Raw genomic sequence first — 72,089 nt, forward strand, 5'->3', positions numbered from 1 at the left:
GAAGACTTTATTATACCTTAAAGATTAAATCAGTCTGTTACCTAACTAACAATTTAAGTAAAACCAAATTATTGTCAAAGGTTATGTAACATAGAATTGATTAAATGTTTTATAGCTTCCCTATTCCATATTTTATAATCTAGGCATGAAAAAAATCTAATGTGCCACTGAAAAAGAGTATTTCCTTCTTGACTAGAGAGTACCATCTTATTCTGTCCAACACTGAACTACTGGAATGTAGAAAAAACTAGATATGATATAATTTCTTTCTTTGTGATTTTTGCACATGAGTTTTCTGGAGTCCACCCACATCTAGTTGTCCTACTCATGCATGTTCTTCCTGGTGGTGGTGGTTGCCAGTTGTTGCTGTGGTGTTCATAGACTCACTGCAATGGGACTCCTGGCTACAATATTCACCAATCCTCTTAGTTGTTGTGTTTGATGGAGTTGCACCTGTGCTCATGCACACACCTGGCTGGAGCATCAGCTATCTTATCATTTTTCATGACACCCAAGGATCCAGTTAACAGAGTTTCCAGGAACATCCTTGGCATATGCAATATCCAACTAATGACCTCACGCTTACAAGGAGGTCACTTTGGTAACTGAGACACATAGGATCATTCTTTTTTCCTTTATTTTTTTCCTTTCTCTTCCTTTCCTTACACTTTATTCCTTCCTTCCTTTCTTCTTTATTTTCTTCCTTCTATGCCTCCTTCCTATGCTTTCTCCCTTCTTTCTCCCTTCCTTTCTTCTTACTCCTTTCCTTGCTTCCTCCCTCTTTACTTCCACCCATCCCTCCTTGCTTCCTTCTGCCTTTTTACTTCCTTCCTTCTGCCTTTCTTTTTTCTTTATTTCACCCATCCTTCCTTCCTTCCTTCCCTCCTAGCTTTTCTTTTAGCTTCCTCCTCTCCTTTCCTTCTTCCATCCCTTCATCTTTCCTTCTTTCCTTTCTTCCTTCTTTCTTTATCTTTTCTTTATCTCTCTTCTTCCTTCCTTTCTTTCTCTTTTTCTTTCCTTTCTTTTTCTCTTCTTCCTCCCTCCCTTTTTCCTTCCTTTCTTTCTCTTCTTTCTCCTCTTCTTCCTCCCCTTCTTCCTTCCTTCCTTCCTTCCTTCCTTCCTTCCTTCCTTCCTTCCTTCCTTCCTTCCTTCCTTCCTTCCTTCCTTCCTTCCTTCCTTCCTTCCTTCCTTCCTTCCTTCCTTCCTTCCTTCCTTCCTTCTTTTTAATCCCCTAGCAGTGTTCAGCATTACTTCAAGCTCTGTATTCAACATCCTCCAAGCAGGTTCCAAGGGGATATATGTTTACCACCAGTCAACCCCATGCAACTACCACCTGCTGTACTATCTCTGTGGCCCTTGATTCCCTGTACTTTTTTTTAATTATTAACTTTGTGTTTTATATCTAGTTGATGTCTTCATAATTTATATGAAAGTTTATTATTCATTTTGTTTTATTATTCATTTATTTTATTACTCATTTTTTCATTTTTCCAGTATGGAGAAAATGATTGACAATTTTTTTTTTTTTGGTTTGTGGGCCACACCTGGTGACACTCAGGGGTTACTCCTGGCTATGCACTCAGAAATCACCCCTCGCATGGAGGACCATATGGGACTCTAGGTTAGCCCAGTGCAAGGCAAACACCCTATCACTTGTGCCACAGCTCCAGCCCCAATGATCAACAATTTTTAAGAAAAAATATACATCAAACTTTTCTCAGGAAAGCTTAAATAAAAGAAATGAATTGTAACTAGATGTAAACTGGGCTGCTTTGTTTTTGTTTCCATCTGGTCCTGATAAACAGATTAATGCTTTTGCTTGGATTGTAACTAGAAAGCATAATAATCATGCCCACAACACCATTTAATATCCACGAATCTAATGTCAACATTTTCTCCCTGGTTCTTAAATTGAATATAATACATAATTGTGATAGACTGTAGGCTATGTAATATAATCTATATTATCAATTTTATGAAAATTGCACTGCTTAAGGGATTTATACATTTTCTGTGACCTTTTTATTAAGACTATAAGAAGTTGATCTCTCAAAATTAAAATCTGAATAAAAAAATTAGTTAAAACATTATAGGCAAACCCACAAGCCATTTCAGACAACAACCACCAAACTTACTGACATAAATCCAAGCTAAAAAATAGTCTCATTTATTAAACTATAAATTCAATGATGAGACATTAAAGTATTTGAACTGACAGACCCAATGATCCCTTAGTGTTATATACAGTAGAACAAAAGACGGGGAGATATTGAAATGTAGGAAAAATTCCATTTTGCAAGAGTCTTACTAAAGAAGAAAAGGCATTTTGTCTTTGATATCAAATTATTTAAGACTTAAGAAGCATGGTAGGAAAAATAATTGACTCTATTAAAAAAGTATAATTTAATTGACCACACTGACTACTATGAGAAAATAGCAGCAGAAAGAACATTTTAATAACAACACTCTGCAGTCAGACTCTGAATAGCAGTGACTCACCAAAGAAGCAGAGCATGATCTCATTTAGAAATATTCTCATTGGTTGTTCAAAAAAGAGGAAATAAAAATCCCAGCAAATTTAATATGTCTGGCATTTTCATTTATTTCAGTAGTGATGGTATCAGAAATGTTATTTAAAATAACTAGTTATCACTTCTCTGGACAGTGTCAAGTAGATCTTTGAACTATGTTGGGGTTCATGCTATGAACAAGGCAACTTCTGCTATAAATATTTTCCCTAGCTAGTATAAGGAAAAGAGTGTGTATTTCACTTGGTTAATAGAATGGCAGAAATGACTAAGTCTGTTTGAAAGCATAAATATGATACTATTATGAGTATTGAAATATGTAATCAAAATATTTTTCTGTTTCAGTTTACCATGAAAATTTACAGTATTGTTCATGATGAGGTGCCATGCATAAAACATTTCAACATCACATACTCTACTAGTGTCTACTCCCTTCCATCATTACTATTATCATAGGGTTTCATTAAGTCTAGGCAGCACAGCATAGCCTCACTGCTCCTGTTCCCTTGGTAAACAGTTCTGCAGACTAGTTCCCAGGATCTATTGTATTTGGTCATTTTTTATTCTCTTATTATGTCTTCATATTTCAATTTTAAGGGAGATAAGTCTGTATATATCTCTTTCCTTCTATTTTCACTTGGAAGAATCCCTATAGATTCCGTAACATCATAGCAAATTGTGTGCTATCACTTTTTTTTTTACAACCAAGTTGCCTGCCAGTGTTTGTGTTTATGTGTGTAAACCATAGCTTCTTCATCTATCATCTCTTTTTGTTTCCAAATAAGTTGTTTCCAGATTTTGGCTATTGTGAACAGTGATGCAATAACCATAGGATCTCAAATATATATTTGAAATGTATTCCGTTGGCTTTGGGAAAGATCCGAAGAAGTATAATAGCCGGGTTAGGTGGAAGTTCAATTCTTATTTTCGCCTTGATATTTTTCTTTTCTTTTTTTTCTGGGGGGTCACAGCCAGCAGCACTCAGGGGTCACTCCTGGCTCGGCACTCAGAAATTGCTCCTGGCAGGTGCGGGGGTCCATATGGGATGCCGGGATTTGAACCACTGTCCTTCTGCATGAAAGGCAAACGCCTTACCTCCATGCTATCTATCCAGCCCCTGTCTTGATATTTTTTCTTTTTTAGAAGAGTTGGCATTGTTTTTCAAAGGCTTCCAGCAATGGATGAGGATTCCTTTGCCCCTACATCCATATTCTTTTCCCCAACATCCATACCAGCATTGATTGTTTTCTGATATGTGACCATCTCACCAATGTGAAGTGGTGTCTCATTTATTTGTTTGTTTTTTTGTTTTTTTTTGGGGGGGGGACCACACACTGTGATGTTCAGGGGGTACTCCTGTCCAGGGGTGGTGAACACGCCGTTCCGGAGCCGCATGCTGCTCCTGGCCAAAATGAATGCGGCTCTTTGCCTCTTATCATTATTTCGTATCCTGTGGCTCTTTGCCAAGTTTGGATTTTGTTCTGCTGCTTCTGAGGAGGGATCTCTGAGGAGAGATCTCTGAGCTTGGAGTCCCGTCTCCCATCCCTCAGAAACAACTGCACGGCCCAGCGAGCGGGGGGACCCTGTGGCACATGTTGGGTCACAACTTGTCGTTAGTTCTTAGTGTAGAGGACACAGTACACCCTCACCATCACTGCAGGATTTTGACCCTCACTCAAAATGGCAAAATGCAATATGTGTTTGATAGATTATTGTTAGAATTAGATGCTTGGGTGTGAGTGTTTGTCTGTTTTGGCAGGTCACGGCGTGGTGTGGCTCTCTGACTCTCACAGTTTAAAATTTTGGCTCTTTGTGTCGAACTTGTTCACCACCCCTGCTCCTGGCTATGCGCTTAGAAATCGCTCTTTGCTTGGAGACCATATGGGATGCCAGAGGATTGAACCGTGCTCCATCCTAGGTCAGTCATATGCAAGGCAAATACCCTACCGCTGTGCCACCGCTCCGGCCTCACATCTTTTTTTAACATAACAAGGAATAAATTATACATAGCAGAGGGTGTTTTTGATCCATCGACCTCTGGCTTATGGGCCCAGCACCAGCATGCTTCTGCTCCACTCTACTTGTCCTCATTGTGTCTCTTTGTTGTTTTCATTTGTATTTCTGTGAAAAATATTGGAGGGCATTTATTCTACCTACCCATTGGCCACTTGCATGACCTCTTTAAAGAAGTGGCCATTCATCTACTTCCCAAAGTTTTTGATGATGTTACTTTTTGTGCTTTCTATACCTTGGGCATTAACCTTTTCTCAAGTGAATGGTGAGAAAATACTTTCTATCAGATTTCTGGAGTATTTTTTAAATCTCTGGTACATTTGTCCCTTTTAATTCAAGTGCCTATTCACTTTCTATAATAGTAGTTTTGTTAGTCAGGATATTTTATCCAGAATTTACAATAAATTCATAGATTATTTATGCTAAAAAAATAAACTAAATTAGTCCCTATATCTACTATCTATATTCACAAGTACAGACTTTTTTTAACTATCAAATGTGCTATTTTCAGGACTTTTTTTGTGTTTGCTTTTTGTTTTTGTTTTGTTTTGTTTTCAGAGTATGTCAACTGGTTCTTAGAGGCTATTCCTGAGTCTGTGACCAAGAATGACTTTTGGCTGTACTCAGGGGAGTATATGCTACACTGAAAATTACATCCATGTCAGAAGTTTGCAAGTAACCCTTCCTGCTATTATATCCCTCTACTCATTGAATTCAGTAGCGCCTTATTTGTGAAAAATAAGGAAATATAGAGAAGCTTGTGGGAAATGGGTATCCTTAAGTAAAAACCTTAAAGAAAGGTAGGAAACCTCTACATTTTATTTGACATGCGAAATGAGAAAATACCAGAGCAGGTAAGGTTAACATACTTTGGAAGTAATCGTTGTAGTGTGTCCTGAGTGCAAATTATGGATTCCTCCTTTAGGAAGCTGCCTTGGGGTCCATTTTTCCAATCTCACCTACATACTTTCCTCTTGACCTTCTGTAGTTATCAAGCACTCTAGCCTCATTTTCCTAACCAGTAATGGATCTTAGATCCTCAACATATATTTTTGTATTATTCCATCACTTTACCATTCACACACCACGTTTTATTACAATCAAATATTCTCAGGTTTGTAATCTAGTACTGAGATTTATTATGAAGTAAGTGATAGTGTCTATACCCTTAATTACTTTCATGTATATATCATAGATGAGTGAGACAATACTGATCAGGTCAAACTGAAATTTCATCAGTGATGAAGGCATGTGGGAAGATTTGGAATATATTTTGAAAGAAGAATAAAGATGGTGTTTTAGTAGTGTCTTGGAAATCCTGGTTATAGTACAAGAAAAAGGGGGGAGAACTAATAATAATATCTAAGTTGAACAGTCATTTGCAATTGGGTGTATGGTGTAACCATAAATTGAGACAGAAAAGATTGGGTATGAATTTTGATTGAAGGTTAATTTCCCACCATCTACCGTATTTTCCGGCGTATAAGACGACCCCCTAATTTTGCAGTTAAAACATAGGGTTAGGCCTATATTCGCTGTATCAGACAGAACGTTCCTGTGCTGCAACTGTATGTACCACAGTAAGCCAATCACAACAAGCAAAGGTTCAAAGGTTCTATTGTCATAGACTTCCTCTCTGACTCTGGCCAATCTGAGCAGGCTTTTGACAGTGTAGATTCGGGGCCAGAACATTGTCTAATTTGCATGCATCAAAAGCCTGCTTGGATTGGCCGAGTTAGAGAGGCGGTTTGGGCAGCCTTGCAGTGATTGGTGCAGGATCGAGTTGGAAAATATGTTTTGTGGCAATATTCAATTTTCGTTGAACGGCATATTGAAACATTTGGTTGACTTTATTTTGTTTCAAAAGTCATCTTATAGAAAATACAGTAATACTAATATCCAAAAGGCTTCGAACTATGCAAATAAAAATAATCTGTTGATGAAATTAGGGCAAGATAAAACTAGTGGTCATTCTCTCTGTAGATACTTAAAATCATGGACTATCTAGTAAAACATATTGCTAGAAAAGAGCAGATGGCATAGAACTTAGTGTTGGGCATGCCAAGATAAGGGCTCATTCAGAAATAGAGTAATCAGCCAAAGATTAATTAAATAGGAGCATCCAGTGAAGTTGGAGAGAAAAAAGGACCTGTCACAGTATTCTATTTATCTATTGATGCCATGTGACAAATCACTTCAAAGCTCAATGGATACAAGCATCTATCATTTTAATATTATCTCTCATTGTTTTGTGGGGTTTTCTGGATGCAAGCCAGATGATATTAGCATTAAGTGTCTCTTGCAGTTCTAATCATGATTTGGGATGTGATCTTTCTGAAAGCCTCCTCAAGTGTATCTATATAACTGGTGTATGACTACCTAGAAGGGAACAACCAAGGAAGAAATTGAATTAGGACATCTTATTGCCTCTCCATGTGAAATACTCTCTATAAAGATTCTAAGAGAAGAAAAAAGCTTATAATTTATAATTATATTAATAAACTTTACTTATTAAGAGTGTCAATATAGTCTACTACTATGTATGTATTTCTCATCTTAATGTACATGAGATAATTTTCTAGATTTCTTTAATATGTTTCCTAGTTTTTCATTATCTCCAGCCAACATCATTCAGTTCCTTTTCAAGTACCACCTCAAAAAATTTTTCAATTTCCTAACTAAAATTGCAAGTCTTCAACATTTTCTCATCTTTTCAGGTATATTTTCTCTCTTGTACATATTTTTTCTGTCTAAACTTTTACTCACTTATTTTATTATTTGTATGCTATCCTTCTGAATGTAAGTTCTAAGAAAAACATATGATTTAGTTTGTTTAATTTATTGGTGCTTCCTTAATGATTAGAACTTGCCTGTTATATACAAAAAATTCTTAGCATTGTATGTTTATTTGATATATTTGTATATATGATATATTTTGATGATATATATCTGTTTGATGAATAGATACATAAATGACAATAGTAAATGATAAATGGAAAATAAATGCCAATCTAGGAAAATAATCCATATCTATATGATTTTTTAAATTGGGTTATAATAAAACAAGTATTTCTCTTCATAGTATATTTCACAATAATTTATGTAATTCATACTACTTCCCAAATCTAAAAAAATTTTAATTGCCACTTTGTCAACATTTATCAGTTAGTGTGAAATCATATAGTCCTGTCCACCAGAAAATTAGTCATCTAAGTAGGAGCCAAATTATTTAAAAGGGAAAAAAGGAAAGAGAAAAAAGGGAAAGACAGAAAGAAAGAAGAAAGAGAGAAAGAAAGAAAGAAAGAAAGAAAGAAAGAAAAGAAAGAAAGAAAGAAAGAAGAAAGAAAGAAAGATGAAAGAAAGAAAGAAAGAAAGAAAGAAAGAAAGAAAGAAAGAAAGAAAGAAAGAAAGAAAGAAAGAAAGGAAGGAAGGAAGGAAGGAAGGAAGGAAGGAAGGAAGGAAGGAAGGAAGGAAGGAAGGAAGGAAGGAAGGAAGGAAGGAAGGAAGGAAAGAAAGAAAGAAAGAAAGAGAAAGAAAGAAAGAAAGAAAGAAAGAAAGACAAAGAAAGAAAGGAAGGAAGGGAAGAAAGAAAGGAAGGAAGGAAGGGAAGAAAGAAAGAAAGAAAGAGAAAGAAAGAAAGAAAGAAAGAAGAAAGAAAGAAAGAAAGAAAGAAAGAAAGGAAAGAGAAAAGAAAGAAAGAAAGAAAAAGAAAGAAAGAAAGAAAGAAAGAAAGAAAGAAAGAGAAAGAAAGAAAGAAAGGCTAAAGAAAGAAAGAAGAAAGAAAGAAAAGAAGAAAGAAAGAAAAGAAAGGAAAGAAAGAAAGAAAGAAAGAAAGAAAAGAAAGAAAGAAAGAAAGAAAGAAAGAAAGAAAGAAAGAAAGAAAGAAAGAAAGAAAAGAAAGAAAGAAAGAAAGAAAGAAAGAAAGAAAGAAAGAAAGAAAGAAAGAAAGAAAGAAAGAAAAAGGAAAGAGGAAGGAAAGGAAGGAAGGAAGGAAGGAAGGAAGGAAGGAAGGAAGGAAGGAAGGAAGGAAGGAAGGAAGGAAGGAAGGAAAGAGATGCAAAGAGAAGAAAGACAGAAAGGGAAAATATAGTAAGAAAATTTGTGAAAATTCTGTCTCACAATGAGTTTATTAAGTCATTCTCAAAGTTTAATAAACTTGTTTCAGGTCAATCATTCTATACGTCTTTGTTTCTGAACATTAGTTGACATAATTGATTATAACACATTTATTTCCAGGTAAGTTGGAGCAAAATTATTAAACATATAAAAGAAAAGAAATAAACAAGTATATCAATGAGAAAATTTGTGAAAATCGTTGTTTCTCATAATGAATACATTCAGCATCAGAAGATTTAGTAATCTCTTTTTACTAACTCATTTTGTTGGTCATTCTGTTACTCTTTAGATTTCTGAACATGAGGTGACTTCAGAGGCACATTGGTATGTTGCTACGGGGATGACTTTCCAAGAATTCAGCACTATTTCTGATACTAGGACTTTGTGGAAGGGCCAATGTGATAGCAAAGCAGGTAAGGCATTTGCCTTGCATGTGGCTGATCTATGTTTGATCCCTTGCATCCAATATGGTCCCCTGAGACTGCTATCTGTAATTTCTGAGCACAGAGCCAGGAGTAACCCCTGAGTACTGCCCCAAACAAACAAACAAACAAACAAAATTCAACTTTGTGGGGAGTGTTTTAGACTTCTAGATCTACCTGAAGTATGAGAAAGTGGGGAAGTGTGTCACACTCACTCCTTCAAAATCCAGGTGAAGTCATCCCAAATATCAACACAACTGGCGTTTTGGTCAGTTTGGTGTCTCTGCAGACAGTCATAGATGAGTGGTGAGCCTTGACTATTTTAGACGCAGCAGTTGTGGGTGGTATATGCAGCTGGTGTGACATTGTCAGGATGAGGATTTGACCTGCCTCTCCTGAAAGTGCCATTTTCAGCTGAATGTCTATAAATCCATTCTTTTTCATTGCTTGTTTCCATCCCTTTCGAGAAAACATTGATTCTATGGAGCTTGCTGAATGCAATCATGATGACAGTATTTTTGAATATGGTCAATTTTGATCTCCTTTCTTCTGCCATCACTCCATAGAAAGATATTTCTATTTTACCTGGAACATCTCTAATATAGATCCAAAAATATTTTTTGGAAATGTCCAAATAGCTAGAATCAGAATTATTTATTAGAAAGACAGCATATCAAAATAAAGATACTCAGGAATTTGTACTTTCTTCCCACTGTTAATATCAATAATTAAGCAGAACTAAAATTTTCATAAAATCAAATTAATAAAATATCCAGGAATTGGACAGTGATTATACTTTTAGTTATTAAATTATTATCATCTATATGCAAAATACAATCATGTCCTTTCCAAGAAGCTATAATATCATCTTCCTATAACATTATGACATACCATTAAATAAGTTCCAAGTATGATAAGACCATGATGTTGTCTTTTTTCAGTGTATTCCTAGTATGCAATGGCTTTTTATTGATGTCTCTCATTCGTCAAACTTATAACAACAGACAGAAATACTGTAGATAATCATATTCCACACTATTTCAGTATAGTTTTATAGTTCCTTGGTTCCATAGTTTTATATTGTTTCATCATGCTTCTCTATGACTCTGATGGGTATTTGTTTTGGGGACAGATAATGTTATTTGAATATGTCAAGATAATTTTCTTTGGAAAAGATTTTTCAACTCTTACCTTTATATTCTGGAGTCTTGGTTATGCACTAGAACAAAGCTTTTTCCATAACAAGTTGCTAAAGAACATTATTGACTATGTTCTTTCAATAATGCCAATAAAGATGGAGAGGTGGGCCCAAGAGAATATGTGCGTAGAGAACTTAACCTTGTGCATGGCCAATCTAGTTTGGCACTACATATTATCCTCGAAGCCAGTGGTTCTCAAAGAGTGGGGCCCACCCCCCAGGGGGAGCTCGAGGCTCCGTAAAGGGGGGCGCACGTTTGACCTCGGCAAACACTGTCATAACAAGTTAAGCCCCATGTTTATGTCTCTCTGTATGCCTCTGGAGCTGAGAGTTGCTGAGTCCTACTTCAAACCCCGCGTCGCAAAGCTCTGCATTGCAAAACATGCTCATTGTAGCCATTCATTCAGACATCACCTCTGATTTAAAAAATCAGCTTAAATTATTTTATATATTTTTTGTTTTGAAGGTTGAAGTTTTTTTTTTTAATAAAGAAACTATTTACAGTCGCACATGGGTGGGGCGCGAACAATGTTTTTTGCTTCCTAGGGGGACGTGACAGAAAATAATTGAGAAGCATTGCCCACCAGGAGTGATCACTCGGTGCAGAGCTGGGAGAAAAGCCCTGAGCACAAGCAAGTGAGCCCCCCCCAATATAAATAAAATAAAATGAAATAAAATAAAATAAAAGGTATAGAAGATTCATTTTGTCAGGTATTGTTTTTTCCTTGCGATCTAAGTCTGCTGTATTTTGTCACTATAATGTTCTGAAAAACAAAAACCCCTTCACATCCACACATTTATAGAATTGTGCTTCCTTGGTTTAGAAACAGTCTCTTCAAAACAGAATTCTATTTACACTTATATGCAAAACAGAATACGGTGGGGAAACAATATTTTGATAAAGTCTTTTTGCTTAGTGGAGAACTACACTTTATTTAAAAAAAACAACAACAAATATTGCCATACCTTTATTTAATCTTAAACCCGGGGCCATGTTTTACTGAGAGTTCTCATTAGGTTGTATTTTCTCCCAGGCTATTTCAATCCTGGAGGACAATTTTTTTAGAGACAATCGGTGAGTTTGCTACTTTTGGTTCTAGGAAATTCTGCCTTCATTCTAAATTTTACTAAGGGGAAAATATTACACCAAGGAAATTTTGCAGCAGATGACTAGTGTTCTAGGGATTGCCAGCCTCTCTGCAAAAAAGAAAAGAAAAGGGAAGGTCCTGAAATAACTGTCATGGCTAAATCCAATACTTGTACCCTTAGTTGAAAAAATGATTCCATCAAGTGAAGTCAATAAGTGAGAAGAAAAAAATTGGATAATCACTTATATGTAGGATATAAAGAAGTAAAACAAGTAAGCAAACAAATCCAAAATAAAATAAGCCTTTGACCCAAATGTAGAGAGGGATGACATGAACTGTGGGGGAAACTCTTTGCTACTTTGGTAGTGAGTGTGATAAGACGCACATAGTTTTGACATACTTTCCTCCCTTGCACTCAGGCGACAACTACAGGTGTCATTCATTTCATAAGATTCATTTTTAAAGGGAAAAGTGTTTCTTGTAGGGGTTGAAGCAATAGCTCAGTGGTAAGGCCTTTGCCTTGCATGCGGCTTACACAGGATGGACCCAGTTTGAATCCCAAGATCCCATATGATCCAGCGAGCCTGCCAGGAGTGACTTCTGAGCAAAGAGCCAGGAGTAACCTCTGAGCAATGCCATGTGTGGCCCAAAACTAAAAAGTGTTTCTTTTGGTATGAAAAATAGAGTATTTAAAAGTGTTGTAAAATACTATTCCTCACGTAAGGGCCCGGTCCCCCGCGGCTGCCAGGCCGAGCCCCTTCCCTGCCGAAACCGGGAGGCGCGGGAAACGGCCTTGTAAGGCCCGTTCACCCCGCGGCTCCCAGGCCTGAGCCCCCTCCCCTGCGAACCCAGGCGGCGCGGAATCGGCCAGGTAAGGCCCGGTCCCCCGCGGCTGCCAGGCCGAGCCCCTTCCCCTGCGAACCCGGGAGGGCGCGGGATCGGCCAGGTAAGGCCCGGGTCCCCCGCGGCTGCCAGGCCGAGCCCCTTCCCTGCAAAACCGGGAGGCGCGGAGGGAAGGGGGAGGGAGGAAACGGACTTGTACAGGCCCGTTCCACCCGCGGCTGCCAGGCCCGAGCCCCTTCCCCTCTGCGAACCCGGGCGGCGCGGAATCAGCCCAGGTAAGGCCCGGTCCCCCGCGGCTGCCAGGCCGAGCCCCTTCCCCTGCGAACCCGGGAGGCGCGGGATCGGCCAGGTAAGGCCCGGGTCCCCCGCCTGGCTGCCAGGCCGAGCCCCTTCCCTCGCGAGCCCGGGAGGCGCGGGAAACGGCCTTGTAAGGCCCGTTCCCCCAGGGCTGCCAGGCCGAATCCCTTCCCTGCGACCCCGGGAGGCACGGAAACGCCTTGTAAGGCCTGTTCCCCCCGCTGCTGCCAGGCCGAGGCCCCTTCCCCAGGAACCACAAGCGCTGAGGAGAGTGGCTTGAGGGAAGCCCTTCTCTGGGTGGGCACCTGGAAGGGCAACTTGAAACAAACCCGAAATAGACAAGGGAGATAGGGCCAGTAGTCTGGCCCCTCAGGTGACCTAGAACAGTCCATCCCCTAGGGCCCTGGAGTGGACCAGGGACTCCCCAAGGACGAGAGCTCTGGGTTTGGGCGAAGGACTCCTTCAACAGAGGCTTGGGAGGGGACGGAGCTCCATTGACCTCTCGGAGAGAGGAGGGGGGACAGAGAACTAGGCTCAACAGCGCCAGCAAACATTGTGGCCAGGAGCGGAACTGCACCGCTGACAGAACTAAGGAGCAGAAAAGGGACAGGACCCCACAGGGAAGGCTGACCCCTAGGCAGCAAAGGGGAGGAGAAAGAGCTAGGTTCAACAAGCTCACCCCCAACAGGCCCTCTAGAACCACCTTCAGGAAGGGGAACAAGCAGGCCGAAAAAAGAAGCCACAGCACTCCAAAGCACACCCATTAAATACAAAGAACCATGCGCAAATCAAGAAGATCCCTAATAACTGGAGACACCATGACAAATCCTAGCAAGTTCCCAAGTCCACCAAATCGCACAGATCCAGGGGAAGAAGACTTAAAAACGGTAATGAGGGAAGGAAATGCAGGAATTACTAACAGTAATGAAAGAAACCCTAGCTACCCGAATATAAAGAAAACCATGGAAGAACGAATCAGCCAAATTAAAGAAGAAATATCAAAGAACATGAGAGAGACCATACAAAAAGAAGTGAAGGACTTAAGAGACAAAGTAACAAGCCTTACGAGCAGAAACACAGAGTTGGAGAAGCACATCGAAGAACTCGAAGGAAAACTACAATCAAAAAAAAGATCAAGAAACCAACAAAGAAATAAAAGGCAAAGCACTGGAAGGAAAAAATCCAATATCTAATGAATAAAGACAAAAGGAACAATCTAAGAATTGTGGGTATACCAGAAGGGGAGGAAATAGGGAAGGGGGAAGAACAGGTAGTCAGGGAGATAATAACAGAGAACTTCCCCACACTCTGGAAAGACACTTCAGGACAAATCCAGGAAATCAAGAGGGTTCCTAATAAAATAGACCCTAATAAGCCAACACCAAGACACATAATAATCCAAATGGCAAAAAAACAAAGAGAAAGAGGAACTCCTGAAAGCAATAAGGGAGAAAAAAAAACCTCAAGTACAAAGGAAAGGACATAAGAATCAAACCGGATCTCCCATTTGAAATAATTCAAGCAAGAAGACAGTGGAATGACATATTTACATGACTGAATGAAAGAAATTTCCAACCCAGGGTACAATACCCAGCAAAACTATCATTCATATGGGAGGGCAGAATAAAAACATTCTCAAACATGAACGAACTTGAACTATTTGTGCAAACCAAGCCGATCCTAAACGACTTACTCAGAGATGAAATTACATAATCCAAACCCCCGATTGTAACAACAACCACCTCCACACCAATACAACGGCACAACAGTCCTCTCTATCAATAATTTCCCTAAATGTGAATGGACTGAACTCTCCAATTAAAGACACATAGTAGAGAACTGGGTTAGGAAAAATAAACCGGACTTCTGCTGTCTGCAAGAAACACACCTACAGTTACAGGATAAGCACAGGCTTAGAATAAAAGGATGGAAAGTAATTATTCAGGCCAATGGAAAACAAAAAAGAGCAGGGACAGCCATTCTTATATCAGACCAAATTGTATTCAACCTCAAGAAAGTGATCAGAGACAAAGAGGGTCACTACTTACTGATCAGGGGAACATTAGATCAAGAAACACTAACCCTGGTCAATATCTATGCACCTAATGTAGAGTCAGCAAAATATGTGAGGCAACTACTGGCAAACCTGGAGAAACACATGAAGGGAAATGTGATAATAGTAGGGGACCTCAATACTCCACTATCACCATTGGACAGAACCACCAAACAGAAAAAATAGCAAAGAAATAAGAGCTCTAAATGAAAAATTAGAAGATTTAGGGCTAATAGATTTATATAGAGCCCCTCCATCCCCAGAAAGCAGAATACACATTCTTCTCAAACCCACATGAACCTTCTCCAGAATAGATCATGTCTTAGGATACAAAGCCAACCTATATAAGACCACAAAGGTAAGGATCATAAGAAGTACCCTTTCAGATCACTATGCAACAGAGGTTAAAATTGATGTCAAGAAGAAGCAATGGAGAAAAAACTAATACCTGGAGATTAAACAACATGCTGCTCAACAACAGCTGGATCAAAGAACAACTCAAGGAAGAAATAAAAAGATTCCTTGAGACAAATGACAATGAAGAGACAACATGTCAAAACTTATGGGGACACAGCAAAAGCAGTAATTAGGGGGGAAACTCATAGCAATACAGGCCTATGTCAAGAAACAGGAAAACAACAAAAACCAACAGTTTAAAAGATCACCTCAAAGAACTGGAACAACAGCAACAGAGGAATCCAACCACAACCAGAAGGCAAGAAATAATAAAAACCAGAGCAGAAATAAACAACATCGAAACCAAGAAAACAATACAAAAAATCAACGAGACCAGGAGTTGGGTTTTTCGAAAAAAATAAACAAGATAGACAAACCATTGGCAAAACTCACCAAAAAAAAGAGGGAAAACACCCAAATCAGTAGGATCACAAATGAAAGGGGAGAGATTACAACAGAACCCCCAAGAAATACAACACATCATGAGATCATATTATGAACAACTATACTCAACTAGGTTAGAGAACCCAGTAGAAATAGACAGATTCTTGGACAAACACCCTATTCCAAGACTGAAAGGAGGATCTAGAAAGACTAAACAGACCAATCACCTCAGAGGAAATTGAAGATGTAATTAAAAAACTCCCTAAGAACAAAAGCCCAGGCCCAGATGGATTTACAGGTGAAATTCTATCAAAACATTTCAAGAAGACTTACTACCACTTTTCCATAGGCCTTTTCCAAACCATAGAAAAAACAGGAATCCTCCCCAACTCCTTTTATGAGGCTAATATCACACTCATTTCCCAAAGAAGGCAAAGACACCACCAAAAAAGAAAACTACAGACCAATCTCACTAATGAACATAGATGCAAAGATACTTAACAAAATCTTAGCAAACCGAATCCAACACTTCATCAAAAAGATCATACATCATGACCTAGTGGGATTCATACCAGGAATGCTAGGTTGGTTCAACATACGCAAATCAATCAATCTGATACACCACATCAACAACATGAAAGACAAAAACCACATGACATATCAATCGATGCAGAGAAGGCGTTTGACAAAATATCAGCATCCTTTCATGTTAAAGACACTCAGCAAAATAGGGTTAGAAGGAACTTTCCTCAAGATAGTTACAGCTATATATGAAAAGCCTACAGCCAACATTATACTTAATGGCGAGAAACTAGAAGCATTCCCACTAAGTTCAGGAACTAGACAAGGCTGTCCACTCTCTCCACTCTTATTCAATATAACCTTAGATGTCCTAGCAATAGCAATCCGACAAGAGAAGGGAATCAAAGGAATTCAAATAGGGAAAGAGGAACACAAGCTATCTCTATTGCCGACGATATGATGATATACATCGAAAACCCTAAAGAGTCCACAGTAAAACTCCTAGAAACAATCAACCAATACAGCAAAGTGGCTGGATACAAAGTCAATACACAAAAGACAGTTGCGTTTCTATATACAAACAATGAAGCTGAGGAGAGAGAGATTAAAAATACAATCCCATTTAAGATAGTATCAAAAAATATCAAGTATCTAGGAATCAACCTTACAAGAGAAGTGAAAGACCTATACCAGGGAAACTTCAAAACACTTCAGAAAGAAATTGAAGACGATCTAAAGAAATGGAAGATCATCCCATGCTCATGGATAGGTAGAATTAACATAGTCAAAATGACTATCCTACCCAAACTTCTATATAGATTTAATGCAATCCCTATCCAAATCCAGACACAATTCTTTAAAGAAATAGAACAATCAATCACAAAATTCATCTGGAACCACAAAAGAGCCAGGATAGCCAAACACATACTCAAAAACAAGAAGCTGGGTGGAATCTCCTTACCTAACTTGAAACTATACTATAAAGCCATAGTAATCAAAACAGCATGGTACTGGAACAGAGACAGGACCTCAGACCAGTGGGTTCGAACAGATTTCCCAGACATAAACCCCCAGATATACAGCCAACTAATATTTGATAAAAGAGGCAAGAATCTGAAATGGAACAAAGAAAGCCTATTCAACAAATGGTGTTGGCACAACTGGAAAACCACATGTACGAAAGTGAAAATCAACCCATACCTCACTCCTTATACAAAAGTCAACTCAAAATGGATCAAAGACCTTGAAATCAGACCCGAATCTATAAAATTTATTGAGAATAAAATAGGGAGAACACTTGAAGACCTATATATCAAAAAGGTCTTCGAGAATGGAACACCAATGGCAAGAACCTTAGCAGCAAACATAAACAAATGGGACTACATCAAACTAAAAAGCTTCTGCATGGCGAAAGAAACCTTACTTTATGCAAGAAGACAGTTAACAGAATGGGAAAAAATCTTTTCACTAGACATATCAGATAAAGGGCTGATATCTAGAACTTACAAAGCACTCAGAAAACTGAGCCCCTCAAAACCAAACAAAGCCATTAAAAAGTGGGGAGAAGAAATGAATAGACACTTCTCTGAGGAAGACAGAAGGATGGCTAACAAACACATGAAAGCATGCTCACCTTCACTCATCATCAGAGAGATCCAAATCAAGACAACAATGAGATACCACCTTACACCAGTAAGGATGGCTCACATCAAAAATACTGAGAACAATCTTTGTTGGCGGGGATGTGGTATGAAGGGAACCCTCATCCACTGCTGGTGGGAATGCCCCCTAGTCCAACATCTATGGAGAACAGTCTGGAGAGTGCTCAAAGAACTCAGAATTGAGCTCCCTTTTGACCCAGCAATTGCACTTCTAGGTATATACCCCCAAGGTGGAAGAACATTCATCCCAAAATACGTGTGCACCCCACTATTTATCGCAGCACTCAGTATAATAGCCAAATCTTGGAACCAACCACGATGTCCAACAACAGATGAATGGATCATTAAGATGTGGTATCTATACACAATGGAATATTACATGGCAGTCAGAAACGATACAATCACAGATTTTGCAGCAACGTGGATGGACCTAGATCATGTTATGTTAAACGAAGTAAGTCAGAAGACAAAAGATAAACACAGAATGGTAGCACTATTCTGAAGCACACAGAACATACATCTTAATCACAACTAATACTTAACAATCAAATAACAGGGTCTAACAGGATAGAAACTCCAAACACTGTAATAGTCAACATATACCTGGGAACAGTGCCCAAAACACATGAAAAACTAACAACACAAACTTTCGACTACACATTATACCACGAAGAAAACAGCAACACCAGAACAGCAGCATAGAGAGAACAGGTACGTAATCAACCTTCTACAACAAGGACTCATAATAGTCCTGTAGAGATCGTATACAGGAACACAGGTAAAGAATACCAAGGCAAACCACTGACTCCAATGGAAACATCCCATAACACTACGTATTAATGCCTCTATCTTACTATATGTAAAATAACCTCTCAGCTTCTCTGTCCACAGGCGTTCTTGGATACAAAGGGCGGACAAGCTAAGATGGCAGCTCGGGATACCACACGAGATACCATACCTAGTTTGCACTACGAGATGACCCCGAGAAAACTCTTTATTTTTTTTTATTTATTTATTTTTTTTTTTTTGAGAAATCTCTTTAACATACACTTTATCTCTAGGTTTACCTTCTTTTAGGGTTTCAAGCACGTGACCAGTCAAACCACCAAAGCAGTAACAGCAACGAACAGACTCAAACTACATACTCTATTCACTGAACACATTCAAGCAAACTAGCATTCCCTTGTTATTCTCTCCTCTCTTCTCACCACTTGCTTTTTGATTTTTTTTCTCTTCTATTCTTTTCTTTACTTTCTATCTTTTCTTTTCTCCCTTTCTTTCTAATGTATTTTTCTCTTTTCTCCCTCCCTACCCCTTCCATACACCTTACCCTTTCCCCCCTCTGGAAACCCAACTATCCCTCCACCCCTCAATCCCATCCAGACCTCCCTCTATATTAAAACACTTCACCCTCAGTTCCTAATCTATTAGGCAACAAGATCGACCTCCTACCCCAACGAACCAGTACCCAGCACCCAAGAGAAGGGACACCCAGTCAAACCCACACCTCGTCCCGGACAAGAAAAGACAGCCAACTCCCCTGCGGACTCATGCTGCGAGGCCCTCCCTACCTATTCCCCCTAATGTGGACTGTTACTTGAAACTGGACCTAGGTCCAAAAGTATCCCCAATGCAAGAACTCTTCCAAGACCTCCCTGCCGCAAATTTTTACCAACCTGAAGAAGGTCAGGGGGTGGGATAGGAAGATGCCTGAGAACCCACACATTACAACAAAAACCCAAAAGACAATGGGAAAAACTGTACTTCCAACATAGGCATAGGACCTGTAATACACCACCTCGTTACCTGCTCTCCCCCAAATGTAAGGTAGTCTTTTGCACCACTTTGGCCCTTTAAAACCTTCGCGAACTCATTTTTCTTCTTTTCTTAAATTTATTTATTTTTTTTTAAATGTTGGTCCTACATATACATTTGCGAGCACATACATTTTTATTTATTTCTTCTTTCTTTCTTTTTTTTTTAATTTTAATTTTTATTTTTATTTTTATCATTTTTGGGTATGTGACCTGTGTCTGTTATACCCTCTCTCCACCCCCAGCTACACCGACAATATAATGTAGCACCACTTCCCCCTGCAAAGACACACTAAATAAAGGGGAAATCTTACATATATATATATATAAAAAACAAAAAGAGCTCTTATCTACTAGAGATAGGAACTCATAGTTGTTTACAACACAGGGATATCTCCTACCTTGAAAATATGTCATGTGGAATCAGCTTAGACCTCAGGTGATTAGATACCATTCATCCAGCCTTGAAATCTTGATCCCAGACAAAGGATTGGCACAGCTCTTCACAACAGCTACAGGAAACAAACTCCATCTGAGCCAGCCTTAATACTGCGGGGTCAACAACAAGGGCCAGCTCTAACATGATATCCTGACAATGAGGAAAATGCGAACAACTTGTCCTGAGAGCAGATTAGCATACCTTACCAGATAACGACAAGACAAAACCAGAAGACGCGGCACCATTTGGTAGGCCCAAAAGCCAAGATCGTGACTTACAGATGACTGGCTACTAGAACCACGACCAGACAGTATACACCTTGGGCCCAATATAAAAGCCCTAGTTCAGGGTTTGCACTATGACTTGCACAATAATCATGATCCCTAGTCCCAAAGGTCTGACAGAGACAACTGCAACAGAATGGGGCTTCTGGAAGCACAAAGAAAGATGCTATCCTAGGAGCCATCCTAGGTTCAGTGCAAAGACCAAGATCACCAACCACAGAAGATGGATTAAAACGACACTGAGGCAACAGAACCTCTAGAACCACAAAGACTGACTTCATCATAAGTCCCACCTCAGGATCTGTGCAGATACGGAGACCTCTACACACAGAGCTCTGATTGTATCACCCTGGACAGAGCAGAAGTCTTCCACACACACACACAAAAAAAAAAACACCACCGGGAGAATAAATGATCCTGAGCAAAGTCTAGAGCTGATCCCATGACAGTATACTCCAAGGATGGAGAAACCCCATATTTCTTAGGCCAAGTGAATTCCTTTTAGAATGACCCCAATATTTACTGTGCCAGGGCAGGAGGGAAAAAAAACAAAAATACAAAAACCACAAAACCTTGGTTATTTCATATATACATATATTTTTCCCTTCATTTATTATTGTTATTATTATTTTTATATACCTATCTATTTTGGTCGATTTCTCTGTTTGGGTGTGACTACTGAAATCGTGGTCCCCAATTATACTTATTTTTTTTTCTCTCTTCTTTTCTCTTCTTTCGTTATGTGCTATGCCATGTTTCTTATTTCAAGACCATGGCGTGTTTTTGGTTTGTTTGTTTGGTTTTTGGTTGTTTGTTTTGCTTTGTTTTTCATCTGTTTTTTTTTTTTTTTGTTTTTTTTTTTTTTTTTTTTTTTTTTTTTTTTTTTTTTTTTTGGTGCTTACCGATATAGATGGAGTCCCCACTGGATAATTGACTCTTTTTTTTTTGGTACTGGTGGAGTGTTTCAACTTCTTTTTCTCCTTCATCTCCCAAATCGATGATGAGAGCCTCTAGAAGGATTCCATCCATTTTTGGAGTATTAGACTCTTACCCCAGTTTATTTATCTTCTCTTTTTCAGGCAAAATCATGCAACTTGAATTAGCTAGTCCTGCCTACAATTAGAGGGGGAGATAAGGGAGGCATTAAGACCAAACATGGGCAAGACTACTAAGTAGTGGGTTGGATACAGAGGGGACCACATATTCTAGCCGCCCTGGGGGTGAGGGAAGAGGAAATGGGAGGTAGGACAAAACGGAGGTGTAGGGAGGACAAATTGGTGATGGGAATCCCCCCTGATTTTATGTAAATATGTACCTAAAATGTTATTGTCAACAATATGTAAGACACTATGATCAAAATAAAAATTATATATATTAAAAAAAAAAAAAAAAAAAAAGAATAAAATATTAAAAAAAAAAATACTATTCCTAAAAGATAGTTAATGCCATTACCTTAGTAAAATTAGTTATAAGAACAAAAAAATTTACAAATAGGTTTAAAAGATAAAAATACAAAAAAAAATGTCCAAGTTCATTTGAAGATACAATGAAGGCAAATATTTGTGATACCATAAGCCTTTGAGTTCCAAAACTGTTTCCTCCATTATTCAGTTGAACTTAAGGGCAAATTTTAAAATGTTTTTATAATTACTTTATTAGCGTGCTTCTATTCTAAATGAAGTATAATAATCTGCATTCAGGGAATCTAAATCTTATTCCTGCTATTTTCTACAACCTATAAATCCATCTAACCAAATCACTTTGGGTCTTATTTTCTCCTTTGTTAATTATTTTTTCAAAATTTATTAAACCTGTTCTACTAAACATAACACAACAAACTAAATTTTTTTTATTGATCATACTTACTTTTCAGTGAAGTCTTTTGTGTGAAAATCATCCCACTTCCCAATTTTATAAAATTATAGCTTATTTCTAAATATTGCATTCTAAAGAAGATAAAATAGTGATAAAACTAATACCCATCTGTCCTATATCCTATTAATCAATTTTATGTGTATTTGTTATCTGACTTAGCACAGACTGGATCACACTGAACAAATAAATCAATCTAGTACTCTCTAATATTAAACCTATCAAGGGCCATTTTTAATTTTAACTTTAGCATACTGAAAATAAATGTGTTTTGAATATATCGATTAATGAAAAAGTATTTTTAAGTAGTTGGAAAAAATAGAGTGTTATACACTCAAGCAGTAGGCTGCTATCTATTCAACTTAAACAGAAAACTGGCCGTTACCTTCTTTAAAAGTCCTAAACTTGCCTCACATTAATAATATCTATGCAACATATCTAAGAAAGCATAATGGATAGATTTCTATTGTGCATGTTGTTAGTGTAGTGATACTGGTAGTTCTTATTTCTCTATAAATTTGTACAAATTACAGATGTAATTTCAAACTCCTCTATGTGGTGTGTGTGTGTATGTGTGTGTGTGTGTGTAGGAAGGAGAGTGGGTAAGAATATATCATACACAGGGGGTGGGATAAAAATATTAGAGATCATAATCTGATCCCAATAAGATGACTATTTAAAGAGTCTTTGGAAAAAGTTAGAAAAATAAGGAAAGAAAAATTATTTACTATTTTTTTTCTATTAGGGATTTTCTCTTAGGAAATAATAGGGATTACTTTTTACTTAAATAAAAACATGTTTTTATTAAAGACATGATATTTAAGAGCATGATGAAAAATCCTTTCTATATAAGTCTCTATAAAATTTTGTTTTGTTTTGTTTTGGGGCCATACCCTGTGGCACTCAGGAATTACTCCTGGCTATACACTCAGAAAACGCTCCTGGCTTGAGGGTCCATATTGGAAGTTGAGGGATCAAACCAGTAGTCCGTCCTGGATCAACTCCAATCAAGGCAAATGTCTTACTGCTGGGCCACCACTCCAGCCCCAAGTCTCTATAAATTTAAGTAAAATATTTCTAAAATCTGGTAAATCTATATATTATATTGATTTCAGATTAAGGGACAGATCAGAGAAAGCTATGAATAAAAAAAAAACTCTGCAACAAAAATGTCATATAATTTATTTACTTTAAAACACATTGGAGGGGCTGTGTGAGGAACTAGGATAAAATGTAAGCAAAGGAAAAATCATGCCAGGCAGACAGAGTTGCCAGTGACCTAAAACAGATGCCAACTTAATTCAGGGGCCAAATTGTTGAAATGCTATCTTTGAGTTGCAATTTTCCAAAACTATAAAAATTTTCACTTGAAATATGCTCTTTTCAGGAACTCTCCCTGTTCTACATACTATATTTTAACATGCAATAAACATCTTTTTCTTTTCAATGCCTATCTTTCCATAATTTCTATAAATTTCTCTGACAAATCATTTATGTATTTTTTGCTGTAGAAGCCATTGTACCAAAAAGAATATTTCAGCAAAAATCAAAGGAGAGATTATCATGAAATCGTCAACCTGCAGATCACTGTGAATAGTGCAAACATATTTGATGCTATTGATTTATTGTCAAAATCAAGGACAATAGAATTCCCATAAGTAAAGATTACAAGTTTGATCTCAATATCTTAAACTTGATTCATGACTGGAACTCAGAATATGCACAGGCATATTCAAAATTACATATCTATTGTTCTAATCATTCATTCCCCTCAGATATTTTATTGGAAAGCTATCTATTAAGATTGGAATGGAATGATGGAGCCAGAAAAGGGTGTGAAACTCCAATCATAGTGAAAATGTTAGTCATTGATAAGACAGTAACTCAATGAATGTACTCAGGAAAGCTAAAAAATCATAATGTTTTTATGGAAGAACTTCATAAACAATTTTGAATTAATCAAATGCTTGACACCATGGGCAGATGTGTAAGCAACCTCATTTTAAAATAAGAAACACAATACGGATCTTTTGAATCTGGGATAAATCCTCTTAATACTTCAAGCCAGGATTATAGATTGTGTCTCTTTGACCTAAATTTGTTCTCTTTATCATAGATTAGGACAAAATTCCAGACTTTGTAGTCTTTATATATTGGTCAGAGTGATAGTGCAGCAGCTAATGTGCTAGCATTGCATGCAACTGACCCAGGTTTGATCTTCAGCATCCTATATGGTCCTCTGAGTCCTGCCAGCATTATCCCTGAAGACTGATGCTGAATGTTGCCCCAAATCAAATATATATGTTTATATAAATTCATTCATTAATGACATAAACATTTGCTGAATGCAAATAAGCAAGTGCAGGAAAGAAGCAAATGAGTATTTTTTAAAATTTACAGCTGATGTAAAATTTAAATATAAAAATGTAAGTTCAGATGTTACTTTACTCAGAGAGTATCTATTCCTGTTTCTCTCCTAAATGTTTATGTAGGAAAATAACTTATGAATAGTAGCAGAAGTCAAAGGGATGAAAATAAACAACTCTGATGATATTCTGTAGAACCTCACTGTTGAGCGGCTGCCTTTTGATATGGGGGGTGGGCAAAGAAGCACTTGAGAAGACAACATTACAGCCCACATTTGAAAGAGATTGTGAACTGACCTGCAAGTTGAAGAATAAAATATTCTAGTAGAAACAGAGTCCTACAGTTCTTAGGAGGAATTAAGCCCTGGGATATTTATATTTTTTCATGCAAAGTGGAATTAAGTCAAAGGAGGGTAGATGGGAGATAAAGTAGAAGAAAACAAGGATCCTGAAGCACAAAATGCCTCTTGATCACAGAATAAATGGTGGCTTTTACTCAATGCGTAAAGATGTAAGTTAAATCCTGGTACTTTTTTGGCCTGACAATACTAATCATGACACTGCCTTTGTTCTAGATACCCCTGAAGCCACAGCTATGACCTCCCACTCCAGTTAAGTACCACAACCAAGTGTGTGAGCACCTCCCTACATTACCCAGTGACCACAATATGAGGGAAGGAAAAAGGTACAATACAAATGAAAAAATAAAATGTCAGAAAATAAATAGAAAGTAAACCGGAATGATAGCACAGTGGGCAGGCATTTGTTTTGCATATGGAAGCCCATGAGAGCATTCAGGAGTGATTTTTGAACTCAGAGGCAGGAGTAACCCCTGAGTGCTACCAGGTGTGGCCAAATAAATAAATAAACAAGTAAACACATAAATAAGTAAAAAAGAGACAACTGTATGAAAAAAGATTATAAATAGAAAGGACATTCAAGCCCTTTTGAAAGCACTTAGGGACTAGTGATAGTAACTTCAAATTTAATTTGGTTGGTAGCTATGAAATAAAATCGTTCGATTATGATCCTATTTTGTAAATAGGCACAGCAGGATTTCTGTTAGAATCAAGCACTGTAGGAAATAAAAAGGAGATAAAGATATCAAAAATGACTTAAAATGTTTGTCTTAGGTAGTTAAAGGGGCGATTAAATTAAATCTTGGGGGTGTTACTGTTCACTAATATATGGGGACAAATTTTACAGATAAAAAAAAGTAAGGGCCCTATCGTATTTAAGTTGCCAAAATTTCTATAGAAGATGTCAAGTCCGTTGTGAGATAAGTAAATCTAAAATGTTTTATTAGCCTTCTTTCCAGAAATGAAGATAGTGTGAAGCGTTGTAAATTGCCAAGAAGCAGAGTTATCAAGTAAGAACAAACTATAGCATAAATCACTCTAAAAGTAAGAGATAAAGGGAAAAGGAAAAATTTATCAAGATACTGATAATGAACCATGAGTAACAGAAGAGAAGCAATGGAACACACTTTCCAAAGTACCCTCACAACTAATACTAACAACAGCAAAATCTAAAACTGGTGTTCCAGACCAGTAGGACTACAATGGAGATTTGAACACCAAATTTAGCCAAGAAGAAAGCACTGATACTCTGTATCAAACAAATTTTAGAGGTAAGGAGGGGAAAATCTCAACTATAATAAGCTTTAGAAAAAAATTAGACAAGAGGAAATGGACAAAAATAGGCCATGCTGCAATTTGGGAAGAAATAGCTTGAGGATGGTGGTTGAATTAGACACTGGATTGAAAGTCTGAAGCTTCCATTCTTTTGGCTTTGGTTTGGTCAGGCACTGTTTCCTGATAGTTGCAGGCATTGGAAGGCAATATTATTTAAAAGTTGATTGCAGGGCCCGGAGAGATAGCACAGTGGCGTTTGCCTTGCAAGCAGCCGATCCAGGACCAAAGGTGGTTGGTTCGAATCCCGGTGTCCCATATGGTCCCCCGTGCCTGCCAGGAGCTATTTCTTTTTTTTTTTTTTTTTTTTTTTTTGGTTTTTGGGCCACACCCGGTAACGCTCAGGGGTTACTCCTGGCTATGTGCTCAGAAGTTGCTCCTGGCTTGGGGGACCATATGGGACACCGGGGGATCGAACCGCGGTCCATCCAAGGCTAGCGCTGGCAAGGCAGGCACCTTACCTTTAGCGCCACCGCCCGGCCCCCAGGAGCTATTTCTGAGCAGTCAGGAGTAACCCTGAGCACCGCTGGGTATGGCCCAAAAACCAAATAAAATAAAATAAAATAAAAGTTGATTGCAGGTAAAGTATCTAAACTTTGCCATCCTAAGCAGAACAAATTGGAGGCAAGTCTGGCTGTGGTGTCTCAGTAGGCTATTTCCAATGTACAATGTTTGTCCTGACTCTGTTTTTGCCTATGGTGATAGCTAGAACTAGTTGAAAAGTGAACAATTATTCAATACCAACATTCACAGAAACAATCCTTTGGATAGCTTTGGGTCTCATTATTCTCCTAGTGTGCTCCACTCTGAGGCAAAATGAGGTTTAAATGAAAACATGATTATAGCCAGGGAAATGGCTTTTATGGAGTATTGGTTTTATTAACTTCATTGGTCTTTTAACTTGATGTTAACATTTTAGCCTGATACTATTTTATCTGTAAAGAGATATATTAAGGCAAGCAGACTTACTGAACTATTTTAAAATGAAACTATTGTGTTGGCTTTTATACTTTCACTTTACTAACACTGAAAATATACTCATGTATATTGTGTATAAAAAGAAGTCAGTTTACTTCCTGATGCCAGTTGTATATGGTTTGGTTGTTCCTTCTAAATTATCTACAAACAGGATGTCATATATCTAATATAAGTGTTAAGACCTTTTGGATTATTTATTCTGGCTATTTCCCAAGTGCCTATATTCTTATGTGTACAAAACCAACATAAAAATTTGACAACTAGATGGCATTTCCCTCTCATATAAAATAATTTTTACTTTTATGTGTATATTGATCAATGCTCATCCATCAACTTTTGTGTAATTTCTAGGCATATCATGTATAAAAAGGATACATGTGTCTCTATTTTAAAATCTCCATGTTATTCTACAGTAGGATAAAAAGTAAAGTAAAATAAAATTTTTAGAATAAAAGCACACAAAATAACATTTAGTAGAATATGATAAAAAATAATTAAATATCTGGGGGCTGAAACAGTGACACAAGCCATAGGGCATTTGCCTTTCATGCGGCTAACCTAGGACAGATATGATTCGATCTGCTGGCCTTCCATATGGTTCCCCAAGCCAGAAATGATTTCTGACTGCATAGCCAGAAGTAACTCCTGAGCATCACCAGGTGTGTCCCAAAGAGCAAAAAAAAGAAAAAAATTAATATCAGGATTGGCAGATAAGAAGGGAAAAGATAAAATGGCAGCAATGTTTAGTTAAAAATGTGTATATATATATAAATATCATGATATATATCATGTGATAAGGTTACAAAGTATGTTCAACTACCTAATATTTATCAGAACATTTTTCAAAAGAATGAAGACACTATTGGGAAAATAGTTTATTGAAGTCATGTACCATTATGTCTTTGAAGTGTGAGTACAAAATAGAATCCTTTTCAAAACCCCAAACATTAAAAAAAAATTAGGGGAAGATAATATCATAAGGAGCAGAGGACTGTTTTTGGTAAACATTAGAGCTCTAGGGTACACATGTCATTTTCATCAGTAGTAGATTTTGGTGTTTTTGGTTAAATTGATTCTCCAGTTGAGATTCTAGGAGGTCTATGCCTCGAGGGCCCAAAACAATTCTATTGCAAAACTAAATAGATACAAAAAACTAAGATAGACTTGAAATAAAAATTTTTTCTAGCCAAAAATTGTATGTGAAGGGATAAAGGCAGGGACAAATTTCATACCATAAAACTGGCTACTTGAAGTTCAAAGAGAAAACAGAAATTAAGTAATGTTGATGTGTCTCATAGAAATATGGCTGGAAGTATACATTGATTATAAGTAAAAACATTTATTTATTTATACTTTATACGTTAAGTAAAAACTTATTTACTTAAATATACTCTCACTGTAAAATTTAATATACCCAAGATATTAGGATTAATCTACTACTCTACTATGAGATCAACTTTCTTCTCCATGATAGAGAATTTAAATAGTACCATAATTAATTCCATGGTAAGATATTTTTCCTTACTGAATTCTAAGTCACAAGTCTTGAAGGATAAATCTCTAGTATAAAATGAGTGGCAAAGTGGTGAGCTAGAGTCAATGAATGACCTCTCTTGATTCTCTTTGATAGTTCACATGACTTTGATATCTTGGGCATAAGTAACAAGGATCTGACCTGATCATATTTGAGAACTTCTTTTTGTTTTCAGCAACTACAACTGAGCCTGGGAACTGGTTAATTAATTTCATCCTGTGAATGTTCAATCTCATGTAGAGACTTAATATTTATCTCTAACGTACATTTTAGAACTTTTATAATTGGGACCTTATGAAAGAATTGGTGAGAACAATCCTATCCAAATTGTGTCATCAAGCTCGTGACATTCTTCATCTTTCTTTGGGTATCTGATGAATATTTTTGCTCTTAATGTAAAAATTAGTGGACTCACCAATGCTTTGTTTATAGACGTATTTCAAAGTTCCAGATAATTTGCTTTGCATGTAGGAGGCCTGGGTTTGATTCCTGGATATGTCTGGTCTTCTAGAGGTATAGCCAGCTGTCTATGCTGTGGTCTCTGAGCAAACCAGCCAATATCACAATTGATCATTTCTAGACTTGCTTGAATATTTTGGATTTTCTTTGAATTTAAAATGTAAAGAAAACACTATATCGTTTTGAAGTTCATTTTAATTACATATAAAACAAAAGATGTTGATATCTGTGCACTAAAATTAGTAGGATCCTATTCTAAATATGTTGGTCTTCCCACATGATTGTGATAAAAGGAAAGTCATTTCAAAAGAATCTTATGGTGATTCTATATTGTTGATATTTTGCTATTGGAATGCTTTTGCATTGTCATTTTTTAATGTGGAGCTTATTCTGGATTCATTTATACAATGTAATTGCTGGCACATCTTTGGGAATTGGTGGAAAGAGAGCAAAGCAAAAATTTTCCCCTTGGAAACAACATAATCTTCAATTAATATATGGCGATATATTATGACCTGTGCTTGCTTTCTATTGGGGCAAAAGCTAAACTTGGGAGCAGAAGGAAATTCAAACAGCTGTGTGGGTACTTGGGGATTGGGCACAGAAAGCATGCATGTAACTGTCCTCTCAGAATGAGGCTTTTGCCTCCTCTGAAATACACAGATGAATACGAAGGATAGAGTTAAGTGCAATTTATTAATAAAGCAAGCCAGAATGTACTGGAAGGTTTTGACTTGTTTTTACCCTTCAGACTGATTTTTATTGGGAGGACTTCCCTTAGAATAACAAACCTGGTCTCTTTACTAATGTTTTATTCATAATTCTATTATTAGAGGAGTGAGGTATATATTTAGAAAAGTCAAAGAAATATTTGTGGTTAACTAGCTCAGTTTGAACCAGATCAAATAGTACCTTTTTCTCCAATTCATATTGACATATATATTTAATATATAGGGATTTTACAAACCTACAAATTCATGTGTATTTGGGTGGACCTTAACCCAATTATTGCATAATAAAAAGAGAAGACAGAACATAATGACATATCAGGGAAAAAAGAGATAAAGAGGGAGGCCTAAATGGAATGATAGAGCCATGAACTAATACCAAGATTGCAAGACATCCCAGAAACTAAAAAGAAAGAGAATTCCCCTGTCTTCAGAAGCAGTATGACCCTTCTAGAAAGCTGATTCCATTTTCCTTCCCTAGAGTTAGAAGGGAATGCAGGACTGCTGTTGATATTTCCTCTGTGAAAAGGACCTTCCAGTTGACCCCAGATGTACTGAAGGTCCCTGTGGTGTTAGGGATCTATTTGAGTTCAGCTGCATACCAGGCATGTCTGTTATCTTCCCAGTCCTCTGCTGATTAGTACTGTTTTAGGCTGCCAACTTTGCAGCAATTTATTGTGCCTGCTCTCTCTCCACTAGTTCTTAATATTAATTTAAAATGTTTTGCAACCCAACCTACTCAAGCGGCTTTGTACTGCTGAGGATCAAACTCAGGGCTTCTGCATGCAAAGCATGTGCTCTAGCAACACTTTGAAAGATTTCCTCAGCCTGCTCAAAAACTTTTGTACACACAACTCTAAGAATAGAGTTCCACTGATTTTTACTTTTGGAGCAAAGTCTTTCTGTAAAAGGCAATCACTCTCTTCCCCATGCCAATGTGCTGTGTCTGTAACAAGAGTAAACTCTAATTCAGGAGTCTGATGTTAATGAGCCCTTTAAATGGGAAATCAAAAGCATGATATGCAATTATCTCAATAGTGCCAACAAAGTCCTTGTTTTTATCTTTTATTCACATCATCCACATTAATATCTCAATTAATTATTAAGACTGATTGAGATATAATTGGCTAATAAAATTATAAGACATGTAGCACCTAATAAGAATCTGATACATTTATATATTGTAAAAGTATTACTCCAAAGTTAATAAACCTACCTAACATATCACATATTTACTTTTCGTGTGTATGAGAGAAAACGGATGATCTCTTCTGAGCAATGCCAATTACACAGTACAATGCAGTAAAATATAAAGCATTTAATCACACTGTTAGGATGGCTACTATCTAATGGACAAGAGATAAATATGGCAAGAACAGAAAGATATACGGCTCTTTGTGCACTGTTGGAGATAATGTAAACATATATAGTCACTATAGAAAACAGCTTCAAGGCTATTAAAAAATTAAAAATAATACTATTAGAAGCTATAAGATGGCCCATTAAACCAACTTTGCATATACACTTAAAATAAATAAAGTCATTGTCTTGAAAACATACAGTCATGTGTAATTCAACAGTACTCGTGTTAGCCAAAATATGGAAATAAAAAGGAAAGAAGAAAAGAACAAAGAAACAAAGAAAGTGAAGAAAGAAAGAAAGAAAGAAAGAAAGAAAGAAAGAAAGAAAGAAAGAAAGAAAGAAAGAAAGAAAGAAAGAAAGAAAGAAAGAAAGAAAGAAAGAAAGAAAGAAAGAAAGAAAGAAAGAAAGAAAGAAAGAAAGAAAGAAAGAAAGAAAGAAAGAAAAAGAGAGAGAGAAACTTAAAGGAGAGAAGACAGACATGAAAAAGTCAAATAGCTTAAGAACCCAAAATTTCTTATATGAAAAATATACAGATAAGACATAGTAACTATTCTTGAAATATTATTTCTATATAAAAAGTTAATAGAACTCACAAAACGAAAAGCAGATAGCAAACACATTTTAATGATTTAATCTCTTGGTAATGCTGGTACTGACTAATAATTCAAATTTATCACAGCCTAACTGAGGTGGGTTCTTTAATTAATTCAGTAGTTTAAAGGAAGCAATAGGAAATTAGAAAAAGATGCCTTCAGTGAAAATAATGGAGAAAGCAATATACCCACTCTATTTAATCACAAATTGCTTATGTTCTCTTCCCCCACAGAAGATAAACTGATGATAACCATTTCTTTCAAACAACACACAAAAGCTGTGGATTGATTTGCTAATAATTTTATTAAAGTTTTAAATTTTTTTTACAAATGCTGAAGGAAATATATATTCCATAGAGTATATTCCTTGAAAATCAAAATGACTTTTGCACATAGATCAAATAAACTCAGCTAGGAACCATTGCAAAAAAAAAAATCATAGCAAGAATTAAAAACAACTAAGAGATTAAATTGAATAAAACAATTAAAATTTTAATAGAATTTTGATTTTCCATAAAAGAGAGAATTAGGACCAGCAATAATATTTTTAAACATTAAAACATCTGATTTTGCTTTGTGGGACCAGTATTAAAAGTGAATGTAATGGGCCACCATACAAGGGTTTCTTTGTTGAAAGTCTGAAAAAAATAGTATTTGGAAATATTTTTTTAATGGATAAAATTTTTCTTGCAGTCGTGTTTAATCCCAGGGAACTTGGAATAACAGGTGCTTGCACTGTATTTCCTAGTAGGTGGTGGATTCTGGACAGAAAACTTTTGCCAACGGGGCCTAGTTTATTCTAACACTACTATACATTCTGCTAGTATGTTCACTGGGGGGCTGTGACTCAGGTTTGACTTTTGTTCTATAGAGTATTATACTTGATGGTTTCAGAAAAGTCCCTGGAAGACTGTAATCTGCACAAAATTTACACATAGTGACAAAATATCTTGATCAAAGCGATTAAAGAAAATGAAATATAGTTGATATCTGTCCCTTGGGTCAACTTGTAGGCCAGTTTGGGAGAGTGTACTTAATGGCAGAGATGGAGTAGAATAATGATACATGTTCTGTCTAGATTTGCTCAGAGAGTATCAGGGGGAAAAGAGTCAGAAAATGCATTCCCTGTCCTTGAACTAGTTAGGTAGAAAGAATGACAAAGACAGATTGCACATCTAGGTGTCAAATACGTATATTTAAAATCACTTTGTGAGGGGCCGGAGCAGTGGTGCAGGCATCGAGCTAGCCTAACCGCAGTTCAATCCCCCCAGCATCTCATATGGTCCCCCAAGCCTGGAGAGATTTCTGAGCGCATAGCCAGGATTAACCACTGAGCTTCACCAGGTGTGGCTGGAAAAAAAAACAAACAAAAACTAAAATCACTGCTTTGTGTACTGATAAGAAATATTATAATGTACTACAATCTGGGGACTTGAGGGACAAAGTAATTGTGCTTGGGTGTTGTTTTAGTTTTCTTGATTTTTTTTGGCTGAAAGTTCAAAATTACCACAATATTTTCTATTCATTTGCACGTGATGTCATAGGTTAAGAGAATTTTTCTTAACTTTTTATTTCTGTGGCCTCTTTTAAACCTTGTTTCCTTCCCAAGAACCCAATCAGTTCTACCAGTTGTCCTCCTATCTACATCCTGTGATTTCCCCATAAATAATATTTTAACTATGGTCCCCATAGGATATTTTGGGGTTCATAAAAGAAGTCTATGATCCCTGTCTGAGAAACACTAGGTTAGGTAAGTGAAATTCTTATAAGTAGTTTATGAGTGCGTGCGTGTGTGTGTGTGTGTGTGTGTGTGTGTGTGTGTGTGTGTGTGTGTGTGTGTGTGATGGTAGTTGCGGTCATCATGGTGGGGTTTAATCTGAAGGAAAGGGTACTGAATGAGTAAATTACTATTTAGATTAAGTGCAATAATTCTGATGAAATTATCTAAATTCGAGGCTAAAATGCAGGGAATGGCAGCCAGAGAGATAGCATGGAGATAAGGCATTTGCCTTGCATGCAGAAGGACAGTGGTTCAAACCCCAGCATCCCATATGGTCCTCCGAGCCTGCCAGGAACAATTTCTGAGCATAGAGTCAGAAGTAATCCCTGAGCGCTGCCGGGTGTGACCCAAAAAACAAACAAACAAACAAAAGATAAAATTCAGAGAATAATTCTACTGTACTGTCTATGCTCTGAGAGGGATAAAGAGCTCATGGTCAAAGGCCTGATCACAGAAGTTGAAATAATCTCACTAACCTAAGCTTTACAAATTCACATGAGTATTATTCATGGCCATCTGGTATAGTAGTAACTCTTAGTGTTGTTCTTAATGGTATGTCATAGAATTAGTTGCATTACCCAATATGCTATTCAGAAAAATTGGAAATTATGATTGCCACATAGCAATTCAATGGATATATGAATCATTCATTTAATCTGTATTTTCCTCAGTGGAAACATATTTTTTTTCAAGTATAACCATTTCATAAAATTACTTGAATCTATTTCTAATCCATTTACTAATGAAACACAGAATTAGATCAACTTTATTTCTGTATTTAATGTGCTTTCCAGATTAGCTATAGTTAGCTGCAAATAACCTGACTACATGTAGGGTGTAATATTAAAAAGTGCATTGCTATGCATAGGAAGCAAAGCTTTTCACCAAAGTTATTTTGCAGTAAGCAAAGGGATTTAAAGTTGAGAAGATGAGAAAGATGAAAGTATTTTTACTGGAGTTAACTGAATGGAGAAATGAAATAGAGTAAAGCCAAGATGCACGGTTATAAGAGATGTACTAAAATTTGTAGTTTTTATACAAATATTAGGTATGTTGATAGGACCAGTCACTAGCATTGGGCCTGCTACAAAACATTATAATCTCTCTTCTGAAAATTATGTTCATGCAGATCTTATTTCTTATGATGGAAAGACTTCTAAATATGGGAAGTAGTTTTCCTCATGTCAGATGTAATAAACCCAAACCAGGTAAGTCAGATTTGCAGCCTGAAATCCTATTTGTTTGCATTAGTTTGACTGTTCTCATATATCTTTCACCAGTAACATCAGAATGAATATCCATTCTGATGATGTATAAATGGAAAATTTTCCGTGTAAAATCACATGGGAATGTCCATAGAATCATTCTGACATGCCTTTTCTCTTATTTTTCCCTGCTGTGATTTTGGAAGGCTATACTTTCTCCTGCTAAAATGATTAGTGCTTTAAGTGAATGAGATCACTTACTGAAATAAAAGTCCAGCCAAGCTATATGCTCATATTGTGATTTCATACAAAGCTACGTTTCTAGAACAGTCCCCTGAGATTTTTTGCAAAAATTGCTCATCCAATTGTTGTATGCAGCCTCTGTTCAGAAAGGAAACATGGTTGACAAAATCTAGTAAAATGGTCCCCTGGATGCCAAAATCAATATAAATGCATGTGTGCCTTAATATAGGCTGCTGGCCTGCAAAAATAATCTCTCTCTGTCATACAGGTCAAAGCCATGGTGCACAAAGCACTGAATACATATGTAATCTGTATAGTGATGTGTACAGAGACCTGTGACCCCAACTGGTTTCAAGAGGCATTTATTTGGGGAGGCTGAAATTAGTCTCCAGGTTCCACTTAGCTTTCAAACTATGGAGCTGTTGTTCCTCTGACAAAGAGACCTTTTGATTTCCAAATGCTTCATGTAGTTAGGGACAGGGATCGCTACCCATGCCTAAGATTCTAAGTCATTCCAAAGTGATCATGTAAATGTGAAACAAAATCATGAAGCATCAGCTTTCTGTAGGATTCATCTGGAAATGCTATGAAGTAGGCCTCATCTGTACTGGTGCTCTCTATTTAGATATCTGAAGAAAAGTTTTAGAGAACTGTGTAGTAAATCTCTTCTGGTTTCCTTTCTCTCTTTTATTTTAATTAAAAATATTTTTATTAATATATGTATTTAAGCATCATGATTACAAACATGTTTGTAGTTGGGTTTTTGTCATAAAACACAAACCCCTTATCTTTTCCTCTGTAACTCCTCACTAGATCTATTTTTTTTCTTTTTATATGTTACCTCAAATCCTTCTCAATCCTTCTTTCTATTTTCTCAATATTTTATTTCTCAAATCCTTTTTATTTTCTACACCAAATCAATTTTTATATTAAAGTTTAAAGTGAAATATACCAATATTAAGTGTATAGATTGATATCTATATGTCTTGTGATAAGCGGTATTGAAAACTATGTAGGATTTTCTAGGATAAGTTTTCTATCACCTATTCTACTTCATGAATAACTTTCTATTTGCTTTCATTTGGGTGAGAGAGCAGGGGAACTGATCATGCTGTCTGCTTACTCCTGACTCTGTGCTTGGGAATTACTCCTTGTTGAACTCAAGGAACCATAATGGGATGTCTGTGGTTTAACAAGGGTTGGTTGTGTACAAGGCAAATGTCCTATGTCCTGTGCCATCGATCTAGAACCATCATTTTGCTTTCTATTCTCTTAATTTTAGCTTTTTTCAAAGTTCTAGTAGAATGCATTTATGTAACATATACTGATTTTTTTCTGATATCTTTCCTGTAAACAGAATTATTTTTCTATTCTTCCATGTGGTTCTATATTTAAAAGCTGTTGTGTTATTGCATAGTCAGTGCTTTTGATTCTGCAATATTATCATTCCATCAAAAATTTTTATTGTTTTAATTGGGTCTAATTTTAATGCTTAGTTTTTTTTGGCTTCAACTCTTTTTTTTAAATATATTTTTTTATTTAAGTAACATGATCATATTTGGGTTACAGTCATAACCAGAACACCCCCCTTCTAATGCTTAGTTTTTTGTTCAGTAATTTGTGTGTCTTAAGAAATTTGGCTATGGGTTTTAAAAAAAATGAAAGACATTTTCGCAATAATAACTTTCAGACACAAAAGAGAAAAGAGCTGGAAGTTACAGCTCACCTCATGAAGCTCACCACAAACAGGGATGAGTTTAGTTAGAGAAATAAGTGAGTTTCGAACTATTCTAATAATGAGAATGTACGTGGGAAATAGAAAGCCTGTCTAGAGTACAGGTGGGGGTTGGGTTGGGAGAAGGGAGATTTGGGACATTGGTGATGGGAATGTTGCACTGGTGATGGGTGGTGTTCTTTACATGACTGAAACCCAAACACAATCATGTATGTAATAAATTTGTTTAAATAAAAAATTTGGAACAAGGGTAGATAAATTTATGAATAAAATAAAAGAAGTATAAATTCAAAAAAAAGAAATTTGGCTTACTGTGAAGTTATTAAAATATTGTTTAGATATTTCTATGGACATTTTATATTGCCAAAATGTTAGGTTTCTTTACTTTTTTAAGTTTTTGGTCCACACTTAACTGCACTCAGAATTTATTTTTGGTTCTCCAAGGCATCACTCTTGTAGGGGCTTAGGTAACTATACAAGGCACTGGGATATGAATCCACGTTGGCTAGATGCAAGGAAAGCACACTACCCACTGTTCTATCTCTTTAGTTTTCCAGATTTGATGTTTCTGTGTCCCCAATTGAGTTTTATACTATGTGATATTAGTTTTTTTGTGAGATGGTGGTACATAATTAATTATTCTAGTTGAATCAAGCTTTTGCCTTTTTAAAAAGCAGATACTAGGCCTTCATATTGAAGTCTATGCTGTTACATTGGTTGCTTTGTTTATACCTACACGAATATTATGTACTTTTTATAACTCTTTATAGCAAGTTTTGAAATTTTTTGCTGTAGCATTTTTTTGGTATTTTTGCATTTGGCAAGTTTAGCATACTTTGGAATGTTTTGGTTTTAATTTTGAGTTGGGAAATATACCTAGAGAAACTCGGGGCTCTGTACTCTGAGAATCATAGGAAATGTTTGAGATCGAAACCGGATTCAACTGCAGATTAAATCCAGATTGGTTGCATATGCAAGGCAATTGACCTACATGCTGTACTATTACTCTAGCGTTCACCACATTTTGAACTAGGGAAACATATGCTTCACTGCCTATCTTTCAGACTAATTTTGCACTTTCATAATTTTATTTTGTCAGAAAAAGTTGTAATTGATCCAATTTCTAGAAAAAAAATGAAGCTTGTATTTGATTTGATTGCATTGAATTAGTAAAAAAGTTTTGGAAAGTTTATGATCTTCATTCATTTATTCATAAGCCTGGGTGTGCTGAGGGCTTACTCCTCTCTCTTGCTCAGGGATCACATTGGGAAGTGTTTGAGTGACTATATGTGACTCAAGGGATCAAACTGAGCTTTACCACATACAAGGTAGATGAATGCCCAAATCCCTTTACTCCATCTGTTTGTTAAGAAAATTTGTAATTTTAAAAAAGATTAAATTTTTTGTGTGTGAATGACTGGAGAATAAATATTTTAGAATTCGTGGATGAACCACACAGTTAAAACAATTGCTCCTGCTTTAGAACTCAATGTAGAATGAGAACAGGCATAGGCAATATATAAAAAGTCATAGCTGTGTTCTGATCATGCTTATTTACAAAAATAGGCAAAATTGGGACAAAGGGACACTTAGACTGATCTTTGCTTTCATTTAGTTATAGTCTTCTGTCTATGAAATAGTATAGGAATTTGATAATTATTTACTATAGTCATATATATGTGTGTTTATATCCATAGCCATAGCTATATATCTGTTGATATATAGAAAAACAAATATATATGTGCATATGTAGGCTCTGGGGACCATATGTGATGCCAGAAATCGAATGCATGTTGGCCACATGCAAAGGAAACACCCTACCCACTGTGCTATTCTCCAGCCCTATTTTCTAGCAATTTTAACTTAAAGGTGCCACATTTTCTTCTACTTATCCCTCAGGTCTTTTTGTAAATAAAAATATTGAGTTTTTATTTTAAAATTATTAGCTTATAGATGTACAATTAATACCTTTTATTCAGAAACTTGCTAAGTAAAATAATAGGCTTAATAACATTTCTTGGAAGATTCCTCTTGAAATTTTTTTTCGATTTATGTTGCTTGAAATTTTAAAAAATTAGGTTTTTCCTTCCAATTCATGCCATGTGCTGCCCTTATGTACTAGCTGTGACATCCAGAATAGGGTTGTATAAAACTAGTGAGTGAATTCAAGCTCATGTTGTTGACATGACATCAACAACAAACTTATTATCTGTTAGAGCTTTCAGTTGTATATAAGATGTCTTTATTTCACTTTAAGTTGCCTTCTATTCTTTTGATTCCTTTTTTGGTATTTGTGGGATTTTAGCTAAGTAGTTAAAAAAATAGCATCATATAATTTTATTCTGTCTGGCTTATGATTAATATGGTAAATTCAAAAATTTATATTTTAGTCATTTGTAGTTTTACTGAAGTTATTGACACAATACATGAAACTAATCTTGTATTGGTAAAAACGTTAAAAATTTACTTTAAAAATTCTAGATTTTGGGGGCTGGAGTGGTGACGCAAGCAGTAAGACGTCTGCCTTGCCTAGGATGAACTGTGGTTCAATCCCCTAGCGTCCCATATGGTCCCCCAAGCCAGGAGCAATTTATGAGCACATAGCCAGGAGTAACCCCTGAGTGTCACCAGGTGTGGCCTAAAAACCAAAAATAAAAATCAGAATTTCTGATGAATTATTATTTTTTGCTGAAAATTATTATAAAATTTCACTTTTGTGTCTGAAGATTTCTTTGCAACAAAAACTTTGGTGACAGACTGTTAAGTGGCAAGTTGCTGTGCAAAACAGAGAACACAGTGAAGAGGCAAGGAGAGTTTTATTAAGATTCAGACCTGAGGGAGGGGGATATGGAATGCATGCTGGGAACAGGGGTGGACGGAGGACACCCTTGGTGGTGGGAATGTCCCTGATTCAATGTCACTATGTACCTAAAAAATTACTGTGAAAGATTTGTAATCCACTTTGGTCAAAATAAAAAAATAAAACATAACAAAACAAACCTGTTTGAAAAAAAATATTTAGACCTGAGGGACTGCAAGTCAAATAGACTTGGCACACTCTTAACTCTTATCTAAACAAAGGATATGTTAAGCCTTGTATCTTGTTTAAGGAGCCCTATTTGCTGTTTTCTTCAGATTAATCCTTCCCAGAGGACAGGAGTAATTATCCTAATCTCCGTTTTTTTTTTTTTAATAATGTCTTTATTTAAACACCATGATTACAAACATGTTTGTAGTTGGGTTTCAACATATAAAGAATATCCCCCTTCACCAGTGCAAATTTCCACCACCAATGCCCCCCCATTCCTGGCACTGCACAGCCTGGTAGGTTTTGTTTTTGGTGGCAATATATACATATATATATTATATTATATATTTTATATATATATATATATATATATATATATATATATATATATATATATATATATATATATATATATATATATATATATATTTGGTTTTTGGGCCACACTTTGTGACACTCAGGGGTTACTCCTGACTATGTGCTCAGAAATCGTTCCTGGCTTGGGGGACCATCTTGGACACCGGGGGATTGAACCGCGTGCAAGGCAAACACCCTACCACTACGCCACAGCTCCAGTCCCTCTGTTTTGTTTTTAGTCATGCCTGAACTGTGTAATGGCACTGCTCTGGTTCATAGAAATGGAAGCACTAGCACAGTGGGTAGGACACTTGCTAGGTAAGTGCTTTGTAAACTAATCCAGATTTGATCCTCAGAATCACATATGTCCTAATGAGCCAAGAGTAAGCCCTGACTATATCCAAATGTGACCTAAGCACTGGAAAATAATTCATACATAAAAACTCAATTTTAATTTTATTTTTTAATTAAAGGAACGTAGAGTAGTGTGCATTGAGAGAAAAGGAAACGTGTGCTAAAGAAAGACTACTGGTCTTCTCCAGAAGTAGGAAAGCATAAATTGGCTTTTGGGAATAGGTAATATTCAGTGTATCCTAAGTATCTTGATCTGGAATTCTCAGCATATCTGAATATTGTCACGGACAATTGATGGTTATTTTATATTGCAATTATAGCCTTTAGGTACTTCTGTAATTTCTCTTTTTCTGAGGGAGTCCACACTTTTCTGAGCCTGTTAGCTTCTGGGTAGTGCCTCATCTTCTCCAAAGTGCTCAGAATTTGTATCTCTTGGGATTTTCTCCCTATGCCTTTAGGCTAGTGTCAAGCTAGAATATGCCCTAAATTTTTCTGTCTTAAAAATCACTTTATCTGGGCCGGGCGGTGGCGCTCGAGGTAAGGTGCCTGCCTTACCTGCGCTAGCCTAGGAGACGGACCGCGGTTCGATCCCCCGGCATCCCATATGGTCCCCCAAGCCAGGAGCGACTTCTGAGCGCATAGCCAGGAGTAACCCCTGAGCGTCACCGGGTGTGGCCCAAAAACCAAAAAAAAAAAAAAAAAAAAAAAAATCACTTTATCTCATGCTGGGAACAGGGGTGGAGGAAGAACAACATTGGTAGTGGGAATGTCCCTGATTCAATGCTGGTATGTACCTAAAATATTACTCTGAAAACTTTGTAATCCACTTTGGTCAAAATAAAAATTTTAAAAAAATTATGTTATCTATCTGCCTGCAACATTTTCTCCTAAATATTTTATCCCTTAAATCTTTAAGGGGTATATAGGTGAAGCTCCTTATTTAATTTCTTCCTTCTTACAAAAGACCACAGGCATTGTCTAAGTCGGAATATAAACCCTCATGGAACCTTAGTACTTTGGCACCCAGACAATGTTTTATTGGAATTCAAAGTTGTCTGGAAAATAAATCAATGATAAATTAAACAATGATATAAAAAAGGAGAATAAAACAAACAAACAAGAAATCTAGCAGTGTACCTGAAGGAGAAAATATTTCCCTGACACAAGGAGGCAGTGTTTAAGGAAATAAGAAAATAATAGCAATAATATAACCTTATGTTCCTTTCTTTTGCTTGTTGATGGGTCTGCTGTAAAGAAAATGGTTAGTTTCTGTTTTAACTGGCTACCTGTAAAGACATGTTCATAGTTAGAAGACATATGATACCTTTGTCAAAACCTAATCTCCGGATGATGTGGACAGAGTAGATTTTATCCTGGAAAAACGAAACTAACTAGAAATTCCATTTTCACATTAGTTTCAGAGCAGTGTTAGGAGTGCTTAAGATAACTAGATAAGATTCCTTCTATTTAGGCAGTAGTGAATTGAATGGGGATCCAGTTTTCCAGGTTTTTAGTGAACACAGACTACCCAGGCTGAATTTTGGTTGGGGTCAATTCTTTGCTGAGTGAAGGAAAACAACATTTCATATTCTTGAATTGCCTGCTGCACCTGTTCTAAATTAATAACATGCTTAGTTAACATTAAACTGTCTCAGTCTAAAAAGAAGTCTTCATTTGAAAAGGGCCTGCCATTCGATAGCTCAAAGGAACTAAAAGTTTTGTTAAACCTTGGCTTAATTCCCATAAGCTTACTTAAAAACCCTACTTGGTATCAAGTTTTAGCTTAAGTAGATAAGTCATTTATTTGTAGCAAGAAATTTCATTATAATTTTGATATTACTTATAGGCATAAAGCTACACAGATGAACTGCCTATTTTACAGTGCCCTTTGGTAGTTTGTTTTTCATGGGATTTCCACCATTTTATCTAAACTGTCAGTTTATTAGAATGCACCATTTATATTATTCCCTGTTAGCCAGTTTAAATCTATGGCATTGGTAGTCACTTTTTACATAAATACTGGTATTAAGTTTTATAAAACACCTTTTAAATTCAGACTGACCAGAGTATAACTACTCTATAGATCACTGTGAGAATCTAAAGTCTGAGATAGAAATAAACGCTTGTTTGCCTTCTGTACACTAGCTTTGAACCTAGGTACAGCCATGACAGGCTCAAATTTATTTTTTAATTTTTATTGTGATCATAATGGGTTACATATCTTTCACAGTAGTATTTTAGGTACATATTAACATTGAATCAGGGGAATACCCATCACCAAATTTGTCCTCCTCCCATCCCAGTTCCCTTTCTGCAACCCATATACCCCACCATCACCACCCAGGCTGCTAGAGTAGGTGGACCCCTCTTTGTCTATCTTACTATTAGTGGTCATATATCTGTTTGGTCCTGGTACCATCCTTTGTTTCCCCCTCTATTTAAGAGGCAGAGATAGATAAATCGAGTTATGTGGTTTTGTTTGAAGGAAAGAAAAGCAATATAATGTGGTACAAAATAAGAAAAAAAAAACAAAACATAAAAATAGAAGTCAAATACGCTGAAAATGGGCAGAGACCTTCTAGAGGCTTTCACCCTCAGTTTGAGAGAGGACATGAAAAAGGTAATTGAAACACCACAACAATACAGAAAGATATATCAAATTAAATATCCAGTGAGCACTACAGCAATAAAGACAAGCACCACACAATAGTCTCGGTTCTAAAATCAAATCATGCCGGAGTGCAAAAAAAAAAAAGAGAAAGATACGATAAAATAAATAAAATGAAATAAAATTGGAGATATCAACTTCAATATCTACACCAAAATAAAGACATAAAAAATCGATCAATAAATAAATAAATGTGTAGAAAGGTCATTATTTTGTGTTTTTTTTTTCCCCCTGCATAGGTACATTAAGTATTGGGGATATTATAGAGGGAATTCCCTTGGCCTAGGAGTAACGGGTTTCTCCATCCCTGAAGTATATTGTCATGGGATTAACTGTAGACTCCTTGTATGATCATTTACTCTCCCCTCGGTGCATTTGTGGTGTATGGAAGACTTCTGCTTCATCTTGGATGGTAAAATTTGACCTCTGTATCTAGAAATCTTGGTGACTGTGCAGCTCAAGGAATGGAGTTTATGATGGAGTCTATCTTTGTGGTTCTAGCAGTTCTGCTTCTTCAGTGTCATTTTAATCCATCTTCTGTAATTGGTGGTCTTGGTCATTATATTGCTCCATGGATGGAGCCTGGGATAAAGTGTTTCATTCTGTTTCCAGAAGACCCGTTCAGTTATGGTTGTCTCAGTCAAACCTCTGGAGTTGGAGATTTTGTTTGTTGAACAGATCATAGACCAAAAGTTAGGCTAGAGGTTTTCGTTGCTGCTGTTGTTGGTCCCGGGATGCGTACTGTCGAGTCCTGGTTGTAGCAACCAGTCATCTGTATATAGCGATCTTGGCTTTTGCTCAGATCAAAGGGTGACATTTTGTCTTATTGTTGACTGATGAGGAAGAACAACTAGCTCTTAGATCAAGTTGTTCCCATTTTCTCGTTGTCAGGTTATAAATTTAGAACTGGCACATGTTGGCATTAGAGCAGCATTATGAATGCCCTGGAGGGGATTTGGTTCCTGGAGCTGTTGTGGAGAACTCTGTCATCTCTGTCTGGGATCCAGGAGTCAAGGCTGGACGGTCGGTGTCTAGTTCCCTGGAGGCTAAGTTGGTTCCACATGACATATGTTCAGGGTGGGAGATGTCCCTGTGTTGTAAAGAAGTATGAGTTCTTATCCCTAGTAGATAAGAGCTCGTTTTTACATGTAAAATTTCCCCCCCCCCCTTTTTTTTAAATATGTCTTTGCAGGAAGAAGTGGTGCTACATTATATTGCTGGTGGCTTTTAGGGGTGGAGAGAGAAGAAAACAGACACACTCCAAAAACTAAAAATATATATGCTCACACATATCTAAAGAAAAAAATATTAAATAAAAGACTTAATTAAAGGAATAAAGTGGGTCCAGGAGAGATAGCATGAAGACAAGGCGTCTGTCCTTCCTGCAGAAGGATGGTGGCTCAAATCCCGGCATTCCACTTGGTCCCCCGTGCCCACCAGGGGCGATCTCTGAGCATAGAGCCAGGAGCACCCTCCGAGCACAGTCTGGAGTTACCCAAAAGAAGCAAAAACAAATCAAATCAAAAAACTAAAACTAAAACAAAACAAGACCAAAAAAAAAAAAAAAAGGACAAGAATAAAAAAGAAGAAAAAGAAAGAAAAAATCAAAAAGGGAGAAAGTAAAACCAGAGATTATTTTACATTTGGGGAGAAACAGGGTAAAAGGTAGTGTTATATAGGTCTATACTTATGATGAAAGTATAAGCTTCCCCATTGTCTTTTGAGATTTCCTTGTGAGGTGTGGGGTCCAGGCAGGGAGGTCTTGGGTAGAGTTCTTGCAGTGGGGGTCCTTTGGAGCTAGTTCCGGTATCAAGCCATAGTCCCCATTAGGGAGAGGTGATTAGGAGGGCCACACTGCATGAGTCAGTCGGGGTGTTGGTTGTATTTCCTTGCCAGGAACGAGGTGAGAACTTGAGCGGGTGTCTCTTCACTTGGGTAGTGGGTACTGATTCATTGGGGTAGGAGGTCGGTCTTGATGTCTAATGGATTAAGAACTGAGGGTGAAGAGTTACAATGTGGTAGGAATATCAGGCGTGGGATTGAGGGGTGAAGGGATAGTCGGAAATCTGGAGGAGGGGGAGGGAATAATATATGGGAGGGGTTATATGGGGTATAGGTATGGGTTTTTTATGGTTTAGGTTTGTCCCTTAAGGAGGATTCCTATCTCTGTGTGCTCCTGCCCACATAAAACATATAGAAGTTAGCACAGGTGTATATTAATGTAGAGAGGTGGGGAGGGCAAGAGGTGCGCTGAGTTCTAAGTATAGTACATGTAAGGAAAGGAAACTAATAGGTCAACTTTTGGGTATGTATAGGCTTTGTGTCTCGAGTACTGACTGCTGTGTTAGTGAGGTCTATCTATATAGGTGTTTACCCTTTGCAGTATTGTCCACAGCACCCTATAAGTCAGCTTTCCTTTCCTATAGAGGATGTATCCGTGTGGTTTTTATTTGGCATAGAATGAACTGATGATAGTGAGGAGAAGGTGGAAGAAAAGGGAGACAAGAAGTGAGAGAAGAAAAAACAAAGCAAAACAAACCAACAATCAAACAACAACAACAACAACAACAACAACAACAAAAATACGAAGTATTGAGAACAGAGGGTACAAGAGCAAGGGCCTGTTAGTTTGCTTGAATGTGCTCAATGCTTAGGCCCTGTAGTAAAAATCTGTAGGTCACGGTTGTTATTCGGTGGTCTGGCTGGTCATGTGCTTCAGGTCCTAAAAGAAGGCATAATCTAGAGATAAAGGGTATATTAAAGAGTTCTATCCGGCTATTTTCATGATTCAAGCTGAGTATGGTGCTTCGTGTGACTGAGCACTGAGGTACTACCGTAGGTACTACCTTTTGTATCCAGGAACCCCTATGGACAGAAAAACTGAGAGGTTATTTTAAATGTGGTAAGATTAAGGCATTCAAACATAATGTTTTGAAATGTTTCCGTTACCTCAGTAATTTCCCTGTCTTAATCTTTACCTGTAATCCTGTATAAGATCCCTAGTAAATTATTATGGGCCCTTGTAGTAGAACAATAATTACATACCTGTTCTCTTTATGCTGCTGTTTCTGTTGTTGCTGGTTTCTTTATGATATAATTTGTAGTCGGGCTTTGTGTTGTTTCTCTTCCCTTTGTTTTGGGCTCAACTCCCTAGTATATGGTGATTATTACAGTGTTTGAGGTTTCTATCCTGTTACACCCTATATTTAATCACGGGGTATTGGTTGTATGTCTGGTGTATATTCTAGGTACTTCAGAATAGTGCTATCATTATGTGTTTATCTTTCGTCTTCTGGCTTGCTTCATTTAGCATAATATGTTCTAGGTCCATCCACATTGCTGCAACGTCTGTAATTGTATCATTTCTGACTGCTATGTAGTATTCCATTGTGTATAGATACCACATCTTAATGATCCACTCCTCTGTTGTTGGACATCGAGGTTGGTTCCAAGATTTGGCTATTATACTGAGTGCTGCGATAAATAGTGGGGTGCACACATACTTTGGGATGAATGTCCTTCCGACTTGGGGGTAGAGATACCTAGGAAAGCAATTGCTGGGTCAAATGGGAGCTCAATTCTGAGTTCCTAGAGCACTCTCCAAACTGTTCTCCATAGGGGTTGGACTAGGGGACATTCCCACCAGCAGTGGATGAGAGTGGACAGGCTCAATTTTTTTTTTGGTCACACCCGGCGGTGCTCAGGGGCTACTCCTGGCTGTCTGCTCAGAAATAGCTCCTGGCAGGCAAGGGGAACCATATGGGACGCAGGGATTGGAACCAACCACCTTAGGTTTTGGATCGGCTGCTTGCAAGGCAAACACCGCTGTGCTATCTCTCCGGCCCCTACAGGCTCAAATTTTAAAGAACTGAGACTAGGCCCAGAACAGCCAGTTCCTGGAATCAGACCTTATGGGACATTCCAGGAAATGGCCTCCTGGTCAGATATCAGAGGCTAACCAGCAATGGACAGCTGGCCAGAGGACATCTACACCCAGGAGCTGACCACCGCACCCTAGGTTTGCAGATGACCAGATGATATCCATAACCCTCAGTCAGACACTGTACCCTGGATTTGAAGATACCTGATCACCCTTTACTGAGCCTGCAGTCCACCATAACATTTTGTCTGATGTTACATTTGAACTGCAGATCAACCTTGCACTAAGGAACAATAATTTTAAAGATAAACTACCCAGAGGCGGGAACCCCCTAGACTGGAACCCTAGGTACCTTTTAAAAGTGTCCTGCGAGCCATTCTCGGGGTCCCCATTTCTTAGGAGATATTGGTCCCAGCATGGAATAAACTCCCTTGTTCTTGCAGGGCTGTACCGTCTCCCTGATAGTCTTTTGGGTTGAGGATCCTGAGTTCCAGTCTTAATAAACACAACAGTCAGCTTTTAATTTTGTTAGTTTGTCATGATTCTATAATTTTATCTAAAAATCAATGATCTTTGCTTATCATTATTATTTCATTTTTTAATTTGGTCTCATTTGTGTTTCTTTTCTTTTTTCTTTTTTCCCCATATGCTGAAGGCAAAAACTGATACATGATCTGTAGCTTTTAAATTTTTTGTTGTTGTTGTTTTGTTTTTTGGGGGGCCACACTCAGTGGCGCTCAGGGGTTACTCCTGGCTCTAGACTCAGTTTGCTCCTGCCAGGCTCAGAACCATATGGGATGCCGGGAACAGAACCCAGGTTTGCTGTGTGCAAGGCTAATGCCTGCATTGCTATTGCTCTGGCCCAACTTTAAAAATTTTTATATGGGTGCAGAAAACTATAAATTTCCTTCAAAGTAGTGCCTCTCATATTCTTCAAAGTTTTATATGATGTGCTCCAGTTTTTAATATTCATTGTTATAAATTCTATTTTATTTCCTTTTCAGCTTCCCCTCATCTACACACTTATTCATTTTAATCCTTACATTAATATAGAAAGGTGATGCTTAGGCTACAAATCTATAGATATAATTTCTTTTTTCCTTTTAAGTTATGTCATTATGTTGTGCACATTTAGACTGCAATGGCCTCTTGATTTGTTTGTTTCATAATTTTGAAGCTACCCAAGTATTATTCAAAATACTTTTTTCTCTAAAATCTATACTGATTACTTTTTATATTGCTCTACGAGTTTTATCTGTATCAAAAGACAGCATAATTTTCTTATTTTGGAACTTTATATTTCTCCTATAATTATTTCATATTAGAAATCTCTATTTTCTTGTGCCAGTTTAAACCAACACATTATTTTTTCTTCTTTCCTTCCTTCCTTCCTTCCTTCCTTCCTTCCTTCCTTCCTTCCTTCCTTCCTTCCTTCCTTCCTTCCTTCCTTCCTTCCTTCCTTCCTTCCTTCCTTCCTTCCTTCCTTCCTTCCTTCCTTCCTTCCTTCCTTCCTTCCTTCCTTCTTTCTTTCTTTCTTTCTTTCTTTCTTTCTTTCTTTCTTTCTTTCTTTCTGTCTTTTCCTTTTCTTTCTCCTTTTTTTTTCTTTTTGTTTTTGGGCCACGACTGGCATCATTCAAGGTTTACTTCTGGCTCTCTGCTCAGAAATAGTTCCTGTAAGGCTCTGGGGGTGATATGGGCTGCCAGGTTCAAACCTGGGTCGTTCAGGAATAGGCCATTTTCACACTCCTAACCACTGAGCTATCTCTCTGGCTTTTTTATCTTTGATTATAAGTTTTGAACTACATGATTTAAAAAAACATAGTGATCTTTATTTGATCTATATTTTGCATGATTATTTGTTCTTATTTACTGTATTGCTTTTTTATTCTACAGCAATACATTTATTTTTGGTATCATTGTAAGTTACAGTATTTTTTGTTACAGACTTCTTAGATATATTTGTTTTATTTTAATAATCATTCTAACATTTAGAGAATACATATTAAATGAAAAAGTTTCAAAGTAATATTTTGTCATTTTATTCCTAATAGGAGAAATAATAATATACTTTGCTTTTTCCCTAGCCTGATTTTTGTTACTAACTCCATAATTTATTGTTGCTCTTTTACAGATCTGCTGTTAAAATTGGCAAAGAAACTTTCCAAGTAGAATAAAAATTGCACAAAATAAAAATGTAATCTCTACATGCAATAAAAATAGTGAAAGCATTTGCAAGTAGAAAAAGAAAATAAAAAATTTTTTTCTAATCTTAGACATCTGTTAAATACTTCGATATGTTTAAATCAAAATTAAACCATACACCAAACATTTATAGTTGTGAATAAGTGAAAATATACCAATTTAAGATAATCATGCTATATATAATTTACTACAATTTTTATTTGATCAGGGTAAGTTAGGTATCTCTACTTTAACTTTTAAAATAACCAGAGAAATAAAAACATGTAAGCAAAGTTATAAGTATATCATAGAACTGGAGAATAGGACAGTTGGTAAAGTGCTTGTCTAGTATGTGGCCAATGGAATTGATCCCCAGAACCCCATATGGCATCCAGAATCCCTTCAGGAATGATTCTTTGAGTAATTCAATGAACACAATACAGGAGTGAAAAATGTCTTTTTGACATAGTGGTTTTGGCCAGTGAAGTTGATACAGAGAAGTGAAATTGCTGGGTGATATGAAAGCTCAGTTCTTGATTTTTTTTTTTTGAGATGTCTCTATCCTGTTTTACATACAGGCTGAACCAGTTGACATTTCCTCCAGCAGTTCCTTTATTCCCACATCCAAACCAATATTCATTTTGATATGTGTCAGCCTTGCTGATGTTCAATGATATTTGATTGATATTCTGATTTGCATATTTACAATAATATAATAAAAGCACTTGTTAGTATATATATATTGGCTCTCTGTATGTTTCCTTTAAGGTTGTCTTTTCAACTTCCCCATCCCATTTATTGATGAAGATTTTTTTTGTTATACTTGTTCAGTTTTTAGATATTTTATATCTCTTGGATATTGACCCTCTGCCCAGTGTTTGATGAGGAAATATTTTCTCCCAGTCTTTCAGAATGACTAAGTAATATAGCCTTAGGATCAAGGACAAGGGTTATGTAAATTTTTTAAGGAATGTATTTTAAAAAGCCCCAAGAAATATTAAGAGACTAGAAATTAACAAACTCAATTGTTTGATGTATATTCAAATAGCTGTTGGTTATTAAATTATTACAAAATCATTGATGATAATGACCTGAAGTCCCTGAGAGAACATTTTAAAAATATGCACTAAAATAAAAAACATTGCTGAGAAAAATCAAGAAAATCTAAAGATTGTAAGGCTGTGGATCATTTCTGCAGAAAAAAAGAAATATTCAATATCCATTCTTTTTTATATAGCAATTCCTTAAATTAATCTGTAGGGTTAGCACAGTCCTAAACAATTACTTACTAGTTGAAAACATCTACCAAAAATAATTTTTGGTAGATATTGGCAAGCTGATTCTAAAATGCAGGAGAAAAACATGGGAATTTTTTGGAGAAAATAGTAGAAAAGCATACCTGGTTGTAAAACTATAATCATTATGAAAGCACAATTTCATTAAAAATGGACATATAGATTATTGAGACAGAATGAAGGGATTAGAATAAGCTCTGTCTATATGGAGAAATTAATATTCAACAAGATACAATGGTAATTTGATAGGGAACATATAAACTTCCTTATAGGTCACAATGGAATTATTGGATAGCCTATATATAATATACTTATATATACATATACAATACATATATATATAATTGTCCAAATAAATGTAATTGTATCCTTAAAGTTGGGTGGCTTTATATTATATAATTCTTAGGTCAAAAAAACTAGTTAAAATAGTAGAATGACACAACATTGAACAAGATCCTCTAGTTTCAATCAATAAAATAGCAAAATAGTGTGAACATAACAAAAAGATGATATTATACATTGCATCCTAAACAAATAATTTATTAGGGTTAGTGATTTTGAATAGCTTGAAGAACAGTCTATGTAAAAATTAGTGGGATTTATTTTATTTTTTATTTTAGTCAACTTTATTGACTTATATTTACATACAGTAAAAGCTATTACTATTATTTAATGAGTTCTGAAAAATGTATAAAATTAAATACTCGACATGACTAAATGCAGTACATTTACACAATCCTGAATTCCTCTTGTCTTTTTTTTATACTTTATTGATTGATTGATTGATTGATTGATTTTTGGACCATACCCAGTGATGCTCAGGGTTTAATTCTAGCCCTGCACTCAGAAATCGCCCCTTGTAGGCTAGGGAACCAAATGGGATGCCAGGAATTGAACAACGTCTATACAAGATAGGCTGCATGCAAGGCAACTGCCCTACCAATGTGCTATCTCTTTGCCACCCCCTTTGTCTTTTTAAAGTCAAAATCTTCCCTCACTTCAAATCCACAAGATACACATATATGCTCTTTGTTAATACATTTTACCTCTTCTACTATATTGCATAAGGAACTCAAAATCAGATTGATAGGTCATGTTGTAAGCATACATATAACTAAAAAACTGCCAAACTTTTATGAAGAGGTTGTCTTCATTTTGCATTACTACTAGTAAAGAATTTTTTGGCTTCATGATTTTACAGCTCCATGGATTTTTCATCTCCCTTTTAAATATATTTTATGGGTTCTTGTTAAAAATCCAAGTCTTTTTACTGTTTTTCAGTTAGCTTATATGTCGTGAGATCCAATTTTATTATTTTGTATGAAACTCTTCAATTCTCCCAATGTCATTGGTTAAAGAATCCTTCCTATTTTCATAATATTTTCAGCTCATTATAAACTACAGATAACATATATTTGAGGATTTATTTCTGGGATCACAATTTTATTCTATTTGTTTGAATGTTTCTTTTATTCTACTATCAAACCATCTTAATATACTTTTGCTGTATAACATTAAATATATCATAAAAATTTTAATATAATAAAATATATTATGCTTTCCTTTATTTCTCAAGATTTTTTGTTATTGTTTTGGGTAGTTCTATACAACTCTGAAATGTTTGTTTAAAGAAAAACCTATTGATATTTTTTAGGCATTGAGTTGCATGTACATGATTTTTTGATAGAGTGGTGATTTTAACAATATTTATTTTCTGGTTCATATGAATGAAATATATTTCTAATTCCTGGTGAGTCTTTTTTTATTTTAAGGCTGTGAATTTTATTGGGAGATCTTTAATTCATATGCAGGTAATAAGGTGAATATGAATGTATGTGTTCAAGTGCTTGAATATAGATAATTATTGTTAAAACCTGAAATGTCAAGGAATCAATGTCAGAGGAAGAATAGGACTCCTACTGTAGATGAAACAATGTGAAAGAGTTGGCCAAGTAGGGTTGTAGGAAGACAATCCATATTTACAAAACAGTCTTGAAAGTTATTTCAGTACAATGACTTTTTGTTTTCTTTTTTGGGGGGGGCCTCACCCGATGATACTCAGGAGTTAATCCTAGCTATGTGCTCAAAAATCGTTCCTGTCTTGGGGTACCATATGGGATGCTGGGGGATGGAACCACAGTCTGTCCTAAGCTAGCGCGGGCAAGGTAGAAGAAGGCTTTCCACTTGCACCACAGCTCTGGCCCCTTCAGTACAATGCTTTATGTTTACATTCAGCAATCCTTCTCCTCAGGTACCATAGCTTTTGTGCAAGCATCTTTTTTTTTAAGAAATGAATGGAATGCATATTTGCTGTTATATATAAAGTATTTCATTTAGCAATGCTTTCAGTTGATTCATTTAAAGCTCTCCTACTGCTCTAGTAATAGAACAGGTCTATAAATTGTTTGCCAACAGTCAATGTTTGCACAAAATACAATCAAATTGCAGCATACTTCTAAAGTAAACAAAAGACTTCTTATTCTATTTAATTTTTTCCAAACACAATTAACCATACCACTGTTTCTTACTATAAATTCTCTGAAAATAACATGTTTTACCAATATGCCTGTAGGCTGAGCATGCCAAAGATCCTTAATATTATCTCTCTGTCCCTTGCCCCTTTGGCAGGCATGCCATGATATTAGGGACAATTATACAAAAGATACTGTGTAATTATGAGTTTAAAGATCCACTTTATCTTATCTTACAGGCATTCTTCTTATATCTCCATGATTCACTCTATCCCTTCTCTACTTCTCCATGATTTGATCTATCCTTTCTTTGCTCTTGAAATCAAAAGACAGAGATTATTTTACTTTAAAACTCAGGACCTAGAAGATAAACAGAAGTGTGGAAAGCCTGATAATAAGATTGGAGAGTTTGTCTGGAGAATGTTTGTTGATTTTCCCAGTGAACTGCGACCTACTCAGTTGCATTTATTTTTTAGATCAATCAAAGAGGTAAGTGGTGGGACCAGCCGAAGAACTGCTGAAAGTACTTGAGATATGAAATGTCCAATGTTACTCTTTTTTTTGCATTCCACAGCAGAAAAGAGAAAATCATCATTGCTACCACATAGAGTTTTTACAGATACGTATTTCATTTCATCAGTATTTCTCATAGATATTTTTAATGTTAATGCCAGAATATGTTCACAGTTTCCACCTATTTTTCTATCAAAGTACTGAACAAATGAACAACACAATTTTTTAAATTCCTTTCTAATTAACTAGAGAAGAGAATGTTTGTGCAATGCATGAATCAATATTTTTTAACATATTTTGTATGTAGTTGAATCTGGTTAGTCTTATGAGAGGATTTGAGAGAGTGTTTGTTGAATTTATGTTAGTATGGCAGAAGGTTTATCTGGCAAATATCTAATTACTTCCAGATAATTATTGCCATCTGCCTCTTAAAGGTCCCATTATGCATATGCAAAAACTCACAATCATTTAAAGAAAAATGACTATTTGTGGTACCTATAATAATAATATGAATATTTATTTTTCTTCAAAATACCTTGAAGGCTTACGTAGAAGATGGGTTGTTACTGTTGTAAATCCAAATGGCAATTGAAATCTTCTGAAAGCTTTCAGACCAACAATCAATACTTGGGGTAAAACATTCTCTGATAATAGAAACATCAATATATTCATTGCAATTTATAGTGCATAGGAACCATCAAGAATAAAAAAAAATATCTTCCCAAACTGGTTTAGAGAATTTTAATGGACTTATTCCTGAATATGTAGCCTGTGTGAATATTTTTACGTAATTCTAGAAGCTTTATACTTGGCAAAGTTCTATCTCGTTGTACTAATAGTAGAATGTCAGAATAAAGAACTGCCATTTTAGCTTGCCAAAGCTCTGTGACAAGCAGTCTATTTCTAACTTGGTCATTGAATATAAATTCAAACATATAATTTTTGTCAATTTGTCTATTCCCAACCTACATATGAAAGGGAGAAGTCTAACTCAAACTAGCAGGTCATAAAATGATTGCTTTTGTTAACTGAATTTTTAAAAATAATTCTGCTCTAAATCTAGGACACTAGTAGATCATGCATAGTAAGTTCTAGGGACCCCATCTCCATTGATTCTGATAAAATATATTCAGTGAAGCCCAGCATTCTGCATGTTAATATGCATTCTTTGTGATTGTTAAGCAAATTTCCAATGGATATTCTTAAAGAAACTCATATGCTAATAATTCACAGAGCTTGGAGATAGGAATATTTAAGGGCTGGCCAGCATCTATATATTAATACTTTACTATGACCTTAAACATGTTTAGATTAGGTGGATTAAACAGTATACATTGTTATCCCACTGTTCTAAATACTGATACTCAAAGATGAAGGTCTCTGCATGACACTATTCCTGTCTTGCAGAACTGTGTTCTTGCTTAGTGATCTTATCTTCTTTCCTATGAGAATGAGTACATATTGTGATGTCTCTGCTTATAAAGGCATGAGCAAAGTGCCCATTCATCATAACTTCATTTAACATTTATCACTTCCACCTGAATTCTTCTCTAATGCTATCACACTGAAGACAAGTATTCGACATATAAAGCTTGAAGGAGGGACAGGTTATGACATATTTAATCTAGAAAAGTTTTGCCTAGCATTCTCTTAGAATTGTCAAAGCTTCCTCTGAACAACCCCAAACTATCATGTCAGATTCAGAATTATTAGGTATCTTTAAACTTATCTCTGAGAAATAGATGCATTTGTAATTTATTTTAATTGGTTACGTTTTTGTCTATTTTTTTCAGCGGACACACCTTGTTATGCTCAGGATTTACTCCTGGTTCTGTGCTCATAGATCTCTTCTGACAAAACTAAGGAGTCCATCTGGGATGCAGGTACTTATCTTGTAAGTACCTACCCATGACCAATCCTGTCACTCCAGATGGACTCCTTAGCTATCATCACACCTGAAAGATATATTGACTAATTAATTCCCTTTAATGCATCAACATATATGTATGAGTGTATCTGTGTTAAGAATACTTAACATGGGGGCCACAATTATAGCATAGCTGATAGGGCGGTTGCCTTGCATCTGGCCAACCTGGGTTTGATCCCAAAATCTCATGTAGTCCAAGTCACCTGAGTACAAAGAAAGGAGTCATCCCTGAGCATCACCAGATGTGTCCCATCTCCCCCAAAATAAGAATACTTAAACTAAAACCATTCCCTCTTAATTTACAGTTTAAAGTTTAAATAATTTAAAGTTAGAGTTTGAATATATAATACAATGCTGAATACAAGTATAACTTATTTGTTTTGCATAATGGAAACTTTGCAGGGTCCTCAAACTTTTTAAACAGGGGGCCAGTTCACTGTCCCTCAGACCATTGGAGGGTCTAACTATAGTAAAAACAAAACTTATGAATGAATTCTTATGCACACTGAATATATCTTATTTTGCAATGAAGAAACAAAACATACAAATACAATATGTGGCCCACAGGCCATAGTTTGAGGACCACTGAGAGTACTGTAAAAAAAGGGGGGGCTGAAATTGAGATAGCACCTATGCTCAAGGCGTACTCCAGGTGGTCACCTGTAGTAGGGTTTTTGGGAGATTATGTAATGCAAGAGGTTGAATGGGATTCAGCTGTCTATAGGCATATTTTCACAACCTAAATTCTCAATTATAAATAAAAGCAAAGAAAGTTGTAGCTTCCAAGTTTTAAAAAAACTATAATTTGTAAGGTCTTACTCTCTTCAAGTTCTTCTTGGCACAAGAAATATATTTATGTTAACCCCAGACCCATGCTTCTGAATATTTGCTCTTTCTCCTTATCCTAGATATATGGTTTAATTAACTGACACCTGTTTACACTCTATTATGACATTCAGCAGTTTTCATAATTTTGTGTTTACTCTGTAGCTGGTTACAAATATATGGCCTGTATTCTCCTTTGCATTTCTAGCAATCTTGTACTTTGGCACACAGCAGGTGCTCAAAATAAATTTATTGGAGGCATGAATTCTCTGTGTTGATGGGAGATCATGACAAATGCATAGAGCAGGAGCAAAGAGATCCATCTGCGTTTTTGCTTAGTTTTGTATCTTTTTCCTCTCAGAAATAAAATACATAAAAGTATATTAATTCTTTTATTAATAAACCCTGGCAGGGGTATCACATTTGAATATAGTTGATATGGCATGTTTAGTAAAATGAATTTGTTTTAAACCCAATTGTAATTATTTTATACTTTCCAGTGTTTATGATGGAGCAAAAGGCTGATATGCTCCATTTTTATGGGAGTCTATTCTATTTCTTTATGTGCCAAGTGAAAGAAAGAAGCACAGAAAATAATAGGTTATTTCAAAATTATTTTTCAGGGAGCTACCATAGAAAAGAGTCAAGGACACTGTTCATTCCTTTTTTGTTGTTGTTGTGTGCTAATCTTTTTTATTTTATTTTATTTTATTTAAACAGATTGATTGCGAACATAATTGTGGTTGGGTTTCTGTCATATAAAGAACACCCCCCCCCCCGATCACCAGTGCAACCTTCCCATCACCAATGTCCCAAATTCATTCCTTTTAATCTTAATATAGGATGATTAAATTCATTATAAGCCAGATATTTTCACACAAATTGAAAATATTTTTAAGCATACAGATACAAAATTTAGCTCATTTTTTTCTTATATCCCCTCACAATATACTACCATTATATATAGGTATGTAAAAATTATATAGGTTTGGTCTGGAAAGATCATGCAAAGGGTAGGGGTATACCTTGCACGTGGCAGACTCAGGTTTGATCCCTGGCACCATAAATGGTCTGATGAGCACTGCCAGGAATAATCCCTGATCACCAAATAAATACATAAACAAATAAAGAAGAATTATACAATTTTATCTCAAAGGCAAATATAAAAGTGAGATGATATAATTGAATTATCTCTTCATAGATAAACCATGATGAATGGTTTTTAGGCAGACAATTATTTCTAGAAAACAAACAAAACAAATTGTTATCAATGATTTTTATAATTTGGGTGAGAATATAACAGTTGTCTGACATGTAGAAATTATTTATAAAATCTGTTCTTTTTTTACTTTTTTAATAGCACATGCTATTTTATTTTATTTTATATTATTTTTGGTTTTTGGGTCACACCCAGCAGCTCTCAGGGGTTACTCCTGGCTCTATGCTCAGAAATAACTCCTGGCAGGCTCGGGGGACCATATAGGATGCTAGGATTTGAACCACCGACCTTCTGCATGTAAGGCAAATGCCTTACCTCCATGCTATCTCTCTAGCCCCAAAAGCTCTGTTTTTAACCCTCAAAAAATTCTTTATTAGGAAGCAAACTTAGGGCTGGAGCAATAGTACAGTGGTCTTGCATGTGGCCCACCTGAAACACACCAGGATTCAATCCCAATGGTCCCATGTGGTCTCCGGAGCTTGCAGGAATGATTTCTGAGTGCAAAGCCAGTAGCAACCTTTGAGCACTTCAGGGCATGGACCCAAAACAAAGTCAACCAAACACAAAAAAGATAGTAAAACTTATATGACTATTTTACGTAGGAATTAAGTACACTTGGATCTTTAAAAAAGATCAAGAACATTTTAATTATAATATATTAAATAAATATATATATATAATCTTAGTTTCTCTTGTAACTTTTATCATGTTATAGAAAAATAGCTGTCTTATAAAACAAAAAAGAAACTTAATTCTTTTTCTCATGTCTAACTGGATGTCACAAATTTCTTTTTCTTTCTTTTTAATTTTGTTTTTTTGGGGTCACTCCCAGTGACGATCAGGGGTTACTCCTAGCTATGAACTCAGGAATTGTCCCTGGCTTGGGGGACCATACGGGATGCCAGAGGTCCATCCTAGGTTAGTGCATTCAAGGCCTTACTGCTTGTGCCACCACTCCGGCCCCTGTTACAAACTTCTTGTGTATTTCATATATCCTTTCATAATCTTACTGGTTTAAAAATCAATGCTAAAGGGCCGGAGCGATAGCACAGCTGTAGGGCAGATCTGCATGCGGCAGATCGAGGATGGACCTAGGTTCGATTCCCGGAGTCCCCAAGCCAGGACCGATTTCTGAGCGCATAGCTAGGAGTAACCCCTGAGCGCCACCAGTTGTGCCCACCCCCAAAAAATCAATACTAGCCAATATAAAGTATTATAGAAGGACTACAGAAAATAATCCAGATATTGTGAATTTCTGCTCAGGAGTTCTGATCCACTGTGTTGGGGTCACACTGGTATTGTTCAGGGATCATACCTAGAGATATTTGTGGAGCCACATGTGGTACCCAGAATAGAACCCCAAGTCTGCCACATGCAAGACAAGTACAGTACTCACTAAACTTTCTCTCTGGACCCTTGGGCCCTTTCCAAACATAAATTTCAATAAGATTAAGAGTATTTTCCTGGACCTGGGCCAGAAGGATAACACAGCCTTAGGGCATTTGCCTGTGCGCAGCTGGCTGACCCAGATAAGATGCTGGTTCGATTCCAACATCCCATATGGTCCTTGGAGCCAGGAGCAATTTCTGAGTGCAGAGCCAGGAGTAACCCCTGAGCTCCACCAGGTGTGCCCCCCAGGTGTGCCTCCCCCCCAAAAAAAAGGTACTTTCCTGTCCACCAAATGCACTTAGTTTAGACAAAAGACAATTGCGAAGTAGCATGAGGTTCAGAACTCAAATTTCCTGGTTTGCCAGGTGTTTTACTTAAGGCAAGTTGTTTCACTTTAATTATGTTCTTGTTCAGATGCCAAACAGTGATCACAACTGTGTAGAGTTTACATATTCACAATTGTAAGATAATGCAAGGCATATTGGAAGCAGATGATAGTTTTTGATATCTCCTAGTAGTATTGCTGTGATGATGTTTTCTGGCAATGTAAGCTATTTGGCAGAACTTTTACATCTGAAAAGTGTCTATATATCAGCACAGGGGAGATTCAGCAAAATGAAGGTAGGATAGGAAAGGTGAATACAATTTATTTTGGATCCAACGAAGTGAAAACAATATATACATTTTGTGTCAGTAGTTTATGTTGTTAATTAGTTCATTCAATTTTTTTTATTTCATATCATCTACATTGTGTTACTCTGAATATAGTTAGAGTCTTAAACTATGAAAAGCAATTAGTCAAGAGACAAAATGTCATCAAAATGGCCACTGATTGTTTTGTCTGATGTAGCTGATTCAACAATTACTCCCTATATACATTTGTTGAGCTTTCAATTATGGCCTGTGCACTTTTCTGCATGTATGTTTTATTTTAATATTGCATTTTTGGGGCTGAAGTGATAGCACAGCAGTAGGGCATTTGCCTTGCAAGCTGTTGACCTAGGTTCAATTCCCAGCATTCCATATGGTCCCCAGCCTGCCAGGAGCGATTTCTGAGAGCAGAACCAGAAGTAAACCCTAAGTGAAGCTGGGTATGGCATAAAACCAAAATAAATAAATTACTTAAAAAACAAACAAAATTGCCACTGAAAAAGTGCAGTGCATAGAGCTTTGGCCTTTCACAGAGCTGACTGGGTTCCCTTTCTGGTGCCAAATATGGTCCCCTGAGACTGTCAGGAGTGATTTTTGATGGCAGAGTCAAGAGTAAGCCTGGATATGGCTCCCCAAAAGCAAACAAAACTTTAGTCACCAAAATGCTAGAGGGAAAATTTACTAATGGTGATAGAATTTTCCTGACTGTACAGAAGGGAACGAAAGTAAGCCAAGGCTAAGATACTCGGAATTTAGTGGAATCAGAACAAAGATTAAGGTAGCATGTATGTTTTCAATAAATTAATTTTCAAAAGATTTGCTCTCTAAGAAGGTAATAATTTAATTTATTGATGATTAAATATTAATTATTAAAACTAATAAGACTAAATATAGTCATTTGGGTTTGCCAGTTTCTTATATTAGAAAATGAAAACTTTTTTTTAATAATCTTTATAGTCAGGGGGTGATTGACTATTTTCAAACATTTTAGAATAAAATTAATTCTGAAGAGTTGGATGGAGAAAGGAGATATAAAATAATATATCTATTAACCCACTTATATTTTTTCTAAAAGTATAACTTTTATTTTATAGCTTCTTTTTTAAAATGCTAGCTGTTGGAGTGGAAGCGATGGCGCAACAGTAGGTGTTTTGCCTTTCATGCGGCTGGCCCAGGACAGACCTCAGTTCGATTCCCCAGTGTCTCATATGCTCCCCAAAGCCAGATTTCTGAGCGTATAACCAAGAGTAACTCCTGAGCGTCACTGGGCGTGGCCCCAAAATCCAATAAATACATAAATAAAAATGTTAGCTCTTTATCAAACTAAATTGAAAAACTGCAGTTTGTTAGAAAGTGGTCAAAAGGGACCGGAGCATTTTGCAAGCGGAAGGGCATTTGCCTTGCACTCACTAAACTAGGACGGACCTCAGTTCTATCCTCCAGCATCCCATATGGTCCCCCAAGTCAGGAGCTATTTCTGAGCAATAGCCAGGAGAAACCCATGAGTGTGATCACTGGGTATGGCCTAAGAAGAAAAGAGAAAAAAAGACAAGAAAAGAAAAAGTGGTCAAATAAGAATAGGATAAATTATTTAGTTTTTATCATTTGGTAAGAAAGAAATGAATGATTATAGTGAACCGAGTAAATAGTTCTGTTTTCACTCTGCTGATTTAAAATTATTCTGAGTATATCTTAAACTGATAATTGCTTAGTCAACATCTGCAATGTTTTATTGTTTTTTTATTTTACCCTCTTAAATATTTGTTATTATTAATATATCCAGAAACTGTTCCTATCCATAAAAGGAAAGTCACCTAAGCAAGAATAAAGGGGAAATGTCTCCAAAATGTTTTATCTTACAAATTGTAAAAAAGTTACTAGTAGTCAAAGTGTTGGACTTTTTACTTATGCAAATATTGGCAATCATGTATATTGAAATAAGGCATTACTTTAAGAAAGGGATTAAAAACATACAGTACAATGACTAGTATTCTTTGTATACATTCAAATACAAGGTTGATCTGCAAGAAAAATGAATTATACTCAGAAGTAACACTCTATTATTATCCTACCATTCAAAATCAGTTCCAAGTAGGAAATATAGCATTCAAGGGAACTTCGGAATGTGGCAAGGCATTAGAAAGAATTAGGAAAATTTTTCATCCAGTACCATGATATTTGATCATTCTTGATTTTAAAAATATAAGTAATGACAAAAGAAATTATAAAACAGCATGTTTGTTTATAAAGCACAGCCATCTTGCAGACATTTACAGTTTTGGAGAAAAATTGCTGTTTCTAGATTTTAATTCCTGAATCTTAATACTGAATTAACTGTAAAAACCTTCACTGCAAAGAGCCAGAGCAATAGTATAGTGGTTAGGGCACTAGTCTTGCATGCAGTGAATGAACAGCTAAAATATATTTGCGTACATACATAAGCAATATTTAATGAGGTGTTATTCAATCACGAGAAGCTGAAGAATATGCTAGCTGCAACAATCTGGATGGACTTTGAAGGTAAAGGAGGATATGGAAAAATCTCTGATCTTTTTTATTAAATGAAGGACATTCAATATGAATTCAGAGATCATATTTTAACTAAGTCCCTGCTAAGTATATAATTAGGTTGAATACTCAGTTGGTCTTAAAATAAAAGTTTTCATTCTCTATTTGTATTTTGTTTATCATCATTTAATTATTTTACGTTTTTTTTTTCAGGACACACTACCTCCTGGTTCTATGTTGAAGATATACCTGGACCTCCTACATGAAAGATATATGTTCCACCCCTTTAAGCTAGCCCTCTGGTCCTTATTTGTTTCTGCTGTTGAATTTTTATAGACCAGAAAATTATATATATATATATATATATATATATATACCAATCTTACTTCCTATACTTTATAAAATATGTAATATTCTGATGAGATATTAAGTTACTAGTCTACTTTTTTGTTTTGGCATTGTTCTAATTCCTAGGTTTCCAAATCTTTGGGAAAATTTACTTATGTTTAAACTTTTATAGATAATCACTAGTGAATTACACAACAACAAAAATGAGTAAGCACAGGAAAAGTAATAAAAATAACGCAACTTTATGATATGCCTGAAATCCTTAATTTTTTTTATTGATAAGTGAAACATTTTAAATAGAATGATTACTAAGCAAATAAAAAGAAATGTTATTACCCATTTGAAGTTAGACTGAATATGTGTACATTATAACACTTTATAAAATCTTATTAAAAAAAGACAGGCACTCAATTAAATTTCTATTACTTAATTAAAATGATTGGTATGTTAAACGATCCATAAAACCTGAGGGATTTTTATGAATCTTAAAGTAATAAATATAATGAATTAATAACTCCTAATAAAATTTCAGCAATGGGGTATTACCCTTGTAATTACAAGGTACATCACATTTACTAGCGTAGTCTTACTAGTTGTGTTTCTTGGCCTTATCTTAAAAAATGTATTGAAGTAGATAGTTATTTGTAATAGTTTTGCAAGGAAAGAAATCAAGTAGTTTCATGATTTGAAAATTACTTTACACAAATGCTTTCAAATCTGTGACAGTGAAGATGTTAAAACCATGTAATAAAATGGGATTGTTGCCACTCTGAATCAATACACACTCATACCTATGTCTTAGACTATGATATAGATTCTGATTATTTTAAATAAGAATTCATTAAATATTTAGAATGGAATACAAAATAAACATATACAATTTATGTCAAAATATATTACTGAAATGTTGGATTTACAAGCTACTATGTGTATCTATAAATTACTTTATTCATATAGTTATGTATTATTAATATTATATTACAGTACATTATATGGCATTACATGACATTACATTAAATTATATGTATAATTCTAATACTCTTATAAACTATAGAGTTAGATCTTCAAATATTCTAATCACATGTTACATTTCATCTTTTTAAACCAATTATCTTTATTATTCGAAACATAATGGAGTATTTATTTTAAATTTAATTGGTTTATTAAGTCTTTAGAACCTTTTTTCTGTTTCCATATTTGTGGCTTGAATGCACTATTGATGTATCATTTGTATTTACAGATTAGAAATAGACTGATTTAAAATACCAGAGGACTCAACTAAGCAGCTAAGTAAATGAATAAAGTTTTTTAGTTATATTATTTCATAACATGAAACTTTGTCAGCTAGCATAAAACATACCCCTAAGCCATCCAAAATACAATAAATTTCTATTAATTTTACTAAATCACAGCTTATTGAGATTAATACTGACTGCATCTCATGAAACGATTGAAAGAGAAGAATATATTACATGGCAACGTTTGGGATGTCTTTGATTTGAAGGTCTGGTAATATTCACCCATAAACCTTTTATTTTGATGTGATTTGTTGTCTTTGATTTGAGGGTGTGGAAATATTATCCTGCAATTCAGCTTATACATTCTCTAGATGTTGAGATTTGAGACTTAAGATGATATTGTATCTGAATATGTTCTTATATGAGAGACTATTGAATGTTTAAGTAGAGACCGAGAGATAGCACTGCAGTAGGGTATTTGCCTTGCATGTGGCCAACGCTGGACAGACTCTGGTTCAATCCCTGGCATCCCATATGGTTCCCCAAGCCTGCCAGGAGCAATTTCTGAGCACAGAAATAGGAGTAACCCCTGAGCGCTTCCAGGTGTGACCCTCCAAAAAAATTGAATGTTTAGGTAGTCAACATAAAATTATTTGAAGGTCCTTAGTGAAACAAAGAACTGTGTATTGAAAATAATATATAAGCCAGTAAAATGGGAATAATTTATTTTTAATATACAATGAAGAAAGTCATTCAAACATGACTAAAACTACATCAAAAATATTTTCATACCAGGACTTGGAGAGGAAGTTTATCTTTCATACCCCACTTCAATCCCTGACACCCATTGTGGCCCAATGAGTGTTAGCAGGAATGATACCTAAGCACAAAGATAGGAGTAGGCCTCGAGTGAGTGTGACCCACAATTCCCTTCCCAAATATTTTTTAGAGAAAAATTAAAGAAACATAAAGAGGGAAAAAAGTATGCAAAAGTACAAAAGAAAACAATGACTCAAATCCAAAGTATAGCTTGAAAATTAAATTAAAGTTTTAGAATGATAAGGATTTAAGAGAAGTTGAGAAAAGTAAATAAAATTAGCAAATAACAGCGAAATGATATATAGAAACAGAACTGGTATTGGGCTGTACAGATAGTACAGTTGTTATTTTACCTGGCATGTGTCTGTCATGGGTTGAATTCCTCATATTGCATATGTCACCCTGAATGCCACCAGTAGTAAATCTGACCACAGAACTGGTCAGGTTGTACTTTCTTTATTAAGTTATTTGCTAAAGATATATGTCCCCTGAATTTATACTCAGCAGTGAGACTGATACTATTACCTATAGCCTTTTTGTTGTTGTTGTTATTCCTGTGACACTGAGGATTGGACCCATTTAAATGGGACACTTAGGAATTGAAGTCATGTTGCAAGAAGGAGAATCTAACCTATTCTTCAAGGTCCTAAGTAATTTTAAGGTTACTGTTCCCTCACTTTATTTGCTACATGTAAGAAGATCAAACAAAATAAACATCTATTATTTTGGACCAAGGAGTACAAGGGTTAAGGGGCTTATTTTTTTCCCAGGTAGCACTGGTTTGACCCAGGTGCTGCAGATAGTGCTCCGAGCACCACCAGAAAAGATCACTGAACACTGAGCTGGGATTAATCCCTGAACACTGCTTGGTATGTGTTATGTAATAACCCCCAAATATGTTATTCTTAAACATAAGCTCAAATAAAATGTAAACATCTTTCACTAAAAAATATTAAAAGGCATAAGCATATGCTGCCTGGATTTTAAAATCCTATGAACTCCCCTGAAATCGATTATTCTTAATCATAATTTATAATAAATATAAGTAAATATCACTATGAAATATTAGCAGGCGAAAAACGTCCTGTATAGTTTTAAAATCCTATTAAACACCAAATGGGGCAATTTAATCAAACCAACAACTACAACAAATAAAAAATGACAACAAGACCAGAAAAATAAGAAGCATTTTCCTGGTTGAAAAACAACTCACTCTTGCTTTAAAATCGTAAATAACACATTCCTTGTTATAGCATGGTTTATGCCAAAGTCTGTAAGCCTTTCTGTTCCAATGGTAGCTCTATTTAATTAACCTGTTCTACAGGGGATTGTTAAGCTGTAGAGACAATTTAATGTAAGTGTTCAGTTGGAACTTTAAATCAAATATTTATTTCTGATAAAAAAAATACAATGGAATCTGAGGATCAATTTTCAGGTCCTTATAACCAACCCGCTTTTGCAGAAAGTTGGAACGTCAAACTGGTTGTATAAAATCTAAATAAATAACAAGCTGGATAAAGCATGCATGTCTAACTTTCCCAGTCTACAATATTATTATATGATGTATACACTTTGCTTTCCTTTCTTCCCCTTTCCCCACACCAGATTCTGAGTGGGCCCTGTATTTGAATCTTATTAATTCCCTTCTTCTTTGTTATCCCTAATTATAGAGCTGTCAATCTCAAAACCCACAAAAGAAGAAAATTTGAAAACATTCTGGATTTGTATTATACTATTCTGGATTTGTATTATACTATAGAAAGCATTGTGGGGTTTTCATAGAGCTGGATGGGAGACAGTTTTAAATGAACTTTTCACAGGGAAAAATAGGTGAGTGTTTAATATGGAAAAAAGGGTATTGACAGATATATAATTATTTGAGTGTCTCCACTTTATTCCCTCCTATGTCTGCTGCCTTCTCTCTTGACTCACAAACATACCTCCAAAGTTATTTAGTTCAGAACTCTTCTATCACATGTACAAAGTTAACTGAACAAAAATTTGCTTGGGTTTTTTTCAGTAGGCAAAATATGCAAAGTTGCTTAGGGGTAGAGATATTCAGAATCCCTGGAGAATTCTAATATGAGTATTTAAACTTTAAAGTTTGCATAGGATAAATTATCACACAATTACAAATTTCTTTTTTTTTTTTTTTGTACAATTACAAATTTCTAACTACAAAACTATTCTCTGGGTGTAATTCCTGAAGAACTCCCCTAAATGCAATTAAACTATTTTAAGTGGTAAAAAAGTTAAAAGATATATAAATTAGTTTTTAAAAATTAGGTTCACTGTGAATTCATGTCAACATCTGTGTAATATATCTGATATCAGGAAAAATTATGATTCAAGAAGTGGAAACATGAAAGGAATTAGATGGTTGTGCAAAATTATTTTATGAAATGAAATATGAGCGAAAACCTACAATTCAGCTTGGGAAATACTGTAATTTTATGAATTGTCTCTTGTCTCTGTGTATAGAAGATTATTTCTTTAATGTGAATATCATTGAGACGGTAAAAAATAAACAAATCTTATGAAAAAACATGTTTTAAAAATATTTTATAAGGCTATCTTTAATTTCAGGATAATGTACAGATATATCTTTTGATAGTCACTGTCAAAAACGTTACCCATGGTTTTTGAATAAGGAAAACCATATCAGACTTGTTAATATCTGTACTTCTGAAATAAAATTACATATAATTTTATATAAACAGTATACATAAGATCAATTCTATATAATGACAATATGTAGATTATCAGTCCTATTAGAAAATACATAGAGGAAAAGGTGGACTAGAGAACTGGCTTAAAAATATTAACATTTTTTAAAGATTCTTACTTGTCATTATTCTGAGATATCTCACATCATCATATAAAAATGTACTTATAAAATTTAATGTTGAGACTATATCCTCAGAATCCTTTCTGGTGGATTGCAATATGAGTTTTAGTTATATATTGACTAAAATCAATCAATTCTTATTAATAGGATATATAAAATGGTACTTCTCATTTATTTAATTTATTATAATGACTGCAATTGTGAAACCTTTCTTAAATCAAGAGATAAACTGATTCACTTGGCATAAAAATTATAATAATATCACTTATTCTGAAAGTAGTTAAGACTCAACCTCCTGAAAGCCAGGATTTGGCTTAATTAAAGAAAATACTTCTCTTTCCTCCATAGAAGTAATGATCATCTATTTTTATCACCCTACTTTTAAAGGTTGCTGAATTCTCTTCTCCTATTATACTCTATTTTTAAAGAATGCAGCAGGGAGTGCAAAATAAAAGATTAATTCTTATAACTCAAACCCATCAGATATTTCTTTGTGTCAGAAAAAAAAACCTCATCACAACCTATTAAACATGGCTCTATATTTCAAAAGACACTAAAATTGGTGTCAGTATGGTTCTTTGTGTAACTTTTATTAATGGCAAAAAGCAAACTTCTATATTATTTGATATGAATTGTAGCAAACCAAATTAAGCATGAAGAGTGAAAATAAATAACTGATAACTATCGGCCTTGGGGTAAGAGTCAAGCCTATCGCTTCTATCACAAATAGTTCAATAAAAATATCAATAAATGTATGTGGCTAATAAAATTGTTGTGGGCCCCTTGGCAATGTAGGGAGACAGGAAGGGAATCTCAAGGAAACAACATTTCCACCTCTCTGGTCTGCCTGTACTGGGTCAGGACTGGTAAAACGAGCTGTGAACAACACTAATGGCAAGTGGACAGTCACTTGGGTCCCACCAGCCTCAGGAGGAAGTTCTCAAGCTGTGCTTAAAACCCACTTGCTCTGAACTGGACAGAAGTTCTATCTGTGATCTCAGCTGGAGTGAGGAATTTCTCTTTGCAAGAATGGGGAATGAGACCCAGAGTCACATTATAGTGGGTAGGGCCTTTGCCTAGGACAACGTTGGCCCAGGTTCAATTCTCAGTACCCCAGCCCTCCAGAAATGAACCCTGAGAACAGAGCCAGGAGAAAGTTCTGAGCACAGCTGGTGTGACCCAAAAGTCAAAATGAAAACTCAGGCCTAACCCCAGGACAAACAGTTCAGGTTCCTCTCCTTCCCTGGCAGAAAAGAATTTCAGGAAGTGTAACGAAACAGTTTTTATTTAGAAAGATGCTAGGGAGGAGAAAGGGAGAGATACACATTAAGGACAGGAAAGGTTTCTGCAGAATGAAAAAAGTTAAGGAAGACTTTTGGAGAAGGTTATAGTCATTTTTTTTTCCCCAAAATGTTTTATTTTGGAGTTTTCTGAATACTTAGAAATTAATCTGAGCATTGCCACAAGGAAAGCTTTAGTCTCTTGAAGGTCTTTTCATATTCTTATCAGGACTTTTAAAAAAACATAAATAGTTTCTCTATTTTTGGGTCCCTTGAGTGGGGCTTTGCATTTCCATCACCAAAGAGCTCAAGATTTGCAACTAAAAAGGATCTTCCTGTCTTTGGGCTACTACAGGGCAGGACAATTTCTTTGGTTATTTTTCCTTAGAAATTACCTGGGTTCCTTTCTATCTGCCTGCCAACGACCTGTAGCTATTCCAGCTTTAAATTTCAAATATCCTAATATACTGCACAAGATTCAATGCTGGGAATGTTGACGTCATCAAAATTATTTTTGAAAGGCATAATTAAAAAATGCCACTGTTTCACTTTGAAGAAATGTGTGATTATTCTAATTGGCAGAGTCTGTTTCTTACATGCACACAAATATCACCTTGTAGTTCATTGGGGATTATAGTGACTAGACATATAGTGATTAGACAAAAAAAAATGGGGGGGGGCATACTTATTAGTAACAAGTATAACATGGAAAGGGCACAATAAGTTGTAGTAACTCTCTATGTTTATAAACCATCTTTAGGCAGTTTAATTATCATAGCTGGGGAAGGGGAAGGTAAAACAATAGCATCTGAATTTAAATTCATAATAGACCAGTTTATGGGAACTATTTAAGTAGATATTTATATAAACAACTTCTGAAAATGACTTTTGTCATACTTTCATAATAAATTGACCTTTTTCTCAAAAAACATACTTTGGACTGAAAGATATTGTGGGGCCCTGGGTTCTGAACAAGGAGGGACGCCATTTTGTAAGTATCACATGTCAGGCTTCTTTTTGTTCTGAACAAGGAGTGATGACATTTTGAAAAGACCTCATGTTGTGGCCTGATTGATAGTGCAGCAGTAGGGAGTTTGCCTTGCACACGGCTGACCCAGGACCCCAGGACTACGTCCCATATGGTCCCCCAAATCAGGAGTGATTTCTGAGTGCAGAACCAGGAGTAACCCCTGAATGGCCCCAAAACCAAAACAAACAAGCAAACAAACAAAAAAAGACTACATGTTGTAAGCTACATGTTAGGCTTGCTCAAGTCTGTTTCCATTAACAGTACCTGGCCAATCTACCTGGCCATACTAGGAAGCCTATCTAGAAAGGAAACAAGGGGGCTATAGCAAGGTATACTATACAACAGCCAATTATATTAAAGAATTGTAAAAAAAAAATAAAAAAGGGGTGCCAAAACCCAGGGCCCAGGGAATGCTAAATGTCCGGGAAGCCCATGGTCTGGGAAAACTCACAACCTCAAATGAAGACCACAAACCTTCAGAGATATAATCAGCAGCACGAGCTGTCGCAGCAGGTTTCAGTTTGCAGTGAACCCCAAGCTTAGGAATCCCCAGATTTTTATGGAAATTCATATGATAATGAGGTAATAAACTCAAAACATTTCTTAGGTTCACACAAGTGTTATAATTCAAACCAACCAATAATGTAAACAGAAAAAAGTGCAATTTCTTAATTATTCTAGACCTCCCTTTGATGTCAGTCATCCTAGCCCTCATCCTGATGGTATATAAAGATATGGGTTGGACCCTCCAGGTGGTCTCTGGGTGGGAGGAGGCCCTGTACTAGCAGGATGGAGAGCCTATTTCTGTAGTGACGGGGCAGTTAGGGGGAGGGAGTCTGGTTTATTCCTATACTCAAAGCAAGTAGTAACAGAAGCAAAAATAGCATTAAACTAAATCTTACTCTTATCCTATACCTATTATAGTATTTATATGTTCTCGGATTGTTAATTCTTATAGGGCCCATATTGTACTCCAATGTTTAGCTTTAAATTCTGTTTTCCCTTTGGAGGCTGCTCTCCTAGAATGAGTGCATGTCTTCATTCCTTATCTCTCTGAGTCAACTGGTAGCTAGCTAAGGGGCCACCTGTGCTTCACCTGGTCAGTGAAGTTGTTTACTGCTCACTTGTCATGGGCTGTGTCAGGGCCTGTAATGGCAGAGACCTGAAATGGCAGAACTTATGTCAACTCAAAAGTCCTTAAAAGCAAGCAAGAACAGAAGCTAATAGCATGGTCAATCCTATTTAAATCACACTTATTACCAAGAAATAACTATAACTTAAAAACACTATAAAACTATTTAAAAACACACTTCAACAGAACATCAGAAGTTAGAACCTTCCTATATAACCCCCAAATATGATCTGACTTGTGACCTTGGGCATTTTCATCTCTTGGGAGAGATGACCCTGACAGATCAGGATTAAAGTTGTGGTTAGCTTTACTTCAATTGTATGGTCTCGTTCTTTGACTCTGGGCCCTAACAGGTAGTTTATCTCCTCTGGTCATAAAATTATTATTCAAAATCATTCTATTGGGATTTGGGTTCTGAACAAGGAGGGAAGCCATTTTGTGAAGGCCACATGGTGTAAGTCACATGCTAGTTTTCCACAAGCCTATTTCTATTAACACATCCCCAATCTACCTGGCTATACCAGGTAGTGAGGAAGGACACAGGAAGCAGTCAAAAGGAAACTTTAGACAATAGTCAATCATTTAAAAGTTCATCAGAAAGCTAGAACTTCCCTATATCCCTTCCTATATAATCCTTCTCATGACCTTGGGCAGTGTTCATTTTCTTCTGGAGATGGCTCTGGCCAGCCAGTGTGGAATTAAAGTGTGGGGGCTGAAGGCAGGTGGAATAAAGTTTTGTTTAGCTTTACTCCAATTGTGTGGTCTCATTTTATGACTTTGGTCTCTAATAATTTAATTCAATACCTCCTATCAATTTCAAGAAGGAGCTAATCTTCGTTCCTTTATTTTGCTCTTCATAGTATTAAGTCTTTATTTATGGAATGCTGACATCAAGTTGCAATCAGAGACTTGAGATGTTTCCTTTGCCAATAAGCACCCAATTTTTCTCTAAAGAATATTGACTTGCGTAGTGAAAATGAATGACAAAGGAACAGAATGACCCAGCCAAATGATAAACTTTTAACTTGAAGCATAATTGTCCAGAGGCACGAACCTAACCAACTTATTATAGCCCATCACAGAGGCAATCTTTAAAACCCAGTTTCTCCAGGTAAACCAGAGGCAAAAAGAATAAGATCTTACTGAATGCCATGTCCAATTATTTATTACATGGAAATATTGAAGTAAACGCTAGCATTTTTTGATCAGTGTGCTGAATGCAACTCAGAAATATTACATTTTAAAATGTATTTAATCTCCGTTAAATTCTCTAAAATTTTTAAAACTGGGAAGGTGTGAAACTCTGAACACTACACTAGATCCCTAATATTGCACATATTCTTGTATTGCTGGTGGCTGGGAAAACTGGGGAGCAAGGGAGTTACCCTTGAGTAAAAAGTTCTGTGCTAGATCTTTTGGGACCTGAGTTCTAAACAAAGAGTTTAGTCATTTTGTAAAGGCAAC

This window comes from Suncus etruscus, chromosome 18, assembly GCF_024139225.1.
Source record: "Suncus etruscus isolate mSunEtr1 chromosome 18, mSunEtr1.pri.cur, whole genome shotgun sequence".
Lineage (NCBI taxonomy): Eukaryota > Metazoa > Chordata > Mammalia > Eulipotyphla > Soricidae > Suncus > Suncus etruscus.